The sequence below is a fragment of the Macaca thibetana genome, chromosome 5 (genome assembly GCF_024542745.1).
Source record: "Macaca thibetana thibetana isolate TM-01 chromosome 5, ASM2454274v1, whole genome shotgun sequence".
Taxonomy (NCBI): Eukaryota; Metazoa; Chordata; class Mammalia; order Primates; family Cercopithecidae; genus Macaca; species Macaca thibetana.
The window spans coordinates 172,753,233-172,825,321 of NC_065582.1; the positions used below are offsets into that span (position 1 = coordinate 172,753,233).

A 72,089-nucleotide genomic window follows, 5' to 3' on the forward strand; every position below is an offset into this window, starting at 1 on the left:
TTGCTCAATTGGAATTTTCATCTATCACGTCATTATCTTGGGATCATGCAACTGTGTGATTTGTTTCTTTGCCTTTGCCTTTTCTTGCTTGCTTGCTTCATTCTGCTTTTTTTGTGCTGGGTACCATGCCAGAGCTTGGGATACAAAGATGAATAAAACATGAGCTTCAAGGATCTCTCAGTCAAGTGGGGGAAACAGACATTTTCAAATACTCACAGTGCAATGGGGTAAGTGCAGAGAGACCACACAGGAGGAAGTGATTCCTTCTTTCTTTTACATTCAAAGAAAACTTCTCAGAAAAAGGACCTTTTAGTTGTCTGAAAAAAGGAGTAAGAGTTCCACATTTATAAAAAAAAATCTGTAGATAGAGAAGTGCACCAAGGCAAGAAGAAGCTTCATCTGGCTGGAGCCGATTGTGAATGCTTATTGAAACTTTTCTCGTTATGGCACATTTAAGGAATCTTACAAGAAGCAGGCACTATTCCAGAGAAACACAAAGATAAATGCAGACCTACTCTTTGGCCTAGAGTTCATACTTGGGACAGATAGCAATCACATGTGCACATATAGTATAGAATAAACAGTGTATCTCTAAAAGGGTGCGTGTGTTGTCATGGGAACACGGAGATGTGGAGTGACAAACTTGGCCTAATGAAGGGAGAGTAAGTTTTACAGAGAGTTACCCATGAGCTGTGAGGAGTTGATCAGGAAGGGAAAATGTAGGTGGTGACTTTCCAAGCAGGTGGAGCATAGTGTGGCAACAAGCTTGGGGCTGGGGCAGCCCATGGCTTCATAAGGGATCATGAAAACATCATTGAGAATTTCAAAATAGGGACAGCAGGGCATTAAACTAAGCAAGAACCCTTGTAAGTGTGAGAGCCTGTGGGACAAAGTCACTCTGCCTGTGGATGGATGTGCACGAAGTTTGCCTCTGCTGTTTTTCTCTCTCAGAGTCTTTTGTTCAAATCTGTCTGAAGGTCATCAGAAGCATGACTGCTGGGATGTTATTTTTCTGCAACATAAAACTCTTATGTTGGAACTTTCAACTAAATAAGACTTTATTGCTGCCAAAGCCAGTCTAAGTAAACTTTATTAAAACTCAGTGCAATAAACAATAGTGAAACAAAAGGAAATAAGAGCAACCAGAGAGACTTTTAAAGAGACCAGGAGACTAAAATCCCAACTAGACTAACTCCTGTTGAGAAAAGCAATTGTCTAAGACCAGAGGCAGAAAAGGACTCACTTAGTTCCAGAATTCCCACAATATAATTGAAAAACACTTTAGACTTTCCAGAAATCATTGATTTTTTTTTCCCAAACAGAGTTTGAAAATAGAATGCAAGATAAACAGAAATACCATGAAAAATTGTCTAGGAATTAGAAACATGAAACCTTTTATGTTTCAGAAATAAAGGCCATAAAAACAAAATATCTATATTTAACTGCTCCTGTGGATGGTAATGAGATATTTGTAGAAGAGAAAAAGCTTATAAGGCATCTGTGCACTGCCTTGTTTAGATCAGGTTAGATTACAATGTAATGACTAACCAACTGCAGGTTTTACGGTTAAACAAAATTTCATCTTATTTATGTATGTGGTCTCTTTATTGCTCTGCAAAATTTCTGCTTCTTAGCATTGAATATGGACTGAACTCTCATCTACTTAACATTCAGAAAAGCAGGGTCATTTTTTCTTAAGGAATCAAGCGTACCAACTGAAATAAATTACCAAAGTAAAGTAGTCATGGGGGAATCTCAGAAGAGGTTCTGGTCTTCCCATTCAACAGCCTAGGAGATGTGCTCATTAGCTAAGCCTTGGGACCTCTGCCCAGACCTCAGTTTCTCTTGGTTTCTTCTCAGTCTATGGCCTCTCCTTCCTCTAAGCTTATGTCCTGGTGGGATCCACCTCCACATCCAGGCCTACCCCAATTCTTGTGCAAGTCCTTGAGAATGAAACAGCATCCTGAGCCTTCCATTCAACAGCATTTAGAATGCCAAGTAGGAATTGAGAAGATGTTAGTTATGTTATTAGAGCAATGATTAATAATAATTGCCATTTACTGAAAAGTCTCAGTTGATTGCCGGAGGGTTTAGCATTTTGCATGGATTATGTATTTCATTTACTCATCACAACAACTCTATGGGGTAGATACTATTATAGCCCCATTTTAAACTGAGGAAACTGAGGCCCAGAGGAGTCAAATCCTTTCCTACAGCCATTCAATTGGTTTATGTCAAAACCAGGATTAAAACCCATCCTGGTAAACTACAGAGGTTGTGTGATTAGTCACTGGGTCAATGTTTCCCAAACTTTGGTCAGTTTCATACCACTGTAAATGTCTTTATTTATTTCCTTAAAATTCCATTTTTATTAAATCATTTGAAATAAATAAGATGTTTAAAAAGATGTAGCTACCATAATGTTACCTGAGGTTTTTACGTAATAGTTAAAAATTTTAAATGTTTAATAATAAAAGATGTATTAGATTTCACTATGCTAGAGAAGAAAACTTTGTGATCATTACAGATGAACATATATATATTAATACTTTCAGTTTATATGTTTAGTGTCTTTAAAAAGACATTAATCTATTGATTCCAGTTATATATCTTTCCTACAACATTAAAGTTAATATTGATATATGGAAATATAAGTTGTTTACCACGTACTTTCTAAGATCATCTTGAACACCACCCAAATTCATTTGACAAATATTTATTAGGTCTTTGCTAATGTGCCAGGCATGGCATATAGCAAGAAAATAAGAAAGGCAAAAACCGTTGGAGAAAGACATGACTATTAAAGAATAGAACATTCTGCTGATGTCCCATAAGGAGCCCAAGGAGACAGTTATTCTAGAAGAGCACAGCTGGGTTGGAGTGGACAGATTTGATGGGGACAGAGGAGGCAGTGTCCCATTTTATGTTATGACTAGTGGGGGCTCTCAGGACAGGACACCAGAAACAAAGAGTAGGACTCAGCCCTACTCTAAGTGTACTCCAACTAAGAGAAGGTTGGACTCAGCTCACTGGTGGAGTGTACTGGTCCTCCTCAGGTATCCATCCCCGCTGGTTTCTAGATGTGCGGTCAGAACCAGAATGGAACTCAGTTTTTCAAAAAAGAAAAATGTCGAAAGGAACAAGTGTGTGGAAAGCCCTAAGATCTTTCCACCTAGGCAGAGAGCAAATGAAACCAATTAGCCATTTTCCTGTCATCTCTGCAGGGTTCTTACCTAGCCTGGATTTCTACCTCCTAATCATCGGTGAAAGAAGTACAACAACCAGGAAGCACAGAGATAAACATTAACAACTACTGAAGCGAGTCTTACTGGAATGGACACTCCCTGTGGGCAGGAACTTACAGTATCTTGATGCCTGGAACATCCCATGGCATAGGGTCGATGCTCAATAGCTATTTGTTGAATTAATAGATAAATTAGAACAGGTACCTTCCTTCCTTTGGAATAGTAAGTTGAAGAGGTAAACAAGTGATGCGTATCAAAAATTCACTCATGTATTGTATAGTTTAGACTTTTCCAGTATCCCCTGAAGAAATACACTTGCCCTAAGAGATGTGATATTCAATCTAGTTTTATATTGATGCAAGTTACTATACTTTCCCAGAATGCCTTTCCCCCCCCAAATCCTTCTCCCATAAAAAATTCAAAATTTATTGGAGATTTACAACTCTAAGTGAATCATATATATTATTTAAATATTTTAAAACTTACAACCCAGGAAGCAAGTACTACATTATCACAACTTTACAAAGAAAAAAGAAAAAATTGGGTTAGAAAAGGTTTTCAGAACATGCAGCTTGTGAGTATTAGAAACAAGAGTCAAACCCAGGCAGTCCGTGTTCTTAACCACTGTTTTATTGCCCTCCCAGTGCTCTTAACACCAGCTCTAACCCCAGTGCAAAATTGCAAGATACCGGCACCCACCTTCAGGGCCTCATCCTCTCCTCTCTGTGACCATTCATCCATTTCAGCCTTTAATACCACCCTCACTGCTTTGTCTAGAAACAGCATGTGATGGTTAATTTTATGTGTCATTTGACTGAGCCACGAAGTGCCCAGACATTGGTTAAAGATTATTTGGGTATGTCTGTGGATGCTTCTGGATGAGATTAACATTCAAATCAGTAGACTTGAGTAGATTGCCCTTCTCAATGGGAGTTGGCCCCCTCCAATCTGTTGAAGACTTAAATAGAATAAAAGTCCTCACTATCTTTGACCTGGGCTATTGGTCATCTCTTGCCTTCAGACTCAGACTCAGACTGAAACTACATCATCAGCTTTAGTAGGTCTTAGCCTCTATAATTATGTGAGTCAATTCCTTGTAATAAATGTGTTCATGTATATAAATAAACAAACACACACACACATCCTTTTTGGTTCTGTTTCTCTGGAAAACACTACATAGCCACACCAACCTATGCTTATTTCCAAATAGGAAGATAGGTCATTTATCAAAGCATACATTTACTAGGGCATGATTCCCATGTTAACTGCCATGCATCTGCTGATTAGTAGAAAGAAAATGAATCATTTTTTAGGTTAATAATTTATATTCCCTCTTTCTCCTCCTGTCTCATTTGAATGAGAGTGAGGACAAGTCTTGACCAGTGCACCAAGATGGAAACAGTATGTGTGGAATAAACTAGGCCTCTGCAGTTAGACCCAGTCAACTGGAGCTAACTCCATGTCTACCAGATCCCATCTTGTTCACTTCCTCTTGTGCTTCTCCATGATGGTTTCTCGCATCAAACTCTATGCTCAGCTCTGACGTGGTTCATCCGGTGTCTTGGGTACCATCCTAGTGGTCTTTTCACCTCTCTTAGTTTGTCAGCCAAGAAGATGGCTCTCCTTTTTGGGTCTTATCTCTGTTCCTGGCACCTGATTAGTTTAACAATTTGGCTTAAGGAGCTCTCCAGGAGCTGATACATTAAGGCCTCACCTCCCAGTTCCCTTCATAAGTCAACTAGTTTCCAACGTTTTGACTAATTAGCTGCAATCATGTCTGATGCCTTTTCCCTGTCTCAGGTTCTACAATTCTACACACTGAGGGACAACTATTAAAAGGTTACTAATTTTTCACTTCATTATCTGTATAATCAGAAGCAGCAATGAGTCAATGAAAAGGTCATTGAGATTGAAATCAAAAGAACTAAATTTGAATCTCTACTTTAATACATTAAGTCCCGTAGATTCAGTCATCTCATCAGTGTAAATGATAATAAAGCCTCACTCACTAATGTTTTAAGGTTTCATTAAGATAATGTGCATGAAAGTGTGTGTTAATTATTGTAAGCTACAAAAAAAGTCAAATGAGTTTTTATTATTGTCAGCCTCATCCTGTACTGAGAAGATTTTCTAACACCATTGGAACTAAAAGAGAGGATCAATTCAAAGCAACACACATTTCCTGGTCGCCTGCTTCTATGCCAGACTGTGTGTCTGTTGCTGGGTATAATGGGCACACAAGGAACTCACAGCTTGGTTGGCACCAGAGATGGTAAATAACCCCAGTTAAGATTTGGAAATACCTAGCACTTAATAGATATTTTTTCAAAAAGAGAGAAGCAAGCAAGCAAGCAAGCAAGCAAGAAAGAAAGACGGACTTGTAAATATCAAATTATGTCTGAAGATTAGTGAAGACTCATTTGTCATTTGGAAAAGCAAGTCAGGCATGAGTCTCTCCAAATAAAAGTCTCTTAAATACCTGTATATCACCTTTAAAAACAAGTGCTTCCTGGAGTGATGTGTGGTATGTCTTCATTAACTAGATTTGATTTGTAGTAAGCCCTCTAGAGGCCGGTTGACATTATTGTCTGCATTTTCTCCTAGGAGCCATTAGTTCTTGCTTTAAGTAGTAACTAATTTCCAGGTGTGGACTGCTAGGTCTCAGGGAATTCAGTACTCAATATCAGTTTTTAAAAGAAAAATAATATTAAAATTGTAAAAATATTAATTTACTTGAACTTGGTTTATATTTTCAGAAAAATGAAAACCTTGGAAGCAAAATTTGAAGAGGCATAATACTCTTGTATCCTCTGGTATGTTTATTCCTACCTTACAGTTATCTTTATTTGTTGTTTAACTGAATTCTTATTTTCTCCTCTCACTACTTAGCAAAAACATATTCTTATGAACTTTGAAGTTGGTAAAGAATACTATCTGTTGAATGTTTGCTCAGGTTCTTGATTAACCCTTACATGTTCACTTTCTTTTATCTTTCAGAAAAATAAAAAAATTTAAAAAAACTTTTAGGCGTTAGAAAATAATGAGCTCTTTTTAATGTCTCATAAATTCTAGTGCTCCGGCTTATCTTTATTTTGTGACAGGTATAAGTTTTGCACAAGAAAGTAGTTTTTTAAGTTCCCTCCTCTATCATTATCTGTGGGACATATAGCTAATCCGGCAGTTGATCCTGGGCCATCTTTTGATAGTTGTATCTTGGATATCTTTTTTTAAAAACATGTAAGAATCAAACTTAATATTACTCCTTTTGAGGTCAATCAGGATTTATACATGGTAAAAAGTCAGTGAATGGCTGGTGATTGAGTTGAAATAATTCTAGGTTTCCAGCTTCTATTCCCACCTTAAGCATCTGAAAGAAAGAAAAAGGTTTTAGAATTTGCTTGTGCACAAGAATAGATTCCCAGTGATAACCATAGATTTTATCTGACCTTGATGATCTTGAAGATGTTTAGTAATTATGTCTATATTGGAATAATGAATGTTTGAACTGCAAATGATAGATAGACTTGATATCCTTGTCACTTTTTGGTATAATTTTTAAATGTCACTTGTCCTAGGAAGAGGAAAAGAATATAAAGACACTGGGACCGAAACCCAAAGTCCCTGTGGGAAAGAAAGGAGTTGCTGAAATGGAATTAGGGAAGGGGCAGGGGCTTGCCATTTATGCTAGCTACCTTGATGGAATAATCAGATCATTACTTGATTTTGTCTTTTTATTTTCTGGAAGATTTTCTCTTTCTTCCCTCTCTTCCTCCATTTCTTTCTGTATACGTGTTTTGGAAGAATTTTCACTCCCATGAAAGCTTTGGTTTCCAAAAGAAGGGACTTATACTAGCCAAAGAAGGTTGACCTCTTTTAGCTCTCCCTGCTTCCCAGGTATATTCATCAGGGTTCTCTGATGAATATAGAGAAGTTAGAGAGAAGAATAACTTTCTTTAACCTTCTCCAGCGAAACAAAGTTTTCTCTTATAAATACATTGTCATAGGTAGCAACAAACTGGAGCCTGTGGCATGGGCAGTAAAGGAATTTACCAAGACAGTTGCAGATTAAAAAAAAAAACAGATTTTTTTTTTTGAGAAATTGTGAAAATACATTACAAGGGCCAGGCCTGATGGCTCACGCCTGTTATCCCAGCACTTTGGGAGACCAAGGTGGCCAGCTCACGTGAGGTCAGGAGTTCAAGGCCAGCCTGGTCAACATGACAAAACCTTGTCTCTACTGAAAAGAAAAAAATACACACACAAATTTGATCAGGTGTGGTGGTGGGCACCTGTAAGCCCAGTTACTTGGGAGGCTGAGATAGGAGACTCGCTTGAACCCAGGAGGCGAAGTTTGCAATGAGACAAGATCACACCATTGCACTCCAGCCTGGGTGACAGAGAGAGACTCCATCTCAAAAATAAAAATAAAGATGAACATCAATGCAAAAATCCTCAATAAAATACTGGCAAACTGAATCCAGCAGCAAATCAAAAGGCTTATCCACCATGATCAAGTGGGCTTCATCCCTGGGATGCAAGGCTGGTTCAACATATGCAAATCAATAAATGTAATCCAGCATATAAACAGAACCAAAGACAAAAACCACATGATTATCTCAATAGATGCAGAAAAGGCCTTTGACAAAATTCAACAGCCCTTCGTGCTAAAAACTCTCAGTAAATTCGGTATTGATGGAACGTAATAATAAGAGCTATTTATGACAAACCCACAGCCAATATCATACTGAATGGGCAAAAACTGGAAGCATTCCCTTTGAAAACTGGCACAAGACAAGGTTGCCCTCTCTCACCACTCTTATTTAACATAGCGTTGGAAGTTCTGGCTAGGGCAATCAGGTAAGAGAAAGAAATAAAGGGTATTCAGTTAGGAAAAGAAGAAGTCAAATTGTCCCTCTTTGTAGATGACATGATTGAATATTTAGAAAACCCCATCATCTCAGCCCAAAATCTCCTTAAGCTGATAAGCAACTTCAGCAAAGTCTCAGGATACAAAATCAATGTGCAAAAATCACAAGCATTCTTATACACTAGTAACAGACAAACAGAGAGCCAAATCATGAATGAACTTCCATTCACAATTGCTTCAAAGAGAATAAAATACTTAAGAATCCAACTTACCAGGGATGTAAAGGACCTCTTCAAGGAGAGCTACAAACCACTGCTCAGTGAAATGAAAGAGGATACAAAGAAATGGAAGAACATACCATGCTCATGGATAGGAAGAATCAATATCGTGAAAATGGCCATACTGCCCAAGGTAATTTATAGATTCAATGCCATCCCCATCAAGCTACCAATGAGTTTCTTCACGGAATTGGAAAACACTGCTTTAAAGTTCATATGGAACCAAAAAAGAGCCCACATTGCCAAGACAATCCTAAGTCAAAAGAACAAAGCTGGAGGCATCACGCTACCTGACTTCAAACTATACTACAAGGCTACAGTAACCAAAACAGCATGGTACTGGTACCAAAACAGAGATATAGACCAATGGAACAGAACAGAGTCCTCAGAAATAATACCACACATCTACAGCCATCTGATCTTTGACAAACCTGAGAAAAACAAGAAATGGGGAAAGGATTCCCTATTTAATAAATGGTGCTGGGAAAATTGGCTAGCCATAAGTAGAAAGCTGAAACTGGATCCTTTCCTTACTCCTTATATGAAAATTAATTCAAGATGGATTACAGACTTAAACGTTAAACCTAATACCATAAAAACCCTAGAAGAAAACCTAGGTAATACCATTCAGGACATAGGCATGGGCAAGGACTTCATGTCTAAAACACCAAAAGCAATGGCAACAAAAGCCAAAATTGACAAATGGGATCTCATTAAACTAAAGACCTTCTGCATAGCAAAAGAAACTACCATCAGAGTGAATAGGCAACCTACAGAATGGGAGAAAATTTTTGCAATCTACTCATCTGACAAAGGGCTAATATCCTGAACCTACAAAGAACTCAAACAAATTTACAAGAAAAAAACAAACAACCCCATCAAAAAGTGGGCAAAGGATATGAACACACATTTCTCAAAAGAAGACATGCATACAGCCAACAGGCACATGAAAAAATGCTCATCATCACTGGCCACCAGAGAAATGCAAATGAAAACCACAATGAGATACCATCTCACACCAGTTAGAATGGCAATCATTAAAAAGTCAGGAAACAACAGGTGCTGGAGAGGATGTGGAGAAACAGAAACACTTTTACACTGTTGGTGGGACTGTAAACTAGTTCAACCATTATGGAAAACAGTATGGCGATTCCTCAAGGATCTAGAACTAGATGTACCATATGACCCAGCCATTCCATTACTGTGTATATACCCAAAGGATTATAAATCATGCTGCTATAAAGACACATGCACATGTATGTTTATTGCAGCACTATTCACAATAGCAAAGACTTGGAATCAACCCAAATGTCCATCAGTGACTCAGTGACAGACTGGATTAAGAAAATGTGGTACATATGCACCATGGAATACTATGCAGCCATAAAAAAGGATGAGTTTGTGTCCTTTGTAGGGATATGGATGCAGCTGGAAACCATCATTCTCAGCAAACTATCGCAAGAACAGAAAACCAAACACCACATGTTCTCACTCATAGGTGGGAACTGAACAATGAGATCACTTGGACTCAGGAAGGGGAACATCACACACTGAGTCCTATTATGGGGAGGGGGTTTGGGGGAAGGATTGCATTGGGAGTTATACCTGATGTAAATGACGAGTTGATAGGTGCTGACGAGTTGATGGGTGCAGCACACCAACATGGCACAAGTATACATATGTAAGAAACCTGCACATTATGCACATGTACCCTAGAACTTAAAGTATAATAATAAAATAATAATAATAAAATAAAAATAAAAACAATAGAGAAAATACATTGCAAGGATGCAAGGGGCAGGCTAGCAAGGGAGGAAAGAGAGGAGCTGACTGCAAGGAGACAAAGGCTTGCTGGGAATTTTATAGGATGGTGCTTGTGCTGGAGAGGGCTATATGCAGTACTGATAATGTCAAGGTTGAGGGAGTTAACTTGTATTTTTCTATCAGCCGAGGGACTGGTGATAAGTCAGGTGCAGGAGGATTGTGAGTTATTTGTGTGGGAGGGCTCTAAGTCCTGGACCATGAAAAAGATAGATTTATATCTTATCTCCTTTATCTTTTTGCTGTCCTGTGTTCCCATCAGTCTGAATCCTTTTTGTTATTAATACTCCACATATATCTATAAGAGAATATTTTATTAAATGTAACTGTAAGAGAAGACTTATTATAGGAATTCACTTGCAAGATTAGGAAGACTAAGACTTCCATGATCTGTTATCTGCAAGTTGGGGAAACATGAAAGCCAGTGGTATAATTCAGTCTGAGTCTGAAGGCCCAAGAACCAGGAGCACTGAGGTGTGAGAGCAGAAGAAGATAGATGTCCCAGCTCAGAGAGAGAGAATGAATTTATGATATTTAGATCCTCAAGAAATTGAATGATGCCCACCCACATTGGAGAGGGTGATCTTCTTTACTCAATCTACTGATTCAAATGCTAACATTCTCCAGAAACACCTGCACAGATGTACCCAGAAATAATGTTTAATCAGCTTTCTGGACATCCCTTAGCCCAGTCAAGTTGACACATAAAATTAGCCATTACACCAGCAGAAGAGAAGTAGCTTATTTAAGAGGTGAACATGTGAGAAGTAATTAAAAAGGATCAGCTCAGCTCTTTCCAGGAGGAACTTGTGGCTGCCTATTTATGGCAATGGCTAGGTTTATAAGTCTGTGTAATTTGGGGGTAAAATACAAGCAAGTCTATTTGATGATAAACCTAAAGTCATATTCTACCCCAGACTTTCTCCTGCATCTTACCCTCAATGGTTCTTGGGAGTATTACTTATAGCTACCTGAAATCTGAAATTTCCTTCCCTGTCCTTTTGATTTGAGGTGGATTTCAAAATTACATATAAAACAAACAAGATAAAATACTAGTAAGTAGAAAAACAGAAGAGAAGAATAAAAAGTTAGAAAAAATAGAATAAAGCAAGTTGATTCTTTATTCATTCATTTGACGCATGCTTTTTGCGACTCCACTGTGTCAGGTTCTATTCTCTGTTGGGCTGTATAACAAAAGACAGACAAGGCTCCTTCATCATGGACTTTATAGAGCACATACACAGGACCATGAGATCCTACACTTTTTTGTAGCAGTAAGAGGCAAAGTGTGTACTGATCTTAAAATAACAGTTCAAGAAAAGAAAAATCATGATCAATAAACATGATGTGTGGAAATTTTTGCCTACTCAAAGGACAGTTGAACAACTATGTGAGGTTCACTTCCACTCTTCCACTAGGATACTGAGCTTTGAATAATTTTAACTGCAGTCACAGAGAAGTACAACTATTTATTTTCAGTACTAAAGAGTTTCACATAACTTTTTCTACTTATCTACCTGCCTCATTCACTTTCCCAATTTAAAAAAAAAAATCTAAAATTTGTGACAGTTTTGACACAATGAACAGTAAAACCCTAAAGCCAATACTGCACTTTGGCTTGTTCTTAATATGTATTAGAATGAATCCCTTGCTTCTCTTTTCTTCCATTTCCTGCCATGTTTTTGTTGATTTTTAAAAGTGCTTTTTATTAATTTATCACTTATGCATCCTGGATCCTTTCAAAAAGGTACCAACTGATGTAAGATGGTTATTTAACTTTTCAGAACACATTGGGGGCTTAGCATTTCATCTCTTCATCTAATTTCTGACTTGTCATTAAAACTGATTCTGAACAATCACTTCTGACTCCCAACAATCTTCAGCATTTGACGTTGTAAATATTTCTTCCTTGTATAATTTAAATCTCACGAGAGGCTAGAGATGAAATGTGGTCATTGACTTTTCATAACTTAGAAAAAAAAAGAAGAAAGATATTTAGATTAAATAAAATGCTATGCTTGCCCTGTTGGAGCCATGGCAGCTAAAACAACATTCCAGATAAAGGAGTAAAACAGTCTCTGAAACCCAGGTTGCTTTTCCACTCTAGGATGTCATACGTTCATGACAACACCTGGACATAGTTCACAGTAATGTCTACAATTCTGAAAATGGCTTCTAAGTGGTTTCCTAATGGAAACGAAGCCAATTTTCTTTTGTCTAGTCTGTGATTAAGGAAACTAAAACTGAAGTATAATACACAAATATTCCTCATATTAAAAACGAAGAACATCAACAATAAGAAAAAACAGAATCACAGCTCAGAGGGAGTGGTGAATCCAAAAACGCAACTGTGTTGCAACATCTGGATAATCCAGACATTCTCAATAGTTGGCAATGAGAAAGCTCAGATAGCAGTCAGCATTACTGTTTCAACAGTGATGATCAGAAGCCTTGGCAGTTCAACAAATTCATTGCACTTTACCACAAATCTGCATTGTTTATTCTCAGCGGTAGCTCTCTTGCTCTAAAATCTTCATGGAATTTTGCTCTTTAACATCAAAAGTATTCAGCTAGCTATTTAAACTATTGGATTTTGTAGTAGTAATACAAAAACAGGCTAAATAAACCTAATGAATTTTGTTCTTAGAGGCCTAATATTAGTCACTGGCCAATTTTGAACAATTCAATAAGAATACAGTTATTGAAACGTGGTGTATTCTGTGAAGCACCTTCTCCATGTTAACCCCAAACTTGTATCATTGAAAGTGGTTCAAAATCTCCATTTCAGTCATTTCCAAAGGGAATACCTTCCCGCAGAGCCCAACAGACCCAATATTACAGAATCTGTTCACATGGTTACTAATTGTTGTGTGTCTCTGGAATGTTTTTATCCATTTCCCAAATTCTTATGCTGTGCCATCTTCTTGGCCACTGTCTTTTGCTTCTGGTTGAATCAGGTCTTCTGGAAACTCAGTCTCAAAGATGGAGCAGATGCTAAATGACTGAGATATACCCATAGAGTTGGAACCTAAAGGCAGACACAAAATATAAGGTGTGATTCATGCCCATCAAACCTATGAATTGTTTCTGCAATTAGGTTTTCATTTCCACTGAATAGCTCTACAATTCTTTGACAGCTGTGATTCCATTGACTTCAGGGTAGTTTAGCAATGGGAATTGGCTGCAGTCTCAAGTCACCATCTGTTCAATCCTCATGTCCAGCTTTCTCCTGAGTGGCTTTACTTTCTGAAACCAATCAGCAGAATTGAAATATATGTTGTCATTTTACAGCCTCAAGTTTGGTGAATCCATATCTCTGTCATAACAGTATAAAATTTTAGTTGAGGGTTTAAAGTTGTTGGTTGTTTAGTCATCTGATTTACCAAATTCTTTAATCTGAAAAAGCAGATCAAAGAACCTCTTTCAAATTTTTTCCTGACTTAATCATCCACCTATATTAAATACACAAAATTATATTTCAAGTTTTTTAAAAGTAAGTAGTACTAAGTATGCAGAACATTTACAGCCTTTATCACCTCCTCCATTAAAATGTGCAATAAACTAGTTTTTATAAAATTCAGAGCCCTAACTCTCTTGATGCTTGGGATAATTGAAACCAAGTTCACCAATGTACTCTTGTGACTCGTATTCATTACATACCTCTTCTTTTATTCCTTCATCATAGGTCTTCATATAATAATTGAATTCTACTTTTAGTGCAGACCAAAATGCTTTAATTTCTTATGGGAAGGTAGGTTCACACATTCCATGTCAGTAGGTAGTGTTTATGTTTTGTAGCATCCTCAAGGTAAATGCATTTGACCTCATGTTGATTGTCCCTCTGAGGTGGTCAGACAAGTGAGTAGGGAAGAGCTGGTGTCATAGTGTGCTTTGGGCTGCCATAACAGATGACTGGGGACTGCGTAACTTTATAAAGAAAAGGGATTTATCTGTCACAGTTCTGGAGTCTGGAAAGTCCAAGATCAAGGCACCAGCATCTGTGGTGTCTGGTGTCTGGTGAGGGCCTTCTTGCTGCCTGCTTACGTGCTGGCAGAGACCAAAGACAGGCAGAGACCAAAGTTATGTCCTTGTATGGCAGAAGAGTAGAAGAGAGTGAACCCACTCCCATGAACACTTTCTACTGTGGCAATATCTATTCATGAGGAAGGAAGCCTCATGACATAAAGACTCCTTATTAGGACCCAACTCCCAATGCTGTTGCATTGGGAATAAGTTTCCAACACAGATGTTTTGGGGGACATTCAGACCATAGCAGCTGGCTATTGGAACTGAGGTTCCTGTGAATGCCCTTGACGCATTGATATCTGATTCTAAACTCTGAGGTCTGCTACTTTACAGAGCTGCAGAGGGGACACCAGGGGAACTAAATCAAAGCCATTCACAAATGGTTTCCTCCAGAGGTCCCTCCTTGTTTCTGCAGCTCCTTTTGGATTTGGATAACTGTTTTTACATATCCCTTGTGTTCATATTTGGTAACTCGTTTGCCAGTGATGCTTCACCCTACTTTTCCCACTTGTTTTTGGTCCCTGTATGTATATCATGCTTTGTTGAATTGCTTAAAATCTCCTTGTAACTGAAACTAGCCAGGATCCCATTTGGAACCTTGCTGTTCCTGCATGCTGGTGGTTACCCAAAGGGCCATTGTTTTACCCAGGAGAGGCGATGAGAGTCCTGACAGTGTCATGGGGAAGGGGTTGAGCTGAGGTAGGAGTGAGATGCAGATGGTTTCTAGCCATGTTCACTTCCCACTAAGGAAAAGCAGGCTTGTTTGTTTGTTTGCTTATTTATTAGTTTTTATTCTACTTGTGTCTGAGAAGTCAATATCTGAACAAACACTGTGAAGTTAAATTCAGACTGTTTTCTGTCTGGTGTTAAACCAAAACATATTTCTTTGGGTTTCCTAAAATAATACAACATATTAGGATAAGGAGGTTAAAAAACAAGTCTTTAGAGTCAGACAGGCCTAAGCCCAACCTGTCCCATCCCTTTCACTACTCCTCTGAAGCCATCAATGCTTAACCTAGGTCCTCAGCCCCTCTGTGTCAGTTCCTGTCTGCAAAATGGGGATAAAAGTAGCACCTACCTCAAAAAATGTTATGAACATTATGTGTAAAATCACATACAATGTATCAAGTCAAGTACATGGAATACTTATGATGATAACATACCACATTCTGTTGACCAGGTTTTATTCTTTAACACTTTACATTAGATTTGCTCATTTAATCCTCATAGGTGCTATCTTTGTCTTTACTTTATAGATGAAGAAGCCGAGGTTAAGAAAGATTAATATATGTTACACAAGATCACAAAGCCAGCAAGGAAATGGGCTGGGGTTTGACACCAGATCTCTTTTATTCTGTAGCTTCTGTTCTAAAGATAGTGCTTTAGAACAGAAAAGTAAGGCATCCTGTAGAGCTTTCTATTAAGTGGTGAAGTGAAGGCAGACCTCTAGTGAGAAATTGAATCTGGAAGCCAATTTTCAGATAAGTGTGCTATACAGTGTACCAGGAGGAGAGTGCAAAAATTATTGGTGAGATATTTGAATTATCAAAAGCAGTCCTTCATTGCTATCAGTGTCCTTGATGCTTTGTGTGATTTTCTGCATTGATGAAACAGATATTGGGTGTCTACTCAGTACCAGGTGGTGTAAAGTACCATTGATACCAATAGAGATAATTGCTACCCCAACTCTCACCTTCCTTAGCCCCATTCCCTAAACCACATCTTTTACCATGGCTTTTTAGGGGACCCCATGAGCATTAGCTAAAAAGAAGTTTTCCAGAATGGTATACTAAGAAAAATTTCATTAGGACTTGGGCCTGGGATCAAATCATGCCAATAAAACCTGATGTTTGAATATCTTAAGACTTGGTTTTGTCAGATGTAAAATATGAAAAACTAGCAGGTAGTGAAACAACAGATCTCACCCCACTGTCCGGAGTCAAATCGTGTCCTCCCAAAAACACGTGTTGAAGTCCTAACCCACAGTACCTGCAATAGGTGATCTTCTTTGGACGTAGGGTTTTTGCAGATTTGATTAAATTAATATGAGGTCATTACATTGTGCATTAATTTAATATGACTAGTGTCCTAACAAGGGAAAAATTTGAACACAGACACAGAAACAGGAATACTATCATGTGAATATACAAAGACATATAGACACAATGAGGGAAGGCCATGTGAAGATAGAGCCAGAGATTGGAGTGATACATCTACAAACCAAGGAATACCAAAGGCCGTTCATCTACAGCCACCAGAGACTAGGAGAGAGGCCTGGAACAGATTCTCCTTCAGAATCTCCAGAAGAAATCAGCCCTCCCAACACCTTGATCTTGGACTTCTGGACTCCAGAACTGGGAAACAATAAATTTAGACTGTTTTAGGCCACAAATTTTGTGATACTTTGTTACAGGAGCAATATGAAACTAATACACCTGCCAAGTAATGAAGTCAGGAAATAATTTCTTAGGAAATTTAAAATGATAGATGCTGGAGGAGAGAACCCGCTCTTAGGGGGCCTGCTGCATCAAATAATGGAAGCCAAGTCACGGTGAGTTGAAATCCAGTTCCTATTGGGGATTAGAAGGTTATCTGTTAACAACTTTCTCCCTTAGTCCAATTCTTTCTAGAGGAATGTAATCCTTACGCCCACTAACCCACTGTTTTCAGCTTCTTCAATATGTGCAGTTGTCTTCACCCACCTGTCTTTTTTCTTTTTTCTGTTTATCTTTCTACACTACTTTTGTAGTCCACCTGTACCTCGATTCAAACTTCATCTACTTTCCACTATCCCTTATTACTTTAATTTAACTTGGGCACAGATATGCTGCTTCTGTGCCCAACAATTGACTTTGTTCTATTTGTCTTTAAACTTGGCCATGTGTAGGGGTCCCATCAACTCTCACATTTCACTCACTCCTTCTTGAAAAACCTGTTTCAATACTTCCGTAGATACAAGGAAGCTAGTAGCTTAGTTTTATATCTAATGTGTTTTAAATAGTCCCTAAATGTTTCATTCTTTGTTGAAGAAAGAAGCTAGGGGAAGGGGAAATGAAAGTGCCTTTTCCAAATTAGGTGATTGGTGAATCTCAACAGACCCAAGACTGCTTGATAACAATAGTAACAGCCAGATTCAGACAAGCTGGCTTTGAATTCCCAAATCTCTGCTCTGGCACGGACTAGCTCAGTGCCCTTGCAGGAATTCCATAATTTCCATATGCCAAAATGGTCAGACTGTAAAATGAGGTAACAGTGCTGCCTGTCTTAAAGAATAGTTGGGCTGGGCACAGAGGCTTACGCCTGTAATCCCAGCACTTTGGGAGGCCAAGGTGGGCGGATAATCTGAGGTCAGGAGTTCGAAACTAGCCTGGCCAACATGATGAAACCCCATCTCTACTAAAAATACAAAAATTAGCTGGGTGTAGGGGCAGGGGCCTGTTATCCCAGCTACTCGGGAGGCTGAGGCAGGAGAACTGCCGGGAGGCAGAGGTTGCACTGAACTGACACCATGCCATTACATTCCAGCCTGGGCAACAAGAGCAAAACTCCATCTCAAAACAAAACAACAAAAATGTTGGGAAGGTAAGAGGATTAGTAATGCATGTGTATTTTATGTCTGGTTATTAGTAAGGTCTCAGTAAATGTTAGCTCTTTCTATTTGTCTCCTAGATTTTCGGCAAATATTTCATTTTTACAATAATGCATTCACACAGTTGTGTTCACTATTTGTTTAACTAAGACCTTTGCATACTTATTTTTATGCAGTCTCTTAATAAGAAATTAAAGCATAAAATTGAAATATAAATCTAATAAAAAATGGAATAAATTTTTTAAAATTCCATGCTAGTAAATTTTGGTGGATTTTTTTTAACTGCTTGCTGCAGTTGATTTTACACCAGCATTTTATGAAGTATATTTTATTTTTTCTAAGAATTCAATTACATCAAATAGGTATACTAGTACAGGCTGATAGCTATACCTGGAAATAACAGTAAATTTTAAAAAGCTTTTTTTTTTAAAAAAAAAAAAAAACCTTTCAGAGTTACTGTCAAAGCTTTTCCTGTTTGTCGAGATTGTGCACTTTAGGAATGAAAAGAAAAATTGAAATATACTGCAGGGAAGTTATACTTATTGGCATGAAATATCGGAGAAAAGCATGCAAGGAAAGCAGTCCAATAAACCAAGGCAATTCTAGCTCTGGTCATTATACAAACTTAACATTACATTGTGGATATAAATGTCTGAGTGAGTAGTTGATTCCTGCTGCGATGGAGAAAATGTAAAGGGAGCTGATATGCTTTCAAATAGACAATCTTTAGTCCTAATTTGAATAAATTTGGCCCAGAGGGTTTTTATTTGTTTCCTTTGGTGAGGTTTTTTTTATTTTCTTCTTTTATTTATCTGGTTTTGGAGGGGGCTACTATATGATTTAGCAATTAAACGATTTAAGCTAATTGATGATTGAATGGAAAGATGAGTGGATCAATACATTTATAAAAGTCTGTTTACTCCAAACATTCTAAAAGACAGATACCATATGTCTAGCATGTAATAGGCACTTGATAAACTATTTTGACTGACTAATTCAATTTTATATATCCTTTCTTCTCCCAGATACCTGGTAAATTCTGCATCCAATAGGCATCAAAGTTGGTTGTTTGTGTACTGTCATTTGGCATGTATCTGTCTGATGCAAAGACAAAGTTACATGAACCAGAGGCAATGTGAGCAGATTCTGATCATCAAGATCTACTCCCAAGAAAAGGTGAGGGTACAGGAGGTGGAAGTACTAAAGGAAAGAGGAAACTTCCCTCTTCCCACCACTTACTTTAATGGAGTAAGTCAAGCATAAGACTTTAAAATTAGAAGGAATGAATTTAGTGTCCATGTCTGTCACTTCCTTGCTATAAGATACTGGGCAATTTTCTTAGCTACCCAGAGTCTCATATTTTCTCACTTGTAAAAGGGGAAATATGCTTTCTCAGTGTTTTCCCAGTGGTGAGGATTCAATCAAAGAAATCTCATGAACGTGTGCATTAAACTTTAATGTGCTTTGCAGATATGAGACAATAACCACATCATCCACATCGGATGCAATAGAGAAGGTCAACTCTGTAAACTGTAAAAGCATAAAAGGTTAGAGACCATCCACAGACTACTGAGGTTTAGAGACCTGTGAACTTCATGACCATAGGACTCTGTTGAATGAACCTTTTAACCCTTTGTTTTTAAGCAGTTTGTATAATGTGAAATTAAATAGCAAAGCTTGACAGCAAAAGGAACAACAAAGGTATTTTTCAACATACTCAACCTCTTCCACAGTCATTCCTGTAACTCCCAATCATACTTTTACTACGTAACAAAAAAGATGCTTTCTTCCTAGCAAAACCCAAACAGCCATGATCTGGACTGTTCCTGGAATCTCAGATGTTGTGTAAGATAGAAATGCATTATAAAACATGAGCTTGCCTCCCCTCAGTGCAGCTTTATTGCATATTTATGCCTGTAGTTCCTGGGTGCTTCTGAGGCAGGAGACATGCTTGTTTACCATTTGGACTGGTTCCATTTCCTCTCACCTGTGTGGAGTTTAATCTGAGAACCCCCTTCTGAGCCCCTTAAAGCTTTTTTTTTTTTTTTTTTTTTTTGATACAGAAGGAGCCTGGGGAGTCTACATAAATCCAAAGACTCCACATCAGGCACTGGCAGGAAGAATGTGTTGAGCTATGAGGCTTTTCTAGACCTTGCAGGATCAAAAACACAAGGGTCATATAGCAAGTGCACAGTGTCACAAGAGACAGGCGCCAAATCACACATGCTAATCAGAATGCCTGAAGGTTGGCAGAATTCAGGCAGCAATTTCTCTTCCACCGATCTCCACTTGACTTTTCTTGGGAACCAACAGGGAGATGTTGGGTTTGACTATTAATGAGTCAGTACACACTTTATTGGTCCTAAAGCACATTTGTCATGGCAATTTACATGAGTTAGCACCGTGTTTCTAAAGCTTACTATGGAATCTACCAAGCATTTGTTTTAACGAGCTAACACACCCAGAATGACTTATACTTTTTATGGTATTTATTACATATTGTCATAAACACTGTTAACTTAAATTATGGAACCATTTGCACACTAAAAGAAAAAACAAAGTGTTCATCATTAGAGCAAGAAAGAATCTTTAGAGACACCCACTCCAGCACTTTGTATTCTGTTGTATATAGAATAAAATCTGGTGGCATTCTTTGTCTCATCTTAGCTAAAAGGAAATCTGAAGATCTGCAACTTGGCTGGGGTCCTGGAAGTCTGGGATGGGCAGGCAAGGACCATGGAATACAGTGGGTTAAATATAGGGACCTTCCATTGGGTAGAACCCACGAGAAAAACCGAACCCATCTTTAGATAAACAGGGAGCCAAGTTATCAATCCTTAATAACTAGGAAGGATAGTCCAAGTCATGGGAAAATTTAAGGATAATATACAGATTAACAGAACCTGGAGAGACTCCTGGAGTAGGCAAAACATAGCACCAGGCACATTTCATGTTAGACTGTGCTCTTGGCTGTGTGGCAAGAAGCTCTGTCAACTTGGACTTAAGCTTTTCATAATAGTTACTAATTTCCTGGCTCTTAGTGTACATGTCCACTTGCAACTGGCACAAACTGGTTTTAAAGGCCATACTTTAATGTGATGTGTCTCTCTAGGATTTTCTGGAATGCGAATATTCATCGTCTCCCACATTTCATTAATCTCTCACACTCAAAGCTCTTTCCTGATGATGCTGCCTTCCCGAGAGTTAATGTGAAATGGTGATTTAAGAGTGTAGACTCTGGTTCACCAGCAAGCTATTTGTCCTTGGGACACTTCTTAACCTCTGTGTTGTAGGCAAATAACTCAACCTCTGTGCTGTAGGTAAACAGGCACAATAGTAATCTCTTTAGGGTTAGTGTGAGGATCGAGTTATAATATGCCGGGTCCTTAAAATAGTGCCTGGCAATTAATGAATGCTATTTAGGGGTTTCTAATATTTATTAATTTTAATTATGTATCATTCCTCCCCTATTGTCTAAGGCTAGCAATGTGCAGAGAAGCAAGCATGTAACAGTTTGGAGTAAAAAAACTTAACAGCATTTGATTTTCAGCTTAATGGGTTTTTTAAAAATTGTTTTTCATTTCGAAATAAGAGAACGCAACACATTGGTGTAAATAAGCAGAATCCCTTTGAATGCAAACTGATGCAGTTATGTTAAATTGGTGACTCAAATTACATAACATTGTTATTACTTTTTTCCACATTTTATTAAGACTATAAACCTTTGGATTGGAAAAAGTTCAATGAACCCCAAATTGAGTAAATGTAAAATTCAAAATCATACAAAACCAATCACTATATCATTTAGAAATATATATATATATATATGAATAAAAACAATAAGCAGGAAAGACAAGATTAACAAAAATTCAGGATTGCTGTTACCCCTGGGGAGAAGAATGGGGGACTCAAAGGCTTTAAGTGTATTGGTAAATTTTTTCCCTCAAGGGACCTAAGGAGTAAATAAGTAGTATTATTATTCTTTAAATTGAATATGCAGAAAATATGTTTTTCAAGTATGCTAGATATCACAATAAATAGAAAATAAATTAACGAAGTTCATCCATTCTTTTTATGTGTTACTTATAATAACACAAACCAGAAAGCTGGGAGTCATTCTTGACCACTCCCTCACCAAGCAAATCTAATTAATTGTCACATTCTACTTCTCCCTACCTTCACTATCACAATCAGACCCAAGCCACCTTGACTGTCACCAAAAATACTGAAGTCCCTCCTGTCTCTTAAACCCCTGCTCTAATCCAATCTCCGGATAGCAGCCAAAGGAAACGCTTTAAACCTTACCTCTCTTCAACTTGTCTATCTCTCCATCCCCTTTGCTATCAGAAGCAACAGAGTGACAAGTAAATTGCCCAAAGCCGCACAGCCAGGAAACAGCAGAGGCAGGACTTTGGGTGATATTGGGAAAGGCTTAGTCACTGCCTCACACAGGGTAACCTCTGGATAAAGGACAGATTTATTTCTCCTTGAATCACTATCTCACCTTCTTTGTCTGCTTAGTTTTCCTTAACTCTGACCTCAAATTTCCAAGAAATGCCTTCCTAAGCCCCTGGCCCCATTGCAGCAAGTCTCCACTGTTCGTCCTCCCAGCACTTTGTACATTTCTAGTAACATCCCTCCTCCATTGATTGTGACCTCCACAAGGGTAGGAGCCTCTTTTGCCCACCATCACAGTGCACATCATACACCCTTGCTCACTCTGGTACTCTCCATGTCCATCTCTCAGTGAAAATGATAGGTCACCAACCAGATCTCTCATCTTACATTCCAACAATAAGCAATCTGGTCTGCTGACCCTACCCACAGGGCTGTGTGTGAGACAGGTGGGCTGGGAAACAGAGATCAGCCCTGGCCCATGGAACTCAAGATAGCCTGCTCCATGGAAAGGACCTGGTGCCCAGGTAGAAATGAAAGTGACTTTGGACACCCACGACCTCAATCTCTGGAGCCAGTGAACAGGTCACAAATTAGTCCCTTCTGCCCCTATTCTTTCAATCATATCCACTCCTCTCACCTGGAGAGGTGGAAGGCATCTGACGTCCACCCCAAGTATGCTGGGGCTACTAGTGACACAGACAAAGGTGGCCAAGCAAGATAAAGTCAGGGTAGGAGTGGGAGGGCAGGAGCAGGCATGGCCAAGGCTGTGGAGCTTCTCCAGAGAGCCGAATACGTTTGATCCTGCTGAGGTCTGGCTCTTTTCCTTGGCAGCACTGAATATGTTTACAATTATTGTCCATGATCTTTCTGCTCCACAATAGAGGAAGGGTACCTTCATGCTCCTCTGAATTCTTGTGTCCAGCACAGAGCACGACCAAGGGCATATGTCCAAGAAATGGGTGAGTGATGCGGCCAGCCCCTGTGAGTCCTTCAGGTCTTACTCAGGTACTTCATTGAGAAGCCTTTATTCCTTGACACATTTCTTAGTTGTTTTGGTGCTCTTCACCATGGGACCGCATAGCCTTGGTGCTCTTGTATTGTGGGCTCAAAAGACATCTGCTGAATGAATAGACACTTGCAGGCTGACTCTCTCCTGAACAGTTGCTAGGTCCAGTGCTCTCTGCCTGGAATCCTCTTTCCTCTTCATTTACCTGTTCAGTTTATTTCAACATTTGAGGGATTACTAGATGCTACACTCTTTTACTGGACTCAAGGGTCATTTCCTTCAGAAGGCCTTTCTGACTCTTTCCTTTAGGGTTCATCTTCTCCATGGCTACTGTACCTAGGAGGACCTCTCTGCCCCAAGATCACGATGGTACCTTAAGCACAGAAACCAGATTTGACTCATCTCTCTGTAGCCATCATGCGGCCATGCTTGGCACCAGTGTGGGTTCAGGAAACACCTACAGAAGACATTATCTCTCAGGAGAGAGACAACCACTGAAGCAGACTGATCCTGATTGGGATTCCAGCCCCGCACTTGATAGCATAGCCAAGTTCCTTTCTCCCTATTAGTTTTCTGGGTTAAAACAGCCTACTCGGCCTGGAAATGAGGTCTAAACTATCTGGCAGAGTTGCCAGGATAGTCATTATCCCCTCAACCTCAGGAGACAGCAGGGCAGGATAGACTCCCTTAATATCTGGTACTTGGTACTCCAGATAGCTGAGAAAGGTGAGAGCAGGAGGAGAAGTTAGAGTAGAATTCATTCTTTTCTGCCCTAGTCTAAGGTTCTCCTTTCCCTCCACCATCAAAGTCACCTAGAAAACAGAGCCAAAAAACTAAATACTGATGTTTTATTTGGGGAGGTAAAAACTCAAGACATTAGGAGTGAGAAGCAAGAGAAGAAATAATGGGAAGTCATACAAGATGATGTATTACCAGGCTGGGCACTGCTTCATGACAAGCCTTGAGGAGGCACAGCAGTTGTGTCCACCTGCTACTTGGGAAGTCTTCTCATAGACTGTGCTATTTTGGAGAAATGGAACTTTGCAGCAATTCATGGAAGGAAGGAAAGAAGGGGGAATTTATCTGCCTCGCAGTTAGCTGTCTCCCATTTTCCATTAGTCAAATTTTACCCCATAAGTATTAACCCTCCCACACTTCTAGGTTTGCTGGCGGCAAATTGGGATGTCAGATCTCATGCCCTGTGGTAGGGTATTTTATCCATGTCTTTAAAGTGGTGGGAAGAGACACAGACTCTATGCATATGGCCAGCGAGTGCCAGGGAGGACCGGATATAGTACATATATCCTGTCCAGTACAGTCCAACATTGGTTTTCTCATTTTCTGGAAGAGAACACAAGGCATAGTGATCAAAGATCTTTCCCAAGGTCACATGGTTATTAAGTGGTAAATTTAGGATTTGAGTGCTGCCTGGCTCTGGAAGCTGTGGAAGGCCAAGATAAAGAACTTGAATTTTATGTAGCAGGCAAAGAAGTCGCTAAAGGGTTTTAAGCTTGAGAGGGACATGAAATAAAGAGCTTTTCAATGAAGCTCCCAATCTCTACTCTGCCCCACCTTCCTACCTGGCTAAACTTCAGTAGAAACAGGTGGCTGCAGAAGAGTTCGAGCATTGAAGACAAGTTTTGAGAAGTCTCTGGGTCCTGAGCTTCATTTGGGCTTCAAGTATTGCTCCATAATCTTCCTGTGTTCATCCAAGCCTCCACCTACCAAAGAGACAAGCTGGTCAGAGACAGATGTGATCTGGGTAGAAAAGCCAAAATGAGAAGAGACTGACCTAAAGACGAGGAGAAGGAGGACCATCCATCTCTTCATCCTCAGCCTATGCATCTGAAGATCTTGGCATCTGCTGATGAATCCTTTGGTGTTGCCTGAGGTGGTCAGATCTCATAAACTGTCAGCTGCACTGATCGTATCTATGTGATCTATATCTGTTGTATATCCACATATTTCACCCAAGCGCATCAGAAGGGAAGAAAGGCCATGTATGTGTAGAGCCTCTTACTTTGGCAGCCTGGTGTGCCACCTGACACTGGCTTAGTTCCTCAGCCACCTGATCCATTTTAGCCTGGTATCAGCTGTACATGGGGACTGTGTGGGGTCCAGATCCACTTCAGGCCAGACAGGAGACCGGTCACCGCAGTGTCACAGGTGGGTGTCCGGAAACCACCACATCCAATATTGCCTTATGGATCAACTACTTCTAGTGAAGTTCTGAAAAACTTAAACAACAATTGCTTACTGATTTGTACCTTCATTACATTTCTGGAATTCAAGCATATAATAAAAATAAGCAAAAAAATACTTTGGCATTTTATAAAAACTAGACATATGTTCTAGGCCCATGCTATTATAATCAGGTCTTTTACTTACATGAGTGTCAGGTTGGCCATTCAAAATCATGTGGGGCAGGGGATAATTCTCTATTTTGTGGGAGGGACTATATAATGTATTATAGGACATCTAGCCTACCGAAGCCCTGCCCTCTAAACACCAGTAGTCCCCTTCTGTCCTTCATCATCATAATAAAAAAGCACCTCCTCAGATTTTCAAAATGCCCCATTGGGGGAATTATTGCCCTAGAAAGTATCCAGGAATGGGAGGCAGCTAATTGGTGGAGTGAAAGCCACACAGTGGGCAAGATTGCCCAGGAAGTTCAGAAAGAGTAATAAAAGACCAGGGACAAGGTCAAGTGAAATACAAACATTTAATAAATAGGAAACGGTAAGAAACAGCATGAAAAGACTGGAAACAGAAAGAAAACAAGTTTCAAGGCCAAAGGAAAAGAGTAACAGAAAAGGGCAAATAACGTTTTCTCTAGAAGAGACGTCAATAGTGTCAAATGAAGCAGATAAATTAGGTGAAATGAGGAACTGATGTAAGTCTACTGAATTCGACAGTTAAGAAGTAATTTCTGAATTGTCCCAAGGCTGTCAGTGCTGCCTTTGTGGACTGAGAATGTATTGCAGCAAATTTGAAATTGGACATCAAAACTGGAGACACTGCATTGTCAAATCTTTCTGAAAGGGAGAGAGAGATGAGAATTACGATTGACATGACTCAGTGGATCAAGGCAATTGAATTTTAATTCACATTCCATCGCATTTCCTTCAAGAAGTACCTTATCATTCCATACTTGTAAAATGTAAAAGCAATGCCTGGCTTCAATCAAACTCTAAAGAAATGTGTTTACTTGTTCATTTATTTGCTTTTAAAGCAAAAAAACCTTTCTGATTTAAACAAGTGAGACTTTCTTGAATAAATTCTACAGTGGAAAACTGAACATGCATAGACCTCTCTCTTCCTCTTCTTGAAGTCCCTGGCAATATCTTTAAGTGTGGTCTGTGTACAGCTACAAACTACAGCTCATGTAAACAGTAGCATGTTTCTTTCTCTTTCCCCAACATTAGCGACTCTGACACTTCTTCTGTTTCTTTCCAGGAGACACAGGTCAATATTGCTGTGTCTGAAATCTCATTGCAGAGCTTCACTAGGGCTCTTCACAATAACTACACCTCTTTTCAGAAACGTCAACAATACCTGGGCTGTAAAGAATCTCTTTGCCAAAATGTGTCTTTAGTCTTAAAGTTGAATTGGTAAAGAATAGCATCCTCAGCATTTTACATTAAGAGTAGAAAACTTGAGCATGTTTATATGCCAAAGAGGGCAAGATAAAGAGGGGGAAGCTGATGGAACGCGTGTTAAAATGATTCAATGATGAAATAAGGACCTTAAGACTGGAAGAAATTGAACCAAAACTCTTAGGTAGAAGGAGACCTTGACCAGGCACGGTGGCTCACTCCTGTAATCCCAGCACTTTGGGAGACCAAGGCGGGTGGATCACGATGTCAGGAGATCGAGACCATCCTGGCTAACACGGTGAAACCCCGTCTCTACTAAAAATACAAAAATTAGCCGGGCATGATGGCAGGTGCCTGTAGTCCCAGCTATTTGGGAGGCTGAGGCAGGAGAATGGCGTGAACCCGGGAGGCGGAGGTTGCAGTGAGCGAGATCGCGCCACTGCACTCTAGCCTGGGTGACAGACCGAGACTCTGTCTCATAAAAAAAAAAAAAAAGAAGGAAAAAAGAAAGATATAATCACACCTCCAGGGAGTGGGGCTTGGAGGGTGAGATGGTGCTTTTTAGAAGCTCATATAAAAGGGCCATGTCACTTGGGATGCATTAGACTGCAAATAATAGATGTCCTAAGTAAACAATAAAGATTAAACAATAAAGATATTATTATCTCATTTAAGAAGAAATGTATCCAGATTTGTTTAATAATAATGTGAAACAGTGAATCGAAATATCTGAAAATGACCATAAAAACTCACTCTCAGTTGCTAGGAAAGCAGGCCGGCTGTCATGAGGGAATGCAGAGTGGTTGCTACCTTCTCTAAGTGGGTGGAACAGTAACCAGCCTAAGCATTCTGTGGAGTGTGACCATAGCCTCCCTTCCCCTAGCATTCCCAGACAATTTTTGTAAACTCATCATTTTCAATAGATGATCCATGGTCCCTAAACCAGCAGCACCCACGTCACCTGGGAACATGTTAGACATGCAAATTCTCAGGGCCACCTCGGAATGCTGAATTAGAAGCCCTGGGGGTGGGGTTCAGTAATCTGTATTTTATCAAGCGCTACAAGTTCATGCTAATGGTTAAAAACCACTGCTGTGAACATCTGATACCCAAAATCCAGATGCAGGGACTAGATCATTGAGGGCTTCAAAAGCAATGAAAAGCACTTTACGGAGTCAAGCAGGAGAACAGTTCTGTGTGATACCAATACCATGCTGCCAGTAGCCACACCCCTGGACCCATTTCAAGCTAATTCTCAAATTCAATTAGGAAAAGCAAAGGTTGCTGATTTTTAGCAAATGTTGCACAAATTTGATCGATCACAAGGGTATTCACAAGAGTATTGCGGAGACAATGCCCTAAAGGTCATGCTGATTCAGTTTTACCTGATAATTTGCCTCAATAATATAAATCTGAGAAGTATAGTAACAGAACACAAGACAGACCTAGACTGGCATCCGAGATCTATTTTTGACCATGTGTATCTTAACTTCTCTGAGATAACTTTACTCATAAAGCTCATACACACTGATCTCTTAAAGTTACTATAAGAGAAAGAGGATAACATACACTATACATAGTACAGTGTTTGATGTGTCAGAAGAGCTTAGTAAATGATGTGAAAATAGCTCATTGCTGTGTGGTTTTTGTTGTGAATCTTGTAGTTATTGGTGCTTGGGTGTGATATTGAAGATGTAAAGAGGAGGAATGATAATAGCTGAAGTGAATGTCTGAGAGCTTTCGTAAGAAGTACAGACTGGGAGAGGAGGACACATAAAAAGCTTCCAATGCTGGAGATGCTTAAAATAAATCTTGAAGAATGAGTAAGAGAGAGAAGAGGCTTGAGGAAAGGTGATTCAAAGCTGAGGACACAACGTGGATATTGGCATGGAGGCACAAACAACTCTGCCTTTTAGGGAATATCTAAGGAGTATGGTTTGGATGAAGAGTAGGACCGATGACAAAGAGAGGGATGAGATGAAATTGTAGGCTAAGCCAGGGTCCTGACATGAAGACCCTACTTGGTCTACCTAAGGAATTGGATATATATTTGAAGAAAATGTGAGGACTGGTGGGTTTTTAGCAGGAAAAAGAGATCTGCTTTCAAAACCCTATAGAAGCTAAAGGGAGGAGAATGTATAGAAATAAAGAAGAACTTGGTGTCAGAGGACTTGTTTGCAGTTTGTCATCATGAATCAGGAGAGCAAAATGAGGGCCTGAGAAAAGCCATGAGGGGAGAGTGAGCGATTACCCTAAGATATTTTAATTAAAAAAAAGTTTTCTGACAGATAACAGAATCCTGATTATCAAGACTTCCCACATTAAGAAAAAAAGAATAAATGGAATGGACTCTGAACATGTCTTATGTGACTATCAATGTGCCAGGAACAAATGTGACTTGGTTCTTGAGTTTAACACCTTATAGCATCACAGGGAGAACAAGGCACACGTGCCATGCACTGTTAGGAAAAGTCAAATTAAGTATGTGCTAAATGCTAGTAGGTGTGCTTGAGACACAACTAAAGCAAGGTCTTGAAAGAACTATTCTGGCCCCAACCCCAGAGTCCCAGGATATAGTTTCAACTTTGTCATTGCCTTGGAGAGTGGTGACCTTCACTGTCCCATTTGGGTCTTATTTTTCTCCTTTATACAAATGACAAGATTGATTTGAATTGAAAAGATAAGAAAATGACCCAGGCAATGCTTCTCCAAACAGAGCTTATGCCTGCAAACTGTCATACTGAAAGTCACAGAATAGAAAATAGGTGTCATCTCCTGATAATAAATAATTCAGATACTATCCTTCTGTTGAAATAAATGTAGACATAATGACTTTTGCATATAATGGAAATAGTCATACATTTTAAAGATGAAACACAAAGCTTCAAAGATGTATCTCGCTTGCAAGGTATAATAGACAGACTTCTAAGATGGCCCTCAATGATTTACACCTCCTGGCATATACATCCTTTTGCATTTCCTATCCCTTGAGTATATGCTAACCCTAGTCACAGAAAAAGAAATAATTAGTAGAGTGAACAGACAACCTGCAGGATGGGAGAAAATATTTGCAATCTATACATACAACAAGGGTCTTGATATGGTTTGGACCTGTGTCTCACCCAAACCTCATGTCACAGTGTAATCCCCAAAGTTGGAGGTGGGGCCTGATGGAAGGTGATTTGTTCATGGAGATGGTTTCTCATGAATGGTTTAATACCATTCCCTTTGTACTGTCCTCATGATAGTGAGTGAGTTATCATGAGATCTTGTCATTTTTAAAGTGTGTAACACCCCCCTCTGTCTCTTCCTTCTGATCCAGCCATGTTTGAAAGTTTCTTGAGGTCACCCCAGAAGCCAAGCAGATGCCAGCATAGTGCTTCCTTTACAGCCGCCAAACCGTGAGCTCATTAAACCTCTTTGCTTTATAAATTACCCAGTCTCAGGTATTTCTTTATAGAAATGTGAGAATGGACTAATATAGGTCTTATATCCAGAATTTACAAAAAACTCAAACAACTCAACAAAAAACCCCAAGTAATCTCATTAAAAGTGGGCTAAAGACATTAATAGACACTTTTTAAAAGAATACAAATGGCCAACGAGCATACGAAAAGATGTTCAACATCACTAATTATCTGAGAAATGCAAATTAAAATCACAATGAGATACCATTTTATACAAATCAGAATGGCTATTACTAAAAAGACAAAAAATAACAGATTTGTCAAAATTTTGGAGAAAAAGGAGCTCTTATACACTGTTGGTGGGAATGTAAATTAGTACAATCTCTATGGAAAATAGCATGGCTAGTTCTTAAACAACTAAAAATAGAACTATTATAGAATCTAGCAATTCTACTACTGAATATCCATCCAAAGGCAGGAAAAAATCATAAAAAGATACCTGCACTGGTATATTTTTCTTAGCACAATTCACAATAACAAAGATACGGAATCAACCTAAGTATACAACAATGGAAAATTAGATTAAATGAGGTATATATACCCAGTGAAATACTATTCATTCATAAAAAAGAATGTCTTTTACAGCAACATGCATGGAACTGAAAGCCATTATCTTAAGTGAAACAACTCTGACACAGAAAGAAAAATACCAAACATTCTTGCTTGTAAGTGGGAGCTAAAGAATGTGTAAACATGGAAACAAAGAGTAAAATGATGGACAATAAAAACCTAGAGGGGTGCTGGGGTGGGAGGGGGGTCATGATGGGAGGTCACTTGGTGAGTTCAATGTGCATTGCTCCAGTGCAAGCTTTGACTTCACCACAATGAAATATATCAATGTACCAAATTGCACTTACACCCCATGAATGTATATATTTTTTTAAAAAGGGAATATAATAGAATACAGCAAAATTAATAGAAATAAATTTACAAGTTTGGGTTAGAAAAAAACGAGAAACCCTCACTCTCTCTCTCTTTCCTCTCATTTAATCCCACCGATGAAGCCAGTTTTCATGTTGTCAGCTGCCCTACTGAGATGACCACCTGGTCAGAAACAGCCAGCAAAGAACTAAAGCCCTCAGTCAGACCACCCACAAGGACTGAACCCTGCCAATGACTAGATGCATGAACTTGCAAGCATATTCTTCCGTATTTGAGTCTTGAAATGATTGCAACCCTGGCTGACCCTTTGATTGTAAGAGATCCAGTGACCCCAGATAAGGTGTACCGGGATTTCAGCCCCATGGAAACGATGAGCTAATATAGGTTTGTTATTGTGGTAATCTGTTATGCAATGCAACATACCCAAGGGATCACTTTTGGCTGTGGTCAGAAACACCCACTAAAATAGTCTCTCCCTTGTCTCTGCCATTAGCAGCAGTTGGTGGAAATGTCTATGAAACATCCTTAAGAAGAGCAACATTTAATTAGGTGAGGGTAAATGAATGGGTGTTCCATTGAAAGTGTGACTCCTCAGATTCCAGATCTGTAGGAAAAAAACTTCTCTGGGTGGGAAGGAGTTTATTTCTGCTGCTCTTTCTCAATAATTTTTTTGAAATAAATGAAAGTAAGGGAGATTTGTAAAGATTGTCTTTGGAGATAATAAGTGAAATTATTATTGGCATCCATAACTCAAAGACAAAGTGGATGAAGATGTGTAATGTGAATGTAAACTGTGAAATTTTTTTAAATTTATTTTTTATTAATATTATACTTTAAGTTTTAGGGTACATGTGCATAACGTGCAGGTTTGTTACATATGTATACTTGTGCCATGTTGCTGTGCTGCACCCATCAACTCGTCAGCACCCATCAACTCGTCATTACGTATGTTTATTGCGGCACTATTCACAATAGCAAAGACTTGGAATCAACCCAAATGTCCATCAGTGACAGACTGGATTAAGAAAATGTGGCACATATACACCATGGAATACTATGCAGCCATCAAAAAGGATGAGTTTGTGTCCTTTGTAGGGACATGGATGCAGCTGGAAACCATCATTCTTAGCAAACTATCACAAGAACAGAAAACCAAACACCGCATGTTCTCACTCATAGGTGGGAACTGAACAATGAGATCACTTGCACTCAGGAAGGGGAACATCACACACCGGGGCCTATCATGGGGAGGGGGGAGTGGGTAGGGATTGCATTGGGAGTTATAACTGTGAAATTTTTATATGTGTTTTATTTCACTTTAACGTGAAAGTGTGGGTTGGCAGACAGACGTATATGGGTGGCAGATATTTCTTACAATTAGCAGAAATTATTTACTAGTTTGTGTTTATCATAGGAAAAATGGAGGTTCTAGAGCAGGACAACCTGAGTTAAAATTCCAGCTCATCTGCTCACTAGTAGGGCAAGTAAATTGTCTCTGTTTCTTCCTCTGTAGAATGAGTAGAATAATAATAATAATAATAATACCTCTTTATTGGTTTGTTGTAAGGATCAAATGAGTTAATTTTTGACATGTTGCATAAATTATCTATTACTACATCTATGTAACAAACAACCCTCAAACTTAGTGGCTTAAAACAACAATGTCTTTTTGCTTATGAGTCTACAGGTAATCTGGATGGCTCTGCTGATCTGAACTAGTATTGGTAGATCTCAGCGGGACTGGCTCAGGAGTCTGAGGTCAGCTGGTGGATTGGCTGGGGGTTGGTTTCTCTAGGTGGTCTCATTTACATTTTCTGGCAGTTGGGTAACTGTTGGTTGGGGTGATAGAATTTGCATGGGCCACATGTCTCAGATCTTTCAGTAGCCTACCTTGAACTTGTCCATAAGGTAGCAGCAGTATTCCAAAAGAAAAAGAGGAAGCATGCAAGACTCTTGACACCTAGGCTTCTAACTGGCACAACACCACTTCTGCCTTGTTTTATTGGTCAAAGAAAACCACAAGGCCAGCCTAGACTCTACCACTTGATAGAACTATAAGTTCATACGACAAAGGGAAGGGAATAATTGTCACTATCTTTGCCAACAATCCTCCATAGTTGTTGGAACTGAAATGTTAGCTATTGTTACTATGATTAGATGAGGCTGTGGCATAATAATAACTAAAATCCTAGAATATCAGAGTTTTAAGAGCCCTCAGAGAACAATTAGTTTATATATTCAATGTTTTTATTGTATAAATAGGAAATGTAAGGAAAGCCATTTGTTTTAGGTTTCTTGTTTAATGATAAGCTTGGACTAAAACCCAAATCTTCTGACACCTGGGCAATATTCTTCTCAAAGACTTTGAACCCTAATATATATGACTATCTATGAATGTACATGACTACATTATTATTATTTTTATATATACATGTAATTATAGTCATATTTTTACTTAGTCTACAAAATATTTTCTAGATATTAGCTTCTTTACTTGTTAGTTTAAGGCATCTGAATGCAAAAATTTTGTTTTGTTTTTTTGTGTGTGTGTGCTGATTGTATTCAGTGATGCCTAAAGGATGCTATCAAGGATCTTTGGACAAGGATCACAGAATGTTGAATTGAAAACATTTCCCAAAGCCCCAAGATATATTTCAACACTCACCTCCAGAAACCATTGTTGCATGGCTGCCCAAGATAAGACTGGCCCTATTTTATAATTCAGCTTTACTTCGGGGCAGAGGGAGTGAGGCAGAGCATCATAAACCCAGCCAATGGAATGTGTTATAAAAGCCCTTGTTCTTTCACCCTAAGGACAAGCTGTGGAGAAATGATATGGGAAATGTGGATATAGAGTCCCTGCTTCGAGAGAGCAGTGAATTCTTAGAAAAGTCAGTGCAATCCTCCCAGTGACTATAATTGCCATGGAAGCCCAGAGGGCTACGCATGGAGACACAATTGTGTTTGCTGCTGCTGTTGTTGTTGTGTTGCCATTTTTGGTTGTTGCTCTAATGGTCCTCGGCACATGGCATGGTGTCATTCATACATTTGGGGAATATCTCAATAATGGGGAGCCAAGTGTTTTTTCCTTGTGTGTTGCTTTTGTCAGGATGATCTAGATCATGCTACAGTAACAATCAATTCCCAAACCCCAATACATTAAAACAAGAAATGTGTGTTTCTTACTGTCGTGAAATGCTCATTATGGATAAACTAGAAGCTGTACTGTTTCTCTCTTCAGTGCTCAGGTTGGCAGAACAGCCCACTCAAAATAACTGCAGATTGTTGTGGCAGAGAAGACAAGATAGCGATTGAGAACTGGTTCTAAGGTGTTTTCCCGAAAGTGGTTGGTAAAGCAACTCCTACAGCCATGCCTAACTGCAAGGGAAGAGAGAAGTACAATTTTACAAGATGCCTAGAAAAAAAACCCAGAAACTGTAATACTTTGAGGAATTTGAATGTCTACTAGGCACATACCATCAAGTTAAGGTTACATTAGAGGCTAATGAGTGGCAGGTATATGAATATGTGCATCAACATTAAACCCTCAGATTTTATTACAAAGCTTACAATGTCCCATTCTCTTTAGGCAGATGAGATTCTCCCTCGTTTCACTCCTACTTATTAGAAAGATACAGACAAGGCAGTAAGACTTCTGTTCATGGGTAATCTCTTCTTTACTCCCATCCCATGGTAACCACCTCATCTGCTATTTTTATGGGATTTTGTTTCACGAAATTCCTTCTCTCTTCTGTATCTCTAGACATATCATGTATCTGGTGTCCCCACTCCCAGCGATCACCCTTTCTCTACCCATCTTTTCACAATCAAGAATCTTAAGCATACTCAGAAGCAACTCTGTTCACTCTCTAGTCTCACATTCATCACATTTTCAGGTTCTACTCATACTCTAAGGGGAGAGAATAAGAAAAGGGTGAGAGTCAATGAGGTCATCTTAGAATTCTGCCTGCCACACCAAAGGCCAAAGAACAAGAAATGTCAAGTATAGGTGGGAGCACTATTTCACTTGCTTAAAATCTCTAATCCAATAGGATAACACCTGTTGAACAGAAAAAAAAAAAAAAAAAAAAGTGAATGAATGAGCCCATGACTGAGGCCTCTGAATCATTCTCTATAAGGCTACCTTTATCCCTAACAGGTAGTACCTGTAGTACTTGTTAGTAGTACCCTGGGGGAATGTACTACCTGTTAGGGGTAGACTACCCAGACAGCATGGATATCTTGGTCATCTGAAAATCCTGGCACCCCAACAGGAATGCTTCTCACTGTCTTACCCTCAATGTGACATAATGCCCTGGCATAAAACCTCTGCCACTGGATGGTCAGAGTTCACGTTCCACCTATCCTTTTACTATTTTGTCATGCTATCCAAAGTCACTGAACCTCACGTAGACTTAGCCTTTTTTTTTTTTTTTTTTGTAAATATAACAATAATAACTGCCTCATAGTGTATTCACAAAGATTAATGAAAATGTTGTAAGCACACATCTAGGCACACACTGAGTGCTCAACAAATGTTAGTTACCATTGTTATTATTGCTGTTGTCACTTTCACCTATTCCTTTAAAGCATCAGCACCTTGTTGCTCACCTCTTTTCTTTTTCCTCCCGTTAGTCTTCTTCTTTCACAGAAACAATCAGAAGCCTATTACATTTGCTAAAGTGCTGATACCAACAAAACAAAATCACCTCTTAGCCAGCTCACTCTCCCAAAAAGTAGTAGGATGAATTTGTGTTCCCTCCCCACCACCCACTTCCTGGAACTAGACCACAAGGCAGAAAGTAGAACACGGGGGCTGAGAAGGCCTTTTATTTTCTTTGTTTGAATACAGTGATGTGGATAGAAAGGGCCTAAAGAGAGGCTAAAGGTCTCAAAAAGAAAATCACAGATGGTTTATTAGAAATGGCTTTTCCATTAACCATCTGTGTGACCTTGGGCATGTTGTACTTCACCACTGCAGTCCTGTGTCCACTCCTTTGCAGAAAGAGGAGCTTACCCTGTGAGATCTGGCATCTCATACTGACATTCTGACATCCATGATACGAGGGCAGCACTGCAAACAGCCCAGAGCCTCCTGTGCAGGAATGGAACACACATTGTCCTGATGGCTGAGGAAGGCTCGGCTCATTGATTTGACCAGCCTTGTATTGCCAGCAAAGAAAATGGTACCTCCCTCCGTGAGATAAAGCTGAAAGTCATGGAGCAGAAAGGCAGCAGAAATGGAAACCCATTGATACCAATACTCTCCAGGTCTATAATACTACATTGGATTCTACAGAGCCCTTCCATGTACGTCATCAATCTGGATTTCACAAACAATGGCATGGGGTAGGTAGAGTGGTTATTAGTATCTACATTTGTGAGAGGCCTACGTTCAGGCCTCTGCCCAAGATGAGAGCAAAGGTTGAGACCCAGATGTAGCATGGTAAACAAGTTAAAGAGATTTTAGGTCTATAGCCTTAGATTTTTGTCTATTGTCTCTCTGCTAGTTGACCTTGGAACAAGACCTTTTACAAATTCTCTACTCTGAGATTTGCACTGTCCTGGCCTATAGAGGAGGAATAATAATAATAATGATAACTAAAATATCAAAGGGTGATTGCAAGGTCCACATCAGATCATGTATATGATTCTACTACACTGACTATAAAATGGTGAGCTTAGTTAGTTTTTTTGAATTGCCGTGGCACCTGGCACTGCATTGTACTCACTCTTCCAGAAATGATCACCCATAGACAGGCAAAATAATCTACATCATGTGTCTGGCAGATTTATATTCCTGAAGCTACTCCTTCATCTATCTCATTCTATGTATCACGTCTTAGCAAACCCCTTACACTTCTCTCCCCAAATCTATATCCCTATCTTAGGCTTAGCAAACCCCTTACACTTCTCTCCCCAAATCTATATCCCTATCTTAAAAACTATCATATGCTTCAACCTCACCAATGACTTTTATGGTGATTAGACCCTCTTAATTCAGCCACTGCCCCCTCCACTGAACTCAGAGATGGATGGTGGCCTGTCAATCTGTCCAATTGGGTAATATCTACCTTGGTAGAGAGACACTACCTACCTGATTATTAGCAGGCCACAAGAAACAGAAGGAACACACACTTGGGAGGAGTAAAAATAAGTAATTCCAACTCTAAGCTGTTGGAACTTTAAATTATTTTGCGCCTTAAAGGAATAAGATCACAGGGCCTGAGTCAGGTGATAGGCAGCTGCAACATAGGCAGCTGTAAACTTTGTTTTTCTTACTATGGATTAGCCTCCTCCCTCACCTACAGTGTTTTGTAAAATGTAAATGACTAAAGGGCACCAGGGAAGGGAAGACCCCCTACCCTCTTATTGTTGATTTTTGTTATACAGTAACTTCCCTCTTACCTCTCTCACACAAAGACCACGGCTGTCAAATTATCTAATCTAGCAGTCCCAACCTTTTTGACACTAGGGACGAGTTTCACAAAAGATAATTTTTTCATGGGAGTGGGAGGGATGGTTTCGAGATGAAACTGTTCCACAAGAAGTATGCAACATAGGTCCCTCACATGCACAGTTCACAGTAGGGCTCGTACTCCTATGAGAATCTAATGCCACCGCTGATCTGATAGGGGGCAGAGCTCAGGGGGTAATGCTTGCCCAACCACTCTCACCTTCTGCTGAGTAGCCCAGGACCACTGGTCTGTAGCCCAGGTCTTGGGGACCTCTGGTCTACTGGAAGGTTAAACATACTCTTTTAAATTGGAAAGGAAATGAAAACAGGTTGTACAGAAAAGAAAAACTGTAACTTATTAAATTGTTGTAACTCATAAACCAGCCTTGTATAGAAAATGTTGTAATCCTGTTAAATTTTTTTGTTTGTTTTCTTCCTTCATAGGCAAAATCTTAACTTTTAACTTCAAAGAACTGACTTCACTTCTCTGATGTCTGTGTTTTCCAGGTGGCCATTCCCAGCCTTTTATGTGAATACCTCTTTAAACTGGATTCTGATCTTTCTGATTATTTCTCTCCCAGCTCTGCCACTGGCCTGCTGGGTGACTTTGGTGAAGTCACTGAATCCATCAGAAGCACAGTTTCCTTTTCTACAAAGTAGACAGTACAATTCCTGTCCTCCAGTCCCACAGATTTCTAGGCATCAATAATGGAGGTGTTGTAGAATCGCTTTGTGAATTCATGTGCTGCAGAGACAGTCCTTGTTCATGATTTGTTGTTTAAATATTGTAATTTTGTTTGATTGTTTACTGAAGTCATGTCTGAAAACTCCCATCTGTAACTAATCTCTGACTCAATGAACTTCCATGATAATGTTTTAAGAGAGAAAAAGAAAGAAAAATCATATTCTGGATACCTACTAAAAGCTAGGTAATATATTAAATTTACTTGTGTTGCTTATCTCATTTTAGTCCCACAACAACCCTCTGAGGAAAATAGGATTCTCTCTTCCCAGAAGGTAAGCGACTGTCTTGGGTTTCTGGCCTGAGTGACCACAGGCTTAGTGATGCCAATGACAGACAAAGGAGGACTCATGGGCTCTGAGCAGATCCTGGGGGGTTACTTGCTGATATACCCAGAGGGAGTTGTCCTGCAGGCAGGCAGAACTCAGGTCTGCACCTGGAAGGGGTCTTGGCTGAGCCTGGACACTTGTGGGTCATTCATGAGGAGGAAAATGAGACTGAGTGTGTGAATGTGGTCAGTCAGGGAAAATGTATAGACTGAAATATGGAGACTACAATGGAATACTTGGGACTAATATTTAAAAAATGGACTGAAGAAGAGAATGAGATGGAGAAGATTCAGGAACTGCTAGAGAAGCAAGGGGAGTGTGACAGTGAAGAAAGATCTCACTTAACGTTAGGCTTTTGAAAATGGCAACTCCAAACAAAACGATGTGTGACAAAACCAATTTTTCCACAGGCTAATTGATATTAACAAGACTTAAGTTTGTACTCCATATTCTGGTCAGAAAAACATCATTATACATCTAAATGGAAACTCCAAACACTTCTAATATTAAACGTTGACATAAATATGAGATATGCATGTGTTGAAGAAAAATGAATAAAAACAAGTTAGATAATCATTTACTCATTTATTCTAGTACAGGGTCTTGGGTGGCTGCAGCCTGTCCCAGCAGCTCAGGAGCCAAGTGGGACCCAACTCTGGCCAGGATGCCATCCCATCACAGAGCACATTCATGCCCACATCCACACTCCTTCAGACTGGGACCACTGAGACGCACCAACAAACCTAATGTGCACAGTTTTGACGTGTGGAAGAAACTGGAGTACTCAGAGAAAACACATGCAGACACAGACCTGGGGAGGACTTGCAAACTCCATACAGACAGTGGCCCCAGCTGGGCATCAAATTTTTTTTCATAAACATTATAATGAAACATTGTTGAATTAAACAGCATTATTTGAGAAATTGCTATATGCCGCTGCCGAATTCAGCAAGAGGAATTTCAAATAGGAGGAAGAGTTTGACGATGCTTACAATTGTTTGATTTTTATAATATAAGGATTAAAAAATGTCCAGTGAATTTGGCAGTAACTTCTTCATTAACCACAGGGAGGCCATCTTCAGTGGAGTCATGGCAGAGGAAGGCTGCATCACTGCGGTTTAAGGAATGAGTGGGAAGGGAGGAGCATGCAGAGAGAATTAGTTGACAACCCCATGAGAAAGTGCAGACTGGTGAGTGATAACCGGGAGAGGATGAAGCCTCCAGGGAGAGCGTTGTGCATGCAAAATGGCTGATAAACTCACAGAAAGTCAGTAGTTGTTTGCAGAGGAACGGTGAATCTGGAGTCCTGACATCTTGTGCACTACTCAGAGATAGCTGAAGAAATGTGGTTCCAGCAGCCCAAAGCTGAAAAGAGACATTGGTGAGCTACAGCACGTCCAACAAAAGTGATGAACATAAGAAAGTAGTTCAACATTTCCGATGATGCACATACACACAATACACACAAAACACATATACAACATATGCATTACACACACATTGAGCACACAGCACACACAACACAACACACAAACACATATACAATACATGCATATTACACACATACAACATGCATAAACCAACAATGCATCATATGCACATCAGACATACATTACATACGCAGCACATCCAGTACAGGTAAAACACACATACAATATACATCCACCCACTAGATAACACACATAGCATATATGGGACACACATGTGCATATATGCACCATATACTTGTATGCACAAAACATCCACATAACACACACACACACACGTACACACACACACACACACAGAGTAGAATTGCCTAGCAAGCCAAGGATGTACATACCATAGTCCCAGCAAGAAGCATGGGAGGAAGGGAAGAGACTGATGTGTACTAGTTTTGGAAAGGCTACAAGCTCACGTGTTTAATCAAGCAGAGAGAAGAGAAGGCAACCAAGAAAAAAAGCATGAGAACAAGATGTGCTCACCTTCAATCTTTGCCAGTGCAAGCCACAGTACCATTGTGGGAGCAGAAACTGTAACCCTCTGAGCATACCCTTGGGTGTCCAGCACTGAACTGGAGTGAACTACTATTCCGTTACAAAAAAGAAAAGACACTCAAACTGTCCCCCACCCTTTTTTTTATTTGCAATAAATGAGTGGTCTCTTGGAAACTCTCACATGTCTACTTCAAATGTGCTGTTTGAAATGCTGAATATAAATCATTGTACTATAAAGACACATACACACATATATTTATTGCAGCACTATTTACAATAGCAAAGACAGGGAACCAACGCAAATGCCCATTAATGATAGACTGGATAAGGAAACTGTGGTACGTATACACCATAGAATACTATGCAGCCATAAAAAGGAATGAGATCATGTCCTTTGTGGGGACATGGATGAAGCTGGAAGCCATCAGCCTCAGCAAACTAACACAGGAACAGAAAACCAAACACCACATGTTCTCACTCTTAAATGGGAGCTGAACAATGAAAATACACGGACACAGGGAGGGGAACAACACACACTGGGGCCCATTGGGGGTGGGGGTGAGGGGAGGGAACCTAGAGGGTGGATTAATAGGTGCAGCAAACCACCATGGCACATGTATATAACAAAGCTCCACGTTCTGCACGTGTAACTTGGAACTTCAAGTTAAAAAAAAAAAAAAAAAAAGAAAAAAGAAATGCTGAAGTCATAGGGAGACCATTACATACAGTCTCTACAGACTCAATTCCTGTTGATAGAAAAAAGAGACTCAAACAAAGGGCACTGGGCCAGACCTGAGGTAGAAAGAAAGGACGTTTTCTACCATTGATGGGCATCATCATTTCATACTAAGGCCACCCCTCCATGATGAGTCTTGGAAAGTGTTTTGTTTTATCTGACTGAGATTTTTTTGTTTTCTACATAGGAAGAATCCAAGACAAACGTGAAAATTCATTCTTTTCCTTGTTGCCTCCAGTGAAAAGAGATGGGGATGAGGGAGAAATTTACCATTTACTCTTTTTTTTTTTTTTTAAAGGTTTTTCCTATTTTCTTATTCCCCACTGAGTAAAACACTCTGGAAATGGTCTCCAGGCTCTCAACAACAATATTCTGTTTTCATTTCTTACCGCATTTTCTTTCTTTCCCAGGTCTCTTCTGACAGTGCCAAGTTGCACACTGGGTTGTCATAGAATGTTCTGAAGTTGTGTAAAAGGAACTGGCACAAAGGAAAAGAAAATTTTTTTCTCCTACTCTGCTTAAATTAGTCATTGTCTCCAGCAGCGATATCCATTTCCTGTTACTTTCCTGGTCTGGCTTCCTTTCTTTTTCCTGCAGATATTCTGATTTGAGCTCAGTGCATACATTCACCCCAGAAGTTCCCAGGATGCCAAGAAAGATCCTTGCCAACAGACCTTATCATGTTCCTCTTGAAATGGCTTTGTCATTCTTTGGATGACTGTGGAACATCTAGTCTCATACATGCCTATTTTTTTTTTATTGGGTTTCTGCACAGTCACAACCCAATAATGCACAATGGTAAGATGTCCCAACTGACACAAAACTAAAGAGTCAAAATACCCTCTGTTGTCAATCGCTGCCTAGCTCAGAGGCTGTTTCAAGATTTGCCTTGAGTTCAAAGAATTGGCCCAAGGTGCATTTATCTTTGAAAATGCATGTTCTGTTCAGTGCTTCTTCCTTTCGCCTGGGAAAGTCCTGGCTTGTGTCTATCCCCCAGGAGTAATCATTTATAGCACCCATTTCATTCTCACAAGTGTCTCAGTTTGCACAACAAGTTCCATAGCCAGCAAGGATACAGTATACATTGGAGACACAAAGATAGAAAAGACAGTATCCTTGCCTTAGAGGAGCTCAGTCTTTTTAGAAAGACAGGCAAGTAGATGATTGTAATATAAGAGCTAAGATAAATATACGAATAGAGTTATATGACTTCATCCCACTGTCTCTATGTCCCTTCTGTCCAGCACACTATCTAGAACACAGAGGTGTTTGGGAATTTTACTGTTGCTGCTTTTGTTTTAACCAATCACAGTGTTCTTTCTATAGACAGAATGTTCCCAATAACAGGTCATTCTCCCTTCTTTCTGCCCCATCTTTTCTTGCTCCATTCTTTTATGGAAGAAAAGAGTGTCCTGGACATATAACCTCAAAAAAAAAAAAAAAATCAAGAGCATGGATGAAAATCACAGGGGTAACAAACTTACATACTAGCTCAGAGTCCGTCCTCAATCTTTGCAGAAAAATCACAGGAGGTGCTGTTGCTGCCCCTCCCCACATGTTCTGTAGTCCTGAGTGCCAAGTTACATCTGCCCCTCATGGCCCCGATTTGTAGCTTTTTCCAGCTGTTTCTGCTTCTGCTGCATTGGCTACTGGTAATATAGGCAGGTCTCACTAATAGTACTTAAGATCGATTCTCATGTTTTATCCAAATACAGACAAGTTAATGCTGGGATTGACCTAACGGCTCCTGCTATGCCCAGGGAGGGCATGATCACTGCCAAAATCATGGGCTATGGCCTCACTCTTCTGTGGCCATGCATAAGGGCCCTTCTTGAGATGAGGGCAGGTGCTTCTCCACCCCAGTTATAACTCTTCTTATTTTCTGAAAAGGATGACTTCACTTATCATTTACTCATAAGATTTTCTGTGCAAGCAACTCTTGTGTACAACTCCCACAAATGAATCATTCAAGCTGGGAGGTTCCATCTGAGTAAAAATGCAGCCCCCATCTACAAATGTTAAATGTTCCTGGATAATTTTTATCAACTTTTAAATTAAAATGTCATTACAAATTTAAGACAGAAGGAAAGGGTAGGAGAGAGGCCAGGATGGGAGAAGTGTTTTAGAATGTATTGAGTTGTGTAAGCTGTTTCTTTACTTCTTTACGCTAAAGTGTTCTGAATTTCTGACATTTTGATATTTTTAGTAGCTTCAAATCCTGAAGTTTGTGAGTAGAAAATTGTGAGGCACTGACTTGCCAAGTGGCAAAGAAATAAAAACAAAAATGAAAACCAGAAAAGTTAAGTGAACAACTGCAATTCTGTGAGATAAAGGCTAAAGCAGAGATGAGAGCAGAGACTTCTGAGGGCACAGAGGCAGGTGACTCAATGGGGGATGGAGGGACACAAGAACATAGGATGTTATTGTCTCTCAGTTTCTTCTTGGGTTGTTCCCTAAGACATCTTGTCTCCTAAGAGTGTTAAGTTCTTCCATGAAAAGGACAGTATTTTATTTCTCTGCCTCATTTGTCCATATTACTTTATAGTGCTAGCACAGTGGAGAAGCTTCAAACACAGGTGGTTGCTTGCTTGCTTGTTTGATTGATTGAAAAAACAAAAAGAGAGAGGAAATGAGATACTCTGGAAAAGTCCTAGAACAGTTGACTATTATTCTCAAATCTTCCAGTAATTCTCCATGTGACCTTGAACAACCACTTACCTCTTAGTTTTTTCAACTGTAAAATAAGTATGACCAGATAATCAGCAAGTTCCAAACTAGTTTTAAAACTTCAGGAGCCTATAATTGTGACTGTTAGATCAAGTTAAAAGAGAAACTGTAGGGCTTGATAATGCACACACAAAAGCCATTTTAAGGGCTGAACTTGGACCTTGGTTTCTCTATTATAAATCAAAGATATTAGAATAGATTATCTTTTTTATTGCCTCCTTCCAAAACACAAGAAATATCTGAATCAAAATGCTAATCTTCATCTTCAAAAACCAAATTCCAATGACATAGTATCAGTCCTCAATAAGGAAAAGGAATAGACTTTATTCACATATAATTCACTGGCCCCTGGATAAGAAGCCTATACTTTCAGTGGGTTCATTTTTATCTAAGTCATAAAATCTCAATTCTGTCCCAAACATGGTATTTTCCTTTTCAATACAAGAGGCAATTCATTTTACTGTTACTTGAAACTAAAGGAATCCAATAAGCTGGATTTGAGCCAAAGAAGACCGTAATGACAAAATGATTGATCCTTTCATAATGCTATTCTAAGATTGGAGAAATGCAATACAGACAATATTCGTTTATACCACCAACCAGTATTCATCTCTGTAACAGAATGTAATACTCCTTTGCATTTATTAAGTACCTGCCACCACTAGAAATACAAAGTAAAAGGCATTCACTGTTAATTTTCAGGCATGGTCAAATATTATTTGTTATGCCCCCACTGACATGAAGAATCTACATGGGAACTTGAGGCAGAAAAGTCAGCTCTTTTGCATAGTGAGAACAATAAAAGTGGTATGTCTGGAATCCATTGGTGGAAGCAGAAATTAAGTAAGCAGATAGTATTTGAAAATAAGGAGGAAAAAAAGGATATTTTAAGCAATGTGAGCTGCCCAACAGTGGAGGCTGGCAAAGGGTGTTAATCTCAGAGATGAAGCTCTAGACGACTTGCATTACATGCCACCTTGGCAAATCTTTGCAGCACCCACCTGAGACAAATTTTAATTTCCATCACACAGATGAAAAGGCAGAGTCTCGAGGGAGTTAAGCCCTTCTCCTTGAGCTATTGAGCTGTTACATGATTAAGCTAAAACTTGAAATGAATTTTGGCTGATCCTAAAAGTCCATGTATTTTCATTATGTTACAGTGCATTCATGAAGTAGTTTCATTTCATCCCCTAATATTCTCAAAGAAAGGCCAGCTGATAAAAACAATAGGAATAGTGAATATTTTTTGAGGTCTTTAAGTCTACCATCCTTGGTTGAGAATAGTCTTGAACTATTTGAGGTCTTCAGGAACACCTCCCTGTCACGTATTCTGTACTAACTTAATGGGGCAGATGTCATAATTGAGAATTGTCACAGGGTTGTATGAATCCTGAGGATGGAAAAGCTTAACATGGAAGGCTTTCTGAAGGAATAGAAAGGTAGAGGAAGGTCTAGTGCCCCTATCATGAGTTGACTACTCTTCCAAGCCTTCCTCAGACTCACTAAGATCCTGTGATTTTCAAGTTTCTCCCAGCCACCTACCAAGACAATGCTGGGGAAACGTCTCTGAGCTTACCACACTGGTCATGCCATTCTTGAATTCTCGTACTTATGGAGGGCTTATCACCTCCCCAAAACCATGCTCACTAAAGTTTGATCTACGATATGCTGACTCGTTCCATTTTTGTACAGCTCTAACTCCTAGAAAATGTTCTATGTATTCGGTTATTTTTTATAATTTCAAACCACTTATCTTCTTTGTCATTTGAAGTCAAACAGAAAAAAAAATTAACATGAGCCTTTAAAGTACTTCAGAAAAAACATATACTTTCCCAAGAGTATGATGGTGGAGATGGTGAAGGTGTCACCCAGACACAAGTTCACTCTTAGTTTGCTTCTTGCCTGTGCTATGAGTACTTGATCATAGGTAAGTTATTTTGCCTGACAAAGCCCTCTACACCAAGCCATAGATTTCTTCTCTGAAAAATGGTGGGTTGGATGTAATGAATTTCTGAAGCTTCACCCATGATGTATTCTAGGTGAGTCTCTTTGACCCTTCAGAATAAACAGAGCTAGTTTATTCATGCCCTGCTCTTGCTGTTTTCCAGGATTTTCACTGGGAAGAGGAATTTAGTCCTTGTACACATTTTACCACATAACCTAAGGATCCTCCCATAAGGCACTTTTCATCTTGTTCTCACCACCTAATCTCAAGGATCCAGAGCAAGAAAAACTGTCTCATCCCCTTCTCCCACAAAAATATAGCATTGCATTTCAAATGTGCTTAACTTTAAACACACACCATTGCTATCACCATTAGCAGCCTGGTCCTGAAACTTTTATTAATATTTCCAAATATTCTCCTATCAGAGTCTATTTTATGTTTTAACAGCTTTTTGAGATATCATTGATATATGTGAATAAAAATCATACAGCTAATATAATACTCAGTGGTGAAAATATGAAAGCTTTTCCTCCAAGAGCAGGAACAAGTTGAAGATATCCACTTTCATCTGTTCTATTCAACATGTACTGGAAATCCTAGCCAGAGCAATAGGGCAAGAAAAAGAAATAAACATCACCAGAATTGGAAAGGAAGAAGTAAAATTTTCTGTTTGCAGATAACATGATCTTACATATAAAACATTCCTAAAGACGTCAAAAAAGAACAATTAGAACTAACAAATCAATTCAGTAAATTTCAGGACACAAAATCAATATATAGAAATCAGTGGTATTTCTATACATTAAGAATGAACTACCTAAAAATGAATTTTTAAGTAAATCTCATTTATAAAAGCTTCAAAAAGCATAAAATTCTTAGGAATAAACTTAACCAAGAAGATAAAGGCTTGTATGCTAAAAACTACAAAACACTGGTGAAGAAATTAAAGAAGACACAAGTAAATGGAAAGACATCTTGTGTTCAATGATTAGAATACTTAGTATTCTTAAAATGTTTATACTACCCAAACTAATTTACAGATTCAATGCTATTCCTTTCAAAGTACTTTAAAAAATGAACCCTTGAAGTAATCTTTATATTTTGAAATAGCTTTTTTTAATCACAAAATGCATTATAGATAATAATTCTTAATTTCTTGATTACTGCTTGTACTAACCAATGATCCATGTTGCCCAACTTTGAAAATTCTGATCTTTGGGAAGGTAATCCACACAAGGAAATTGTTAGAATTCCAACAAGTGGAGGCAATTATTATATGCATTGACCATTTTGACATTGATGCTGGCCAACATCTAATTTCTGTTTGATATTTTGATATGTTTAATGGTTTATAAACCCTCACTCACCTCTTTACTAATGCTCAGGGGCTGAAGACAACAGATGGGGATCTTCAGTTCAAAGCCTTCTATGCCCTACTGTGCACTCTAAACTTACAACAGCCTTGTGTTGTAAAGACTTCAGCTTAAACTACTAAGGGAAATCGCAGGTGGGTATAGGAGAGGGTAGGCAGTGGTACTGTCTGAAGTGGTCACTTACCTTTGATAGAGACACACAAGGACAGAGCACTCCATGTAGTTTGTGCTCTGTCAAGTGGATGACTCTTTGATGTCAAGTCAGGCAAAGATAGGATTTGTCCTGATCACAAATGTTGAAAGTTGATTCCAATCCCCAAAAAATTAAGGTTGAAGAGTTTGAAATTGGGAAAGGGAACTGGTTTCCCTTAGCCCTGTACTGACCAAGTCCTAGAAGTAATTGTAAATGCTTGATTCTTATTACTCAAGGCACTTTATGACTCTATAAGGATCAGTGTGGTTTCCCCACACTCAGACTGTCAGGGGCTGTATTGCTCAGAGAATCTCACTCTTTAGAGCTAAAGAACCCTTACACTTCTCTTTGTCTTTCATGTTTATTTGGAACAAAATTCAACCTCCATTCACAATTGTGCTGACATTTTTAACTTTACTTTTCTGTTGTGCAACGAAAGAAATGTTTTCTCCATCCATTTTATGACTGCTGAAATGTTCCTGGGATTTGCTCTGGTAAAAACACTTCAGATGACCCAATACACCATCCAAGAATTTGACTGAGAATGGAAGATGAAGATTTTACATTGAGTTTAACCAAATCTCCAGTGGTGGGTATCTAATGTTTTAGTCTAACCACCATCTAATAACTTCTTTAGTGACGGCTCTCCCTCCTTTTCCTCCCTTCCCCCAGAAGATAAGCATCTGACCCAAGATGGAGCAACAATAGTAGCTCACTTCTCAGGTGACAAGAATTAGTTCACAGAGTGGAATAGCATTCCAACTTAGATCAGTCAGTGACCTCCCATTGTATGAAATGTGTTTTTTCCTCTCAAGTGGTGAATACCTGAGTGACCGGGCACAGAAACTTCTCGAAATTTTTATTCCAGTCTTCTGAAGAAAGGCAGTCTGCAAGAGGAAAGGTTGAAGCCATATGCGGAGAAAAGCAAAGATGAGTTGAGGAAAGAGAGCCCTTCCATATCGCCTTCTACTCTCAAATTCCTACCTTTCCCACTATAGATATCAGTTTCAACTAACTCAAGTTTGCTACTAAAAGATGTCATGAATAAAAGAGGAAAATTTGCAGACTGGGGCCAGTATGCCCTCCTGCGGTCTGGGTTCTACTCCTACATACTCTTTCCTGCTGTCTCCACCTCATCAAGCCACCTAACTTCTCAGAACAACATTTTTTCTCAACAGAAATATGTAAATAAATACCTACATACATTAACCATGCCTTTTTGTTTTCTATATTTTTGATGCTTTAACATCTTGAAGGCTTGCTGACTCTGGAGGGATTGCCTTTCCCAGGACTAGCTAATTCCTACAAATAAAGGACTTGCCTTCATTTGCAAACCAGCCAATACAGAGCCCACACCCTTGACCATCTCATTTATCGGGCTCTAACACTTCAGGTCACTACTCCTCTGCCCTAATCACCCCAGTGCCAGCACCAGGCAACTAAGGACAGCTCCTATGCCCCCAAAACTGCTGAAATAATTCAAACTAGACAACCTTAAACTATTTACTCTACTTCACCTGTTCCTTCCCAATAAAGCAACAATAAAGGCTCTTACCCCAGTTTTCCTCTTGCTCTCTCTGCCTCCTGATTAATCTTAGTGATTTCCTGTGTGGCTCCTGTGGCATGGTGGGCTTCCTCTTTCTGGCAACTGTAATACATTATCTTATCTGGCAATTTTCTCCTGATCTGTTGGACTCGCCCACCTGAATATTAATAAAACCTATTTTTTAAAAAACTACCTCCCAAGACTGAATGAGAGGAAAGCACCTTGAGTTATGCTAGGTGTGGTGGATTTTGAATATTTAGCTATTCAATAAATGTGAGCAAAATACTTACTAATAGTCATTAGTAAGTTTTGAAGGGAATTTGAGAGTGACAAAAGCTGTTGCACTTTGGATCACAGTAGTTGATACTCAAATTGTTTCCTTACAAACCTTGAGAGAAATGTATCATTTAATAAATGTACGTGGTAAGTTTTATCTCATTTACTCATGCTATGGATATATATTAGGACCTTTTCTGTGCTAGAGCAATGAACTGATCAGATATATTGTCCTGCCCTCGTGAAACTTAATCTTATGCTTTAAAGATGTTGAAAAATGTAAGGCTACAAAAGGGATATATACTGTGGGCACTAAATAAACACTGTAAATGATGACTGGGAACTCCCCTTCCTCTTGCTTAAGGGGAAATAGAAAAAAATAATATTTAAGATTATTTTCTATACTTTAAATAGCCTATCCTTCTATTTGTTCTATATTTTTCTGTTATTTATTTTAAACCTATCTTAATAATATAATCATCTAAGTAATAATAGCCTGTATATAATCTAAATAATAATGCTTCAAACACATACGGTGCTTTACAGTTTACAACCCACTCACATATACTAGAAACTATGAATGTTGAATATTAACTTACAAAGTACTTTCGTCTGGACTACCCTAAAATCTGTTTGTTTTGTTTTGAGATGCAGTCTCGCTCTGTCACCCAGGCAGGAGTGCAGTAACATGATCTCGGCTCACTGCAACCTCTGCTTCCCAGGTTCAAGTGATTCCTGCCTCAGCTTCCCAAGTAGTTGGGATTATAGGTGTGCACCACTGCACCCGGCTAATTTGTGTGTGTGTGTAAGTTTAGTAGAGATTGGGTTTCATAAAATCTTGATACTCAGATCTGAGCAGTTAAACCTAGTACTGGCTAGAACCAAAGCTCTGACTTCCTCCAGTCTCAAATAGAGAGTAATTAGAGTTTGGCAGAATGGTGCTGTTGCCATTGTTGAATTAATACATAATAAATCACTGGGTCATAGTTTGGGTGTCTCTGAAAAACAGACAGATAGGGCCTATGATACTCTCCCTGATATTCTCTGATCTTGGAAAAGTTATATATCACACTGTACCTACCAAAAATTAAGTCTATAGAATGTATGGGGGGAGCACCAGGAAGATCAAGATCTCTCCAGCTGTGATGGGTAAGGATGAAAACTGTCTTATCTACATGCTCAAGTCATACTCTCTTTCCTCAGCTGTGCTGTAGAAGGGAGGTGGATTGTCAAATACACGTCTGCAGCTGCGGCCTCAATGTTGTAAAAATTAGCATTTCATAAGACAAGAGATACTCACTGTCCAAGTCAGATTTCTTTGCAGGTGAAAATAAGGAATTTTCTATTAGAAGCAACAGTCTTCTGAAAAGCCAGTCAGAGCAGCAGGCTGAAGGAAAATATTACCTGATTCCAAGCAGTCAGCACCGCACTCGCTTTCTCAGCCTCAGAGACTCTGCTCAGCCTGAAAGCAGTGCAGAAATGCACCACCAATTTGCAAGCAAGGAGTCTTGTATGCTACCAACCAAATACCTGAAGCCACCTCTGACCCCTGACCTGCCATCCTTGAGGTGGAACTTGGCTGCTTCAATTTTGTGTCAACAGAGTATTGCACAGCAAAAAGGAGGCTGACCTTCTGCTGGAAGAACAGGACCCAAGGGATCCCAGTGGAGGAAACTCTTGAAGTCACTCAGAACCAGAAAACCAAGACTTTGAAAAATGTTGGTAACTGACACACTTTCACACAGGCAAAATTCATGCACGTCAAGCTCATAAGTTGTTTGGGAAAAACAAAAGTGCTGATATCAAGCCACTTAAGCAATCCTTGACGGCACCATGCTTGATTGAAGAATAAAGTATGGTGCATCCTCGTGGGCACACTGTGCTGACTTCACAAAATTGCTACAGCTGAAAACCCAGGGAGCCCTTTCAGCACAATGATGGGTGAATCTCCTGAGGTTTAGAGTTCAAGTTCAGTTCAGGTAATGACTTAGCTGCTTTTATGCTTCCTGAAGCTTAATAGAGTCTGGGGAAGGAAGAGGGAGTTGAAACAAGGGAATTGCTTTGAGAGGGGGATTGCAACTGCACAGATCAGAAAAACAGAAAGGACGGCCGGAGAGGCATGACCTTAGCCCAGAGATGGCACGTGGGGGCGTGCGAGGGCACTAGTCCTTAATTACAGCAAATGAAAATGGAGAAAGACAAGGTGCCTGCTCTCTTGCTTCTTATTCTAAGACCTTGAGTCAAGGTAAAAACATGAAGGTCATATATACCATTCCCTTTGATCTCACCTGAAATGCAGTTAGAAATGTGCCTCGTCTTTTCTGTCTGCACAGCGTTTCATCCATTTCTCTGGACTAGCACTGACCCATAGTACTGTATCTTTCATCCACTCAGTAAGTGTATTTTAGGGCCCATCACATGCTGTACAATGTTTTAATTGCTGGCTTTAGAGCCAAATTACCTCGGTTCAAACCCTGACACTATCACTTATTTCTAAGTGACCTTAAACAGGTTATTTTACCTCCCTATGTCTCAGGTCCTTTCAGTAAAATGACGATAATAATGTATCTGCCTCATAGAGTAGGTTGAGAGGATTGTTGAGAAAATTAAATGAGTGAATGTATGAAAAGTGCCAAGAATAGTGCTGGGCATATAATCAGGCCTATATTGGTGAGGAAAGCAGACACTCATCAATTAATTACCAAGAAAGTGAAAAATTATATCAACTGTAATCATTATGGAAGAAAAGCATATGGGTCTATGAAAACACCTAAAAGGGAGACACGGATTAATCTGAGAGAGGGAGAATCGAAATGAGTTACCCAGAAGTTTGGAAGTGGTCTGGTCCATTTAATTTCAAGCTGGTCCACAACCATCTACCTTCCCCTAGACGAGTGGTTGGTAAACTTTTTCTGTAAAGGACTTGCCATAAATATTTTAGGCTTTGCAGAGTATAAGGTCTCTGCTGCAACTTCTCAACTCTGCCACTGTAATATGGAAGTGAACACAGGCAATGTGGATTGCCTGCCCCTGCACCAAATGTACTCCCAGGTCCTAGACCCTGTCTGAGTCATCTTTGTGTCTACTGTCTCTGATACTAAGAAGGCTATCCATGAATGTTTGTTTAAGAAATAAAAGATTAAGTAAGCAATACAAGTACCTACTCAGGAGACTACCTTAATCCCAGGTTTCTATTAGGAATGTTGAGGGGTCAAGATACACTATAACTTAATTCTTGCCTGTCAGAAAATGTTTCTTTGATAAATCCACCCTCAATGCTCATCATAACAATTACTATGATATTGTTGCCTCTATTGTCAGCACTCCATCTCAATGATGTCATAACAGTATTATCTTATTTCACATTTAATTTCAACCCAGGAGTTTAAAGAAGGGGTTATTTGCTCCTTTGAAATAGGGTAAAGGAAACCTAAAAAGAGATTGATATAGTTTGGATATGAGTCACCTCTAAATCTTATGTTGAATTGTAATCCTCATTGTTGGAAGTGAGGCCTGGGAGGTAATAGTATCATGGGGGCAGATTTCTCATGAATGGTTTAGCACCAGCTGCTTGGTGCTGTCCTCATGATAGTGAGTGATTTCTCATGAGATTTGGTCATTTGGAAGTTTGTAGGACCTCACCGTCCATTCTCTCTCTTGCTCCTGCTTTCACCATGTGATGTACCTGCTCCTGCTTCACCCTTTGCTTGAGTAAAAACTCTCTGAGGAGCTGAGCAGATGCCAGTGCCATGCTTGTAGAGCCTGCAGAACCGTGAGCCAATTAAACCTATTTTCTTTACAAATCACCCAGCCTTGGATATTTCTTTACAGCAAGGCAAAAACGGCCTAACACAGAGATCTTGCTTTCTAATCCTGTACTCTCGGGCCAAATCCAGCATATGTTTCTGGCTGAGATTATCAGCTTTTGTTCAGAGATAACATGCTTTTCCCTCCACAGCTTTATGTTGTTGCCGGGAAACAGCTGCTCAGAATGATTCTATCCCTCTGCGACCCACACCCTTGCATCTGAGATGATTTGACTAAATCTCACCAATAAAATGTGAACAGGAGAGATAATTATTACTTTCTGGACAGGGAGCTAGAGATGTGTCATGTCTTGCTCACTCTTTGTCTCCATCTCCAGCTGAAGGTGGAGGTGTTCAAGGCAAAGAGGAGGATGGAGCCACAAGATTCACTTACTACATAGAAAGCTACACATTGACAAGGAACACTCATGTATTAGAGTTCTTCAGAAAAACCAAGCCAATAGGGCACACGTGCACACACACACACACACACACACACAATGTTAGCTCACAAGATTGTGGAGGCTGAGAAGTCCATGATCTGCCTTCTACAAGCTGGAGACCCAGGAAAGCTGGTGGTATAGTTCAGAGGCCTGAGAGCCAGAGAGCTAATCCCATGGATTTCAGTCTGAGTCTGAAGGCCTGAGAACCAGGAGTGTCAGGACAGAAGATCCATGGGACAGCTCAAGCAGTCAGGTAGAATGCAAATTCAACCCTGCTCCACCTTTTTGTTCTATTTGAGCTCTCAATGGATTGGTTGATGACCACTTACATTGGAGAGGACCATCTAATTTACTCAGTTTACCAATGTGAATGCTAATCTCTTCTGGAAGCACTCTCACCAACACACCCAGGAATCATATTTTACTAGATATCTGGGCATGTTATGGCCCAGTCAAGTTGACACATAAAATTAACCATCACGACCCACATATGACTAATATTTGAGTCAGAAATAAACTTTAAGTGTGTTCAACCACTATAATTCTGGTTTTCTTGTTGCTGTTATTATATCACCTAGTGTTACCTTAACTGATATACTTTTTTTAACTGGGATTTGAAATCCAAGTTAAAATTCAAGACAGACTGTGAGCTCCATAAGGTCAAAGTGAGTACCTTTTTTCTATGTGAGAACTTCTTATCCTATCGCCTGGAACCTAGTAGTGCTCAGGATATGACTTTGAGAATTGCCACTAAACTAAATTTTAAGGGTATTCAATGATCTGGAAACATCCCCAGAACTTCCCAGAAACCAGTAATGAAATCCTGTCAGAAAAGGCCAGGACAAATGAACAGAGAAGCTCCTGAACCACACAGTAGCCCAAGAAACCATGTGCTCCCTCCTTTCAGTGAAGATAACACTGGCATTACCGGTAGTATGAAGTCTACTACAATAAACTATGAGCAGTTAGCAAAAGATTAGCATGTGACAGTCACTGCTTGGAGTTCTACATGCTTATTTATAGTAACTGTAACTGCCTTATGAAATTCGTGTTTGTACCTTGTTTTAGTTTGCTTGGGCTTCCATAACAAAATTCCACAAACTAGATGGCTTACACAACAGAAACTCGTTTTTTCACAGTTCTGGGGACTGGAAGACCAAAGTCAAGGTGGCAGCAGGTTTGGTTTCTTCTGAGACCTCTTTCCTTCGCTTGTCAACAACTGTCTTCTCACTGTGTCTTCACATGGTCTTCCCTCTGTACATGTCTACATCCTAATATCCTCTTTTTATAAGGACACCATCGGATTAAGTCAGGATGCACCCTCATTGCTTCATTTGTACTGAATCACCTCTTTAAAGGCTCCATCTTCAAATACAGTCCCATTCTGAGGTGCTAGGGTGTAGGGCCTTGCTATGGTTTGTTTCTCCTTACCAAAACTCATGTTCAAATTTGATCCCCAATGGGGCAACACTAGGAGGTGGGACCTAGTGGGAGATGTTTGAGTCACAGGGGTGGATCACTCATGAATGTCTTGGTGCAATTCTTGTTCTTATGGTAGTGAGTGAGTTTTCACTCTGGTGAGACTGGATTAGTTCTCCACATGAATGGCTTACTTTCTGTGAGAGGGGGTATTTATAAAGCCAGGATGCCCCTCAGGTTTAGCTTATTTACACTTGTCCACTTTCCCTTTGACTTTCTCCATTATGATATTGTGGAGCCCGAAGGCCCTTGCCAGAAGTCAATGCTGTGCCCTGAGCTTCCCAGCCTACAGAACTAAAGAAACCTCCTGTTTCAATAAATTAGCCAGCCTCAGGTATTCTGTCACAACACTAAATGAACTGACAAAAGCTTCTACATATAAATTTTGGAAAGACACAATTCAAACAACAACATACTTGAACCTAACAAGGAAAGAATTGAGGTTTTAGTCAAACTACATATTACAGCCTAGCTTTGCGTCCAGGATTCTAATGAAGAAACCCCTACTTGTTAATATGAAAGTACGGTAGTCCAGCCAGTGGGCATTCCCAAGACTGGGTTCCATCCTTCCATCCCTGGCCCTCTGCACCAGCACTCACAGCCCCCGATTGCTTATCCACCTGTGCTGCCTGTAAGCCTCCTGGGAAGAACCTGCTGACCCAACCTTCCAGAGGGTCCTGCAGTTGAAGGGTCTTTTCAGAAGTGGTGTTTCTGTGGTAATGCTCTTTTGAAAAAAAAAAAAGATTAAAGTCTCCCAGGGACTAGCCAGTTCATCTAGCTGTCTCAGCAGCATGACCCCTAGAGAACAGTCTTTTGGAGGCTTTTAAGCAACTTACACGAAAAGTCTTAGGGTTTCATTTTTCTTTTTTTTCAATCACTTCAGGGTCATGTATCTGCTACCTCTCAGCTCCCTCTTCCTATACCTTGGAGCAGAGGTCCGGTCCTCTAATTCTTCCTTATCTCTCATCTTGAGATGAACTGATACTATTACAATAATGTATGACAACTGTTCCTTTCTTCCTCATCACTGTGACCTCTGCTCTTGTTAGGATCTTCAGCTCCCAGTGACTTCTTAACTGATCTCTCTCTTTGTGATGTCTTCCCTTCGAATCCATCCTCCTCTCAGGCCATGGGAATGATTTGTTTGAAACCAGAATCTCTCCATGTTATTCCCAAGCTTAATAGTGATCAGTTCATCATGTTACTGGAGGAGGTGAGGAGTATTATCTCCTCACCAAGACCTCAACTCCTTCATCCTCTACCTCACACTTCTGCCCTCCTATAGCATGGAGCTTCTCACAGTCATTGCTCCCATGTTGTGGTTCCTCACCTCCATATCTGTGCTTACCTTGCCCCCAGCCCTAGCCTGTGATACTTTTGCCTGTCTTCTTATTGTCCTTTATATTGTTTGACATTTTTTCTGAAAGAAGTCTTTTCTGGTTCCTGGGTTAGGTCCCCTCTCTAGCAGCCTATTTCCTGCTACTGCTTCTCTAGCCACTATTCAGGTCTCTACAATTGCAATCACTACATTGCAACATATTTCCCTACTGTGTGGTCAGTTTCTTCAGGACTATGAGCTTCTGCAGAATAGAAGCTAGATAAGTCGCTGTTAAAGTCCTAGTTCTTAGCAGTGTTCCATAAAGAAAAATGGAACCTCACCCAAGCTGAAATAAGCTCATGCTCCCTAAGCCTTCACCTCCAAGTCCCCAGCCCATAAACAGAAAAGATTTTAGGTTAGAAACCATCACACCCTCCTAATAGAGCTCAAACCGAGATAATGCAAGAAACTGGGCAATAACCCCAAATTCTTGTTCATTTTACAAATCCATTGGCTCAGGGGCACAAATGCAAATAAAATCTTAAGAACAACTCAAGGTAGTTCATCATTCCCCAAGGCAAGTATGTAAATTAACCCCAAATAATGTCTCTGGGTTTTTCCAGCTGTGGAATTACGATGAAGGAGGATACTGAGTCTTTTTTTTAACTTCAAGTGTACATGTACAGGATGTGTGGGTTTGTTACATAGGTAAACATGTATCCAAGGGGCTTGCTACACAGACTACTTCATTACCCAGGCATTAAGCCTAGCATCCACCAGCCATTCTTCCTGATCCTCCCACCCTTCACCCTCCAAGAAGCCCCAGTGTGTGTTTTTCTCCTCTGTGTCTATGTGCTGTCATCATTCAGCTCCCACTTATAACTAAAAACATGTGGTGTTTGGTTTTCTGTTTCTGTGTTGGTTTGCTAAGAAAAATGGCCTCCAGCTCCATCCATGTCCCTGCAAAAGACATAATCTCATTCTCTTGTTCTATTATGTGACCGCATAGTATTTCATGCTGTATACATACCACGTTTTCTTTATCCAGTCTATCATTGATAGATACTTAGGTTGATTCCATCCTTGCCCACTTTTTAATGGGGTTGTATGTTTTTTTCTTGTAAATTTGTTTAAGTTCCTTATAGATGCTGGATATTAGACCTTTATCAGATGTCTATTAGCAAAAATCTTCTCCTTTCCTGTGGGTTGCCTCTTTACTCTGTTGACAGTTTCCTTTGCTGTGCAGAAGCTCTTTAATTAGATCCCATTTGTCAATTTTTCCTTTTGTTGTAATTGCTTTTGGCATCTTTCCCATGAAATCCTTTGCCATGCCTATGTCCTAAATGGTACTGCCTAGGTTGTCTTCCAGGGTTTTTATATTTTTGTGTTTTACATTTAAGTCTTTAATCGATCTTGAGTTAATTTTTTATATGGTGTAAGCACGGGGTCCAGTTTCAATTTTCTGCAAATAGCTAGAAAGTTACCCCAGCACCGTTTATTGAATAGGGAATCCTTTCCCCATTGCTTATTTTGTCACATTTGACATATGGCTCTTTCTGCTTGCATTTTGCCTCCAATGATGCTTGCTATGAGTTCTAGAGAAGCCCCATGTCTCAGCATACTTTTTGCCTAGATGTCATTCTTATTTCCTGATCCTAAGCATAGCCTCACCTGAGAAACACAATAGAAATTGGCCAACAAAGTGCAGACAGAGTTCTGGCTCTCCAGCTTCTCGTGAAAAAGAAGGAAAGTCTCTCTTTTAGATAGAAATATACTGTTAAAATGTGCCTCTAGTTGATGCATCCAAATTATTACTGTAAAAGCATGGGGCCTACTTCTTGAAGCCAGTGCAACTCAGTTGTTCTGGGCACTGAGATTCTGGCTTTCCATGGCCTCCTTGGGAAGTCTACTTCCTTATACAGTAAATAAGGGCTTTGAGAGTAGAGAATGAATTTTGCTTCATAAACTCCATGTGCAAATGAGGGTTGCTTGTCTTAAAAAAAAAAAAAAAAAGCAAAGTCCTGAAATACCTGCAGCAAAGGTATCTCCATAACAGATTCTGAATAACAGAGGTCTTCTGGGCTGCCTAGAGTCTAAAAAGAGGGACTAAACACCTTAGGTGTCTGCGTGCACATAGTATGGAAAAATCTCCTCACCAGAGAGGGTACTAACTCTCTAACCTACACACAGCCTCACACTTTAATAGCAACAACTGCAGTCTTAGAACCAGGAAATCAGTCTGGCTGTAGATCGCAGCTGTGACGTCAACTTGGAGTGTGCCTTTGGGAAAGTCACTTTTTGGGGTGGAGCTTCATCTTCCTCACTTCTAAATAAGATGTACTCTATTCAGTTTTTTATTGGAGGAAGTGGGGAAAGGTTCTATATCACATGCCGTTTTGAGATTCTGAAGAAAAAACCATAGACTCAGGAAAAATGCATCTAATATCATTGAGAAACAGATTTCCTGAAGCTCATCTATCAATCCCATATCTACCCCTGGAATTCAGGTACAGAATCTCTGGGATAGACTTCCCTCTGACAGTAAAATTCTATGACTCTAAGGAGAAAAGATGCAAAATTAAGCAATAAAATCAACGGCAGAACCCTGGGAAGCCTGCAACACAATCCTGTGTTTCAAAAGGTCCTGATTTCTGAGCAGGATAGTTGACTTCAATTTGCATTTGATTTCCAACTGTGCTTTACAGTATAAATTCTAAGTAGTTTGATGAACAGAAATCTCCCTCGTGTCCACCTGTCCCTCTCCATAGCTCACCTGTAATTCCCTGCAAGCCCCCTAGGGTCCCCTCCCTACCCTGAATGCCATAGCACATGGTGACCGCGCAGGCCTGCCCCATGACTTCCCCAAAACCCTCCAGATCCTTTTCACTCACCTCCCTTCATTTTTATTGCCATTGCTATTCCACATCTGCTGTCCAGATAGAGTCTCATTTTTAATTTATTCATTTTACTTATTATTATCTCTTTTTCAAATATATTGAGGGTGACATAAAATGGAGAAAGTACTAAATATATTCTAAACATAGAAAAGTAAACTTCAGACCATGGAAAGATGGAGAAGGGAGACAATTGAATCATAAGTGTTAATAACGTAACTGCAATTCCTTGCAGTCAGGACACAAAAGAAAATCTAACATGATTTTCCTTATAGGAAAAAAAGAAATGGGCACATTCCTCATGGGACAAAATTACATTTTTAATTCTGCTGCTAAATTCTGAAAGAGATTTCTTATGTGAGCTCTTAGGAAAATAACAGCACGATGTAACAAGCAATATTGTTAGAATATTAACAATTATATGCACACACATTTCCTGGATGTCTGCTGAGGGCCTAGCAAGCCACTGGTTCCTAAGGTTCTGAAGCATAAATCAGACGTTCTAGACCTCTGTGAGATTTGTGCAAGATACTGACTATAAACTAGTCAATTCCAGAACATTAAGTGCAATGGAAAATGCAGAGAAGGAAAGTTGAGGACAATCCTGCAGGGAACAGTACACTTTGTTCAGTCATATGCTCATTCAGTCAGTGAGTTATTACAAAGCAAATGTTGTCTTCCCGGTGCATGGACCAAGCAATGCTGGAAGCCCATAGGATATTTCAGTGAACAAGATGTAAAATGTCCTCACCCTTGGGAGCTTAACTTAGAGTGAGGGAGATAGAAAACAAAACAATTAACGTGTGTGTGTATGCATGCGCATATCTATGAGGTTAATGATGTTTTAAAAATCAAGAAAAATGAAGCAAGAGAAAGAGAGGAAAGGAGGAGAAAAAAGAGAGCAGAGTTGCTAATTTAACAACGATAATCAGCCAATTCCCACCCAAGAGGAATATTTGAGCAGAGGTCAGAATAAAATGAAAGGCAAAGTATGTAAATATCTGAAGAATAAAAGTTCCAGGCAAAAGGATCAGAAATCACAAAGGCCCTATTTTGGGCTGAGGTTTTTTTTTTTCCCCCAAAATGTTATATATTGAAGTGCAAAACCCCAGTACCTTAGAATGTGACTGTATTAGGAAATAGGGTCTTTAAAGAGCTGCTTCAGTTAAATGGGGTCAATAAGGCAGGCCCTAATCCAATATGACCAGTGTCCTTGTAAGAAGAGGAAATTAGGACTCAGTCACACACAGAGGGAAGAACATATGAAGACACATGGTGAGGAGACATAGCTGCATACCAATGAGAGGGGCCTCAGAGGAAACCAACCTTGCTGACATCTTGATCTGTCTCTTCTGGCCTCCAGAACTGGGAAAGGATAAATTTCTGTTGTTGAAGCCATGTAGTTTGTGGTATTTTGTTATGGTAGCCTACAGAATATGAATACAGATCTAAATATAGAAAGTTGTTTGGCATTTATAATAATGATCCGGTTGCCAGAGCAGAGTAGGGGATAGATGGAGTGGAGGTCTGAGTGGAGGTCCTTGGAGGCTGTGAGGACACTGTGGGTATCCAGGCTCATAAACATTTGTCCCAACTCTATGTTCACCTGCAGCTATAGGGGGACTCATCATCCATGCTGATAGAGTCACACCCTAAAAGCCTGCCTTCTCTCCCCTTGGCTGCCTGGCAGTTTTCTCCCACACCATGGAGAGGTGTTCAATCCAGAGTCAGGGCAGGCTTCATGTTGCAGAAGTTTAATATGCCCCAGGTCAACCCTCCACAATGAAGAAAGGACATGATGGATAAGTGCCCAGATTCACCGTCCCTTGATGGAACAATTCTTAGCTGTTCTATGAGGTTCCTCAGAGACTGGTGAAGTCCCAGTTCCATACAATGATAACCTATTCATCGGGATACTCTTTCCCAGCTTTCTTTCTTCCCTGTATCATTTTCATGCCAATATGCTATTTGAATTCAAGCCCTTCTTTCAGAGTCGACTTTGGGAATATCCCAAACTAAGATACCATTTTGGACTTTGTTCAAAAATTGTTGTTTTTGGAGAATTTTGAATAAGGACTTAACATGACCTGATTTTTCATGATTTAAGAAAGTTTTTGGCTACTCCTTGGAGAGATGAGCAGCTTAGGTTGGAACTTGAATAATGCATAAGATTTTTAGGAATTTCAGTTAAAAGAATGCAGCATGTAGAAAAGTTCTTTTCAGATCAAAGTTGGGTACATCTGCAGGCAGAGGAGAGCCAGCTCCAGTGACTCTGCCTGAGAAAATCACAACTGAGTGTGGGTGACAATGCCATCTCCTCCTCTAGACAATGCCTTCCTTTGTCTCTAGGAGTGACATTCAGACCTGACATCTGGTACAAGGTTCAGTCGTCAAAAGTTAAAAGCAAGTAAACCAACAGTTAGCCAAGAAAGCTGTTATTTATAATGTATAGATGAAGAAACTGAGTCCTCAAAAATAGAAGTAACTTACCCAAGGCCAATCACCACAAAGCCAGGCAAGTTTTGAGGAACTAAGCCATGACTTAACTTTTCTTTACATCTGGTCTAGTACCTAAGACAGATATGGTACTGGGTGGTCAGCAATATGGATTGATAAATAAATGAATGAGCAAGTTATAAGCAACAATCCTAGTTCACTCTCTATTTCCCGATGCCACACTAATGTCCAGTAAAGTCCCAAATATCTGTTCACTACATTCTCTAACTCTTCCTTCTCCCATCCTATATCGTAGCCCTCAAACTAGGGCCATGTTTTACAGGGGCTTCCTGAACACAGCTTGGAAAGAGGCCATGAAGATAAGCAATGAAGTATATAAATGAATTAACATTTCATGAGAGCCCACTTGGGGGTCTGGCACTATTCCTCATACTTTATATACCTCCTTTGGTCTTCCACATTTTAGAGATGAGAAAACAGTGACCCAGAGACGTCAAGTCACTTGCACAATGACACAAAACATTTAGAATTGTGAACCAATGAGTCTGACCCCAAAGGTCACACACAACAGATATAACAGACGCTGTGAACAAAAAGTGCAGCTGAATATAGACAATGGTGTCTGTGTAAGACCGAAATAATTTCCAAGAATCAAACAAAATATAACAGGTGAGAAGGCAGGCCCATAGAGGACAGAGAACAGGACTGAGAGTGAGGCAACAAAAGTTCCCGTCCAAATGTCACCAAAGATCAGTATATAACATGGAAAAGTTATTTAAGTTCTCTATGCCTTTGTTTCTTTATATATAATATGGAAACTTTAATATCTGCTTTAGCGTAGAGTGAAGTTGTACTAATGTGCCTTGCTAATAATAAGGCACTATTCAAATAAGAAGATAAAGGCGGACAAGATCATCTATTTCAATTTTGCCCTCTTCCCCAGCACAAGCACACATGTACCACAGTGTCCCAGCCCAGATGTGTGAGCCTCCTCTACAGCAAAGCTGACACACAGTTTTCAGTCATTGTGTTAAAAGACCTTTCCCTTCATGAAATTATTCATTTCACTGAGGAGTATCTGTTAGCAAGGCCGGTTCATCTGCTTTCAATGTGGTCATCTCCCTTTGTCATCTACACACTGATTTTTCCTATAGCTTAGACATAATTCGCATATCACATTTGGGAAATGGCTTAGCCTTTCTGTGCCTTTGTTTCCTCATCCACACAAAGCGTATCTGCTTAGATATTCTGTAAGTGTTCCATCAGCTATAAATTCCATAGCTCTGTGGAAGGAGAAAAAAAGGAGAGAAGTTTTCTTTGAATGACACTGCTGTCTCCAGCCTAGTTTCTGGCATTAATCAGGATGATCAGATGCAAGTGGCTTCTGTGGGCTAAAAGGCAGGTTCATTGTCAGTCCATGGGCAATGGATTCCAACACTTGTTTGAGGGTTGCTTGGGGCCTTTGATATAATTGATGGAATTTCTGTTTCGTGAAAGTCAGAAATGAGCCAGAAACCATTTATGAACATTTTGAACATGGTCTAGTCTAATCCCGTCTTTCTTCCAGTAACCTAAAATTGAGAAGCAAACGAGTTCTCAATTGCCCCAACATTGCAGGAAAACAGCACCAGAATGGGAAGGAACACCCAGGGTTTTATTAACTCAATTAAATATTTGACAAATAAGGTGCTAAATTCACCTCCCAGGATTTCAATTGTTTTGTTTGTCAAATGGGATTCTGATCCTGCCTGGCCCGCCTCACATAGCTGCCAGAAGAGTGATAATAATTGGCCCAGTTTATATTGTATTTTACAACCTATGATACAAATGAAACAACCACTAACATGAATTGAATGCACATAGGCCCATTAGGAGGAAACTTTTCACTGGTTCCTTTTGGCCCACGTTCAGTGGAAAAAGACCTTAGTTAAATCAATGTGGAGGAGAGCTGGTGGGAAAGGGGAAGGATTGACATTTGAAATGTGCATCAATCATTAACACCGTAGTAAGAATACATTTCCAACCCTTCCCTAAGCAGGCTTGGAAAAGGGATATGTGAAGATGAGGCCACATGAGCCACAGAAAGCTCTAAGGAGGGGAGGAGAAAAGGAAAGTGTAGATAATATAGGGAACAGGACCCTCTTTCTCCAAGAGGCACCCTAGAATCATAGCATTTTGGAGTTAGACTAAATCTCATCTGAGATGGCAACTTCAGTGTTGTAGAGTCTGCATTTCATCCATTATGTACCCCCCTGAGTCTCAGTATCCTCATCCATAAACAGGGCTGTACTGGAGGCTGCTGGGAAAATACAACAAGTCAATGCGTGTGGAGGGCTGCCTGATACTTGGCCTGGAGAGATGCTGGTGTGCCATGACTCTTGGTCCTCTTGCAGTGCTGCTTGGGGTTAACTGCACTGCAAGAAGTGGATTTGTTTTTGGATTATTGGAAGATTAGAACCAGGAAAGAACTTCAACACTGTGTGATTCTGGCCCTGGGTTCAAAAGTGCATCCTAGGTCCAGTTTTGCCCATAACTTGCTCAATGTTCTTTGGGTAAGCCCAACCCTGCCTCTGAGGCCTCACTTTTCAATCTTTAAACACAAAAGCAGGTTAATTTCCCCATTGAGATCCCTTTTACTTATAACAATTACAGAAACCATTGTGTGCATGTGTGCTAAGAATGGGCTCGTGAGAGCAAACATTTACTTGGGTGTTTACTATGCCATGCCCCAGCACTTGACATTTTAAAGCTTTTTTAGTCACAACAGCCCTATGAGACAGGCCCTTTTATCATTCCTATTTCTCAGAAGAGGAAACAGAAGCACAGAATGATTAAACAACCACCTCGAGGTCAAAAAATAAAGTCTTCCATATTAAAAACCAGGCAGTGTGGCTCCAGAACTCAGAATCCTTTTACACAAATACTCCTTTTGAGGTAAATATTCATCTAGCCCTACTTCACAGATGGAAAATAACTGAGTTTCAGACATTCTCCAAGAGCCTCAGACAAGTGGCAGACCCAAGACTCACAGCCAAGGTTTTCTGGTCCCAACACTTGCTCTCTTGAACACTATGGGAGAAGATGTCCTTACCAGGAATTCTGGTCCATCTGGGATCCCACTGAGCTTTTCTCTGAATCTGGCACTTCATCTCCTGGCTTAGGTCTGCCCTGACCAGGGCTCATGTTGTTCCATCCAGCTTCCTCTTCCACCGACTTCTAAGCTGGCTGAGGGGGAGGGAGTCTGCAGGTGAACGAGCAGATGCTTTTATTTTAGATTTATGAGATTCTGGATCAAGTCCCCGAAGAAGCAGATTAATCACAAGAAGTTATTTTCCTTTTAATTAAAAAATATTATCAACAGAGGCTCCGGCCCTGCTGATTCTCAGAGCAGACAATAAGGGTGAGCACAGCAAGTGAGCAATATTAATTTTCTCCAACTAATTTAAAGATAATATCCCTCACATGTGCCAGCAACTCACAAGTCTGTTTGTGTACCAGCTGTCCTTTACCCCGGGGCTCTGTTGGATTTCCTCTAACTTCTTATTGACTACTGGGAGCATCCCCAAGGAAGGAGATGTTCAGAATACAAGGCGAGGGTTGCAACTAGATAACCAGCATCTGCATTGGGAACAACAGTCATCTGGGAAGCTGAATGAAAGCACTTTTAGCTCAAACCTGAGATAGCACCTATTTCACAGGGAAAAGCATGAGCTTCTGGGCTCACTGCTGACATGCTGTGACCGTGGTGTTACGGGTTAAATTGTGCCCTGCTCCCCCATTGATAAGTTGAAGCCCTAATGCCCAGTACCTCAGAATGTGACTGCATTTGGAGACAGAGCATTTAAAGAGGTAATTAACTTAAAATAAGGCCATTAGTGTGGGCCTTGGTCAAATATGACTCTTAACCTTGTAAGAAAACCTTATAGGACACAGACACACATAAGCTGGGGGACCATGTGAAGACACAGGGAGAAGGTAGCCATCTGCAAGCCAAGAAGAGGGGCCTCAGAAGAAACCAACTCTGCTGACACCTTGATTTTGGACTTCTTATCTACAGAACTATGAAGAAATATGCTTCTGTTGTCTAAGCCACTCGGTCTGTGGTACTTTTGTTATGGTAGCACTAGCAAACTAATAAACTTGGGCAGACCTATCTCTGGGAAAGTCTTCACATCTGCACAATAGGAAGATGAATAGAATTGATCTCCAGGATCCCTTCCGGCCCTGGATTTCTTAGCTGGGCTATCAGAGTGACCATGAAGCTTGCCTGAGCATCCTCTGACACCCTGCCAAAAATAACATAAAGATCTTTAAATACTTAGTAGACTTCAAAGCAGGACTACTTCAGTAAAAGACAACCATTCCCTTTTGTTCTCCAGGCAAGCTCAGAAATCCAGCCATCCTCAGGATCCACACCTAAGTGAAGCTTTCTTTGACCTCTTTTCATGCTACTCCCCACTCCCCTTCCTCTCTGTCCCAGGTTCATATTCTTCCTCTGTACCCATAGCCCACCACATTTGCCACACTATAATGACATTGCTTGCTTGGTGCCTTTGATAGATGGATTGCATTAGTGGCCACAAATCATTGTCCTTCTATATCTCTACTTTGCAGCAAGACTTTGTACGTTCTCCTATCAAAGCATAGAGTCTATTTCCCAACCTCTTAAATCTAGGCTGGTCTTATACCTTGCTTTACTCAATAGAATGCAGCAGAAGTGACTTTGCCCCAATTCCAAGCCTATGCCTCAGCCGGCATGCACAACTTCTCTTATTCTCTTAGACTTCCATATCTGCTGTTAAAACAAGCTAAGGCTGTCTTCCTGGTGAATAAGAGATCACATGGAGGACAGACCAGATTTCCCTACCAAGGGACTAATCTTCAGGTAGTCAACACCAAAACAAATGAAAGAGCCTAACCAGGATCAGCAAAACCACCTACCTCACCAAAGCTGACCCTTGACTCATAGGTGAGTATAGTTGAAACCAGAAGATCATTCCAGCAAAGTCCAGACTAAACTGCTAATGCGCAGAATTATGAGCCAAAGGAACACTTGTTTTTAAGCTATCAAGTTTTGAAATACTTTGTTACACAGCACAAACTAACCAATAAATCACTTTTCTTGCCTCTTCTGCTAGAAAGTCAGCATCTTACAAGCAGATAGTGTTACTTGGTCATTTGTGTAAAGTATGCATTAGAGTAGATGTGCAAAGAAAATGTATTGAATAAGTGAATTGCTGTTTTCATATACTCCTCTGTTCCTACATGATTATGGGAGATTATAGTCTTCAAATTGGAAGCAACAGTATTTCTCATTTCAGATATTCTTCTGTAACATAACTTTGCCTCATTCCCATGAGAAATTGCAGTCCATTCTCCAACCCCTCAGATCTGAATGGTCTCTGTAATTGCTTTAACAAAATATAGCAGAAGTGACACTGTGCAAGGTCTGAGCACAGCCTTTAACTTATTTGGTACTCTTGAAAGTCAGCTGCAATAGAAGAAGAGATACTGCCATGTAGATAAACCTAAGTCACGTGGAGAAACCTTGGAGGAGAAAGGACATGTGAAGGGAGAGAGGTAGGCAACAAGGACCACCAGGCACCAGGCACCGAAGTAAAGATGCCACTGTGGAAGTGGATCTTCCAGCCTTAACTCTCCCAGATGGTGCCATGTAGACCAGAGACAAGTCACTCAGGCTAGTCCTTACCAATAACCTGACCCACAAAGTTGTGAGCTGCTTAGTGCAGAAGAACACATGCATAGAACCATTAAAGGCCTGCCAAGACGAGGAAGCAGAGAACAAGTACCTTTGTTTAAGTATGCCTTTTCATGAATGTGTGAAGAGTATTGACAAGAGCAAATATTTGCAAAGTGCATTGTGCACAGAGACACACAGAAAACAAACTAAGTTCCCCTGAACAAAGGGGCCACAGTTATGTCACCCTTCCAAATGTTCAGGTCACCCTCTGAGGATTAAATTGGGGAAAGTGCAATAGATGAGGCCATCTATAAAAGTAACTAGGTATTAACAGCTAAGTTTCCCAGGAGATTTAGGAAGTCTCAAATAGAGACTTGGAGAAACATGACTGGAATGTGATTTTCCCTTTAAAATGTGAGCTTCACAAAGTGAAAAGTTCTGTTTTTTGAATTACAAATGAGGCAACACACCAACATGGCACATGTATACATATGTAACAAACCTGCACGTTGTGCACATGTACCCTAGAACTTAAAGTATAATAAAAAATTTTTTAAAAACATTCTATGCTCATGGATGGGAAGAATCAATATTGTTAAAATGGCTATACTGTGCAAAGCAATTTATAGATTCAATGTTATTCCTATTAAAATACCATTGACTTTCTTCACAGAACTAGAAAGAAACTATTTTAAAACTCATATGGAACCAAAAAAGAGCCCAAATAGCCAAGGCAATCCCAAGGAAAAAGAACAATGCTGGAGGCATCACGCTACCCGACTTCAAACTACAGGGCTACAGTAACCAAAATAGCATGATACTGGCACAAAACAGACACATAGACCAATAAAACAGAATAGAGAACCCTGAAATAAGACTGCACACATACAATTAACTGATCTTTGACAAACCTAACAAAAACAAGCAATGGAGAACACATTTCCTACTCAATAAACAGTGCTGGGATAACTGGCTGGCCAGCTGCAGAAGATTGAAACTGGACCCCCTCCACACACCATATACAAAAATTAACTCAAGATGGATTAAAGACTTAAATGTAAAATGCAAAACTATAAAAACTCTGAAAGACAGCCTAATACCATTCAGGATATAGGCACGGGAAAAGACTTTATGACAAAGATTCTAAAAGCAATTACAACAAAAGCAAAAATTGACAAATGGGATCTAATTAAACTAAAGAGCTTCTGCACAGCAAAAGAAACTATCAACAGAGTAAACAGACAACCTACAGAATAGGGGAGAAAATGTTTGCAAATATGCATCTGACAAAGTTCTAATATCCAGCATCTATAACAAATTTAAACAAATTTACAAGGAAAAAAATCCCATTAAAAAGTCGGCAAAGGACATGAACAGACTCTTGTCATAAGAACACATACATGAGGCCAACAATTATATGAAAAAATGCTCAATATTACTGATGATTCAAGAAATGCAAATCAAAACTACAATGAGATACCATTTTGCACTAGTCAGAATGGCTACTATTAAAAGTCAAAAAAATAACAGACACTGGCAAGGTTGTGGAGAAAAGAGAACACTTACACGCTGTTGGTGAGAGTCTAAATTAGTTCAGTCATTGTGGAAGACAGTGTGGCAATTCTTCAAAGACCTAAACACAGAAATAGCATTCAATCCAGCAATCTCATTACTGACTATATACCCAAAGGAATAGGAATCATTCTATTATAAAGACACATGTACATGAATGTTTATTGCAGCACTATCCACAATAGTAAAGACATGGCATCAACCTAAATGCCAGTCAATAATAGACCAGATAAAGAAGACATGGTACACATACACCATGAAATACTATGCAGCCATAAAAAAGAATGAGATCATGTCCTTTGCAGAGATATGGAGGGAGCTGGAGGCCATTATCCTTACCAAATACTGCATGTTCTCATTTATAAGTGGGAGCTGAACGATGAGAACACATGAACACATAGAGGGGAACAACACACAATAGGACTTTTCAGAGGGTGGAGGGTGAGAGGAGGAAGACGATCAGGAAAAATAACTAATTGGTACTAGGTTTAATACCTGGGTGATAAAATAATCTGTATAACAAATCCTCGTGATACAAGTTTACCTATATAACAAACCTGCACTTGTAACACTGAATTTAAAAGTTAAATAAATAAATGAACAAACAAACAAAAACATGCCTTGAAGAAGCAAACAGTCATTCAGTGAACTGCCTCTGGAGAGGGCCATATGGCACTTAAGGCAATTAAAATATTTCTTTGATATATTTTGAAACAGCTGCTACTTGGGTAGCAAACAGAAGTGGCCTTGCAAAGCCATGCCCCCTCCCCTTTCTGGGCCTTTACTCAATCTGAGAGAGATTGAGAGTCTGACACTTTTAAAAGTCTGAAAAGAAATGTTTACTATCTATTCTGAAGGAGGCTTCATCTACATAACAAAGCCACCTTTGCAAGTCAAGTTTCTTCTTTTCTCTCCCTCTTAACCTGTCTTGCCACTAAGCCTGGTTTACCTAGTAAATCTGTTTCTGGCCATGCTCTGACTCTGAATTCTTTACTGTGGCCTTAGGATGATATCTATGTTTCCATAATTCACTAGGAAGTTGGGTCTTCATTCTGAAGGCTCCCATGTATATGCATTAAATAAATGTATATGACTTTTCTTCTAATAATCAATCTTGTCTCAAGCCGGTATATTTCAGGGAAACTTTAGGGGACCAAGGGCCTACAACCCGCACAACTGAGATCTGTGGGCAACTCATAGGAGCTGAAGGTGGTCTCCAGTTAACATCCAGGAAGAATCTGGGGCCTTTAGTGAGAGAGCCTCAAGGAAATTAACTCACCAACAACTCAGTGAGCTTGGAAGTAGATGCTTCCCCAGTCAAGCTTCCAAATGGAAATGCAGACTGCACTGACATCTTGATTGCAGGCTGAGAGACAATTGGGCAGGCCCAGCTCAACCGTACCTGGACTCCTGACCCACAGAAACTGAGATCATATATATGTGTTGTTTCAAGTTGCTAAGTTTGGGGTAATTTATTGTGCAGTGCTATAAAACAAATACAGTTCTACTAGTTACAACAAAGACAAGGAAGGATGTTCTGTCTGCATACTCACTATAGCAATTAACAAGTGTAGTGTGTGTGTTTGTGTGTGTGTGTGTGCATGCATGCACAAGTGTGTATGTTGACAAACTTTGCACACAATCACGGACTAAATGATGGCCTAGTACTTAGAGTAGCTGAGAAGATGGGGGAATGTCTGTCAAGAAAAAAGAGTAAGGTCAATGAAGGGAAGCACTAGGCATTCATAATTCTAAGATGTTTCCACACTGATATTGTATGCAATGTTAGACCTGGCTTTTGGAGTCAGAGGATCTGGTTGAATTCTTATTCCCCTGTGTAACTTTAGGATAATTGCTTAAGTTCTATGTCTCAGCTTTCTCGTCTATAAAATGAAAACAATCGTAGTACCCAACTCATAGAGTTCGCATGTGCATTAAATGAGCTAATATAAGTTAAGTGTTTAGAAGCAGGCCTGGTGCAAAGTGAACCCTAAATGAACATTGCTATTGTAAAGCCACAGCTAAAAAGTTAGAGTGTTGCTTATGCCTCCTGGAATTCTCAGATTCAACCTCTATGTCACCGTACTTATAAAAAGGCTCATGAAGATGCCAAAAATTTTCACCATCATGGATGAAAAACTGGGTCCTTTGACTTGGCACAAACCACACATTTATCACCATTGAGATCTGTTTTTTAACTGTCTACTGTGTACCCACTAACAGCAAACAAAAACAAAAATAACATAAGCGTAAAACAACTCTGTCTCCTGTGCATAATGGATGGTAATAAATCATGGATAAATCGTTCATCAGAAGAAAAGCAAGTGAGTGGTCACGCATTTCAGCAAATTAATCACCCACAATGTTTCTGGAAACTGAAACGAGAAACTTCTGCAGGGAATCTAGCAAGTCTACCAAGATAAAAAAAGTCAGACACAACATTATTCTGAATTAGAGTCTCCTTGATTTTAGGGTAAAGTTCATCTCCTGGCTGACGACTTCAACCTTGCAATTGACTATATAATGTGACCTTGTCTTACTAAAATCAGAGCACCAACAATCTGTTTCCCGGAAAGTAGGAGGAATTCACTGGTATGAAAAAGCAAACTTCCTGGTCATCAGCTAGGAAGTTGGTATTTCCAAATCCGTTTGGACCAGACATATGTTCCTGACACATTTCAGATATAATTTGAGGATCAATTTGATTGTGACAAACTAAACACAATTTTAATGATTAAATCTCTTTTTCTAAGGGAAAGAATTGCCTATCAAAGTCATAAAATCCTAAAGCTAAAACAAACCTTAAGAAATTATTGAGCTTAACATAGGTGCTGGAAGATTAAGTGTTTTTTGTTTTTTTTTTTTCCCCAAGATCACAAAGCAAATGGGTGTCAAAGTTGAGAACAGGGTCCAAGTCTCTAACTTCCCAGCCCAGGCTGAGATG

The 72,089-nt window shown here is 39.7% G+C and overlaps 1 long non-coding RNA gene across 1 annotated transcript; it reads right to left on the minus strand.

Moving 5' to 3' along the window:
- Positions 1–12,964: 12,964 nt before the first annotated feature.
- LOC126955286 (uncharacterized) lies at positions 12,965–41,989 on the minus strand. Its single transcript, XR_007725874.1, has 4 exons — positions 41,805–41,989; positions 25,251–25,467; positions 24,811–24,951; positions 12,965–13,239 (listed from the first exon to the last, which is right to left on the minus strand). It is a non-coding gene; the product is annotated as an uncharacterized LOC126955286 (long non-coding RNA).
- Positions 41,990–72,089: the final 30,100 nt, after the last annotated feature.